This window comes from Netta rufina (assembly GCF_964035555.1).
Source record: "Netta rufina genome assembly, chromosome: 1".
Classification (NCBI taxonomy): Eukaryota; Metazoa; Chordata; class Aves; order Anseriformes; family Anatidae; genus Netta; species Netta rufina.
In genome coordinates this window covers 103372772-103432638 of record NC_140123.1, presented here as the reverse complement: position 1 = coordinate 103432638, position 59867 = coordinate 103372772, and the positions used below count along the sequence as shown (strand labels likewise).

Below are 59867 nucleotides of genomic sequence, written 5' to 3'. Positions count from 1 at the left end.
AAATACGCGCTCTTACCCTGTATTTAAGTGCCCTGTAACTTTCCCAAGCTGCTTCTACAGCAGAAGCTCTGCACCTCTTTCTGGCCTTCGTGGGAATTTTGGGGGAAGGTGTGAGTGAAAATCTTACTGGTAATGCTCAGTAGTGATAGGTGTGTATGAGCGGGCAGGGAGTTCCCCTCGTGTCTGCGCAAAGCGACTGACCTTGCATAATTCAGAAACAGATGAAACCGTGGGGAAAAAGGCTTACTGAAAAGTCCTCAGTGTCAAAAACATATTTTTATATATTACTTCACTCCAACAAGTATTAATACTCTCGTTCTTCAGTTACCATCAGGTTGATAATGAAACTCTTCTTTATTTTCAGTGACAAAGCAGCTAGAAATCACACAGATCAGAGGTCTGAAGGATCTACAGCTGATGCCAGCCCCCACCCAGTGAACTGGGGAGCCCTTCTACACCAAACGGTTTCATTTCAACTGCAACCTAGAAAGGAATTTTTCAATAGCTTTCTTCAATAGTCATTATACCAAATTAAAACTGATAACAGACAGGAAATCCCTGCTGGTTTATTGACTTTTTTGTTGTTTTTGTTAGCTTTTGAATGGGACTTTTTTTTTTTTTTTTTTTTTTAAGGTGAGGAGTGGCTGTATTTCACAGGCAGGCCTTATGTTTCCTTGGATCATTTCTCTAAGTTCCTTCAATCTCCGTTTTGAAAGGTGTGTTTTTTTAGCATTTCTTTGGTCAGACATCTTCAACACCACCCAAAATAAAAATAACAACCTGAAGCACTGTGAAAGCAGATCTGCAACCAGACCCTGAGTAGCAGTTCCAGGTTGTTTATTCAAGGGTTCCTGATTGCCCCAGCCCCTGAGGAACTGACGTACTTACTTTGTAATCTCTGCATTCAGGTGGAAAAGTCTGCCAAATGAAAGCTGTCTTTTCCTCAGTTGACAACATTTCAGATAGGTGTTAACACCTTGTCTAGGTTTCCACCAGGTGAAAGTTGGTTTGGCTTTTTGTTATGCCTGCTGTAGGCACATAAACTTTAAACATCTTTCAGAGCGACACACCTTTCATTCTACTTTTACAAGTTCCTGGATTCTTTAAGAGTCTTTAATGTGGGATGGGTAACAGTTGTCATTTGTAACTGACAATTATGCAGAACAAATAAAAGAACATGAATAAACAGCCTACTATGTTGTCTGTACATGAGATTTAGTCTAGCAAGGCTTTCTCTGAAAGGCCTGGAGCAAACAGAATTATATACCCGTGTGTTAGTCCACGCTAACAGCCAAGATGAAAATGCTGCACGTGTGTTACACCAGAGCTAATGAAGCAGAGGGTATCAGGTCAAAAGAGATGGCTGAAGGACGGTAGAGAACTGCAGCAGTACAAAGTATGGTACTGGGCCATGAGCGGAAGACATGAAAGTACTTGCTGACTGAAAAGCAAATTGGATATTCAATTGCTAATATAATGTATATATGTACACATACATAATTACAGCCTTTGTTTGTTTTACAAATTGACTTTGTGAGTATTCTGTGAAGGAGGAACAATACCTTTTAGCTGAGAAAAATCTTCCTATCGGAGGAAGGATTGCCTCTCCACTCACTACTTTCCCCTGGAATTTCTCTTGACAAGTTTGCTCACATGCATTTCTGCTAAAGGAACAAGTTATATCCAATACTTTGTAAACAGAAAGAACTCCTCTAACAGTTCCCTTCGCATGTAACAGAACTGTTAATCCTGTGCTTATATAGCTCCTGTATTTTGAGTAAGCAAGAATTTGATGGTGGCCCCAATTTGCTAAATGCAACTGTATTGTAACATGAAGACATGCAATGTTTGTGATCTCATGTGGGATTTAGCAAAATCACACAAGGTGAAGGGAGGGTGTGGTTCTCCTTGCCATTCATGCAAAGAGCGTGTAGAGCAAAATTCTGAGACTTTCAGTTTTGCTAGAGGCTAATACCAATTTTCCCTCTTTGACTGTTTGATAACTACTTTTCACCTCCTTAAGAGGGCATTCAGTTATTTTCAGTCGTTATTTTAGCTCTTAATTAGTTGCCCAATATATTCCACTAACACAACCAGGGTTTCATTACAAAATAGCATAAGCAATTTATTGGCAAATATCTTTAAGAACAACTATTTGGTTGTGATATCCAAAAAGTATCTTTATGTTTGAGATTTGGGTAACGCTTGTTCTTACATTTTTAATAATAACGTATTCCAAATCTCAGTTTTTATAGATGTTCTGTATGTTTTGTACCACCTCCTGCCTTTACCCATGTTGACAATTCCCAATGCCCAAGTACTCAGATGTGAAACAAGCAGCTTAAAAAAAAAATGTTTAAATGGTAAAAGTAGAGTTACAGAAATAGAGAATGAGTTCAGTTTTTAAGCATAAGCAGAAAATTTAAAATACCACTAGGGTGGTTTGTTTGTTTGTTTGTTTGTTTTGTTTTGTTTTGTTTTGTTTTGTTTCTTTTCTGATCTTACTCTTAAGATTTTTGTAGGGGAAGCAAGGGAATGAAGGGAGGAGAAATAAATCAAAACAAAAAGAACTCTTACTTTGGCTTGAAGATTGGCTACCAAACCTTGGACCGCACCCACCAAGAAGGGATCTTCATCTCTTGTTCTCAGTCCTAGGGATGATGCAATGCTGACTTCCCACACAATAGAGAAAGAAATTATGGTGTAATAGCTTGTTTCTCACTCATAGTCAGACTGAAGAACTGAGTAAGTACTTTCCTCATTGAAATTAGACACAACTGGAGAGGGGAAAAATTAAAAAAAATAAAATAAAAAAAATGTTAGTCCATTTTTTTTTCCTAAAAAGGAGAAGTAAAACCAGCAAAAAGGAGATCTGGGAGCTAAGCTGAAAAATAAGGAAGTAGATCTTCCTGCAGATGAATAATGAATGTTTTAAAGATTAAACAGTTTTTAAACTGGAATTATAAATGCTTACAGAATTAATGAGAAGAAATGATAATAAAAGAATGCAATTAGAAGAAAATGAAGAATAATGCCCTTTTTTGCAACAGATTTTTTTTTCTGATACATTGAAGACAATGGGATTTTAAGTCCCATTATATAATATGCTTTTATTTCCCTAAGAAGTGTGAATATCGCTATCTTTTTCTGAGTGTCATTTACTGCATCAGACACACTGGGTGCACCAGTCTCAGCTCGGTCTCAGCTCATACTAATTTGTGGCTGGATTTCACTGAGCTCCAGCTAGTCTGCATGAGGATAATGACCCAGACATATGAATGTGGTATAGTTTAGAGTTTTTGTGTTAAACAGGAACAGCCTAAGCCAAGGCACATTTGAAACATCTATAATACTGTGTTTGATCTTTTCTGCCCTTGCCCTTAGTTCCTATGCTGAAGCTGGTTTCATACAGCAGAAACTTGGCTAATAAATTCTCCAGAGCTGAATTGCAACATATTCCAATGCTAAAGGTGAGACTCAACCCACCTATCTTTACCCATCTAAATATTAGCTGTCTAGTCTAAGCTACTTATTTAGGCTCCTGTGCAGTCAATGCCTGTGCAGTCAATGGAACCAGATAGGCATCTCCACAGGGTAATTTTCCCCTTCCTATGGTAGGTGTCTGAGACAGGTGTGATGAAACTCCTTTTGGAGATGCCTGTCTCACTCCTATGTCTGTGGTGGGAACACAGATAACTGGGTTAGGCTAGGTGGATAACTCTCAGAGGACTGTGGATGAGTTGAATCTGCACTTTCTGCAGGATGCTGGGATCAGAAGATATCAAAAACATCAGCAAAAGTTGTTGAGAAAAGTAAACACCAAGGCCCCATCTCCTTCCTTCTGTGCCCTGCTTTTTCTGGCTGAGCAGGATGCTTTCAGAATAGGGTTTCTGCCTTTGGGCCCGTACCTACACTGTAGCAGACTGATGAGACATACGCAATGAATCTGGCACTTCTGGCCACAAGCCAAATGAGCATACAGTAAACCAGGTGTAAGAGACTTGTCCTAGACACACCAGTTTCATATCCATAGATTGAATGCGCTACATCGGGGCAGGCTTTCCTGGAAGCATTCACCATGCTGTCATAAGCAGTAAAACAAATGGATGCAGGCACAGCAATTCCAGTATCTCCTGCAGGAGGCTGCCACCTGGCCCTCATGGGCCAGAGCCTGGGGACCCTGCTGCGCACACATCCACGTCATCATGCAGCAGACCAGTCCATTGGCACTCTGGTAAATGAAAACCAAACCGCTCCCTCCTGTGGACTTGCAAACGCAAAAGCTGTTTTTTTATCTACACTTAGATTGTGTTTTCTTACTGCAGATCTAGCTATCAAGTAGCTAAGTAATATGTAATGTATTTAAGTGACTTAAACCACAGTGCTATGTCAATATGTATAAGCTGAATATCTGCCTCTTACTTTAAAATTATTTTTAAAGTCTTCAAACAAATTCTTCTAGAAAGCCTTTGAAGACTTTCTACATTTTCTTACAAGTACGTAAGTGAAGGAGCAAAGCAAATTTATTTCCATACTGTCTTTTGCTGTATGTGTGAGGTACTGTTCTCATTCTTAAGAACACACATGCTTATTTTTCATGGTTTTCTTGGTTACAAAAGTCTTTTGTTCATTCTGGGAAAGCATACTATTACTCACAGGAAAATATTTTTAAATTCCCTCTTTATAAAAAAAAAAAAAAAGAGAGAGAGAGAGAGGAAAATGTTTTTCATCTAAAGTGAATACTATTCTATTAGACTGTCCTTTAAAAATGCAGTTATAAAAGTGATTATTTCAAAGTTAATTTGGTCCAGAATCTTGTCAAAGCTCCTTGAAGTGAAAACTAGTCTCTCAGTTTAAACTAACTTTCTTTCTTTCTTTCTTTCTTTCTTTCTTTCTTTCTTTCTTTCTTTCTTTCTTTCTTTCTTTCTTTCTTTCTTTCTTTCTTTCTTTCTTTCTTTCTTTCTTTCTTTCTTTTCTTTCTTTCTTTCTTTCTTTCTTTCTTTCTTTCTTTCTTTCTTTCTTTCTTTCTTTCTTTCTTTCTTTCTTTCTTTCTTTCTTTCTTTCTTTCTTCTTTCTCTTTCTTTCTTTTCCTTCCTTCCTTCCTTCCTTCCTTCCTTCCTTCCTTCCTTCCTTCCTTCCTTCCTTCCTTCCTTCCTTCCTTCCTTCCTTCCTTCCTTCCTTCCTTTTTCAGATATTGTTTTTAAAAACAGCATCATTAAACTAAACAGTAATATTTCCACAGGGAAAAAAAATGGGGGGGTTGTTTTGTTTTGATTGAAAAGAATAACTTGGGGAGGAGGGAGAGGATTCTGTGAAAGGGGTTATAAACCACATGTAAGCAATGGCAAAAAAGATGGGAAACATATTTAAAAGTTTCTACTTATGGGACACCAGAGGTCTGCTTAGATAGGCTGAAGGAGGTGTATGAAGAGACCAACAAATGAGAAACGCAGCAGGACAACTAAAAAGACCGATCGAGGTACTTTGCTTGAAAGAGGAAAACAATTGATTTATTCATTAAAAAATGGCTTTTATTTCCTGGAAACCTGGAGAACAAAATGGTAAAAGTTGTAATTTTTTTTTTTTTTTTCTGGCAGAAATGGTTGATCTGAGGGATCTGTGAAAAGACCAGTAACGCCTGGGAAGTGAGGTGAGATTGCTGCAGTCAGACTGTCCAGGCCATGCATTATCACACAGTGGCTCTTTTGAAGCATGGGAGGAAACTTCAGTGTTTGTGGGAAAGCCAGTGTATGCTGTTCGGAGCTTGATGAGCGTTTTCAGTCTCAAGTAATGCTGTGGGATAGCAGCTGTGTGGATTTTAAATGAATTAGTTCAGTGCAGCAGAAAACCACGAAGCCTGAAAACAGCAAAAGCTGTTTTCAGCCAGATACAGATTTGCTAACAGATTCGTGGAAGTGCTGAGTATTTGGGAAGATGTAGGGAGACCTGGTGAAACAACTCGTGGTGGGGTGCTCCTTCACAAACTAAATGCATAACACACTGCGTTGCTTATGTGTTCCCTTTTATATAAAAAGATTGTGCTGGGAAAGGGAGCCACCACCTTAAAAAATACCCTTAGTGGTACTAGGGAAAGAAGAATCATAGAATCACCGAATCATTAGGGTTGGAAGAGACCTTCAAGATCATCTGGTCCATACATCACCCTACCAACAATGTCACCCACTAAACCATGTCCCTAAGCACCACGTCCAACCTTTCCTCAAACAGCCCAAGAGCCCATCTGCTTCCTTTAGCACATAGTACAGTCTATTGATAGTCTCCCAAATTAGCAACTTTGATGGCCCCTCCACACACTCCTACTTTAGGGGGGGCTAAGAGCTGGTAGATCACTCTCCCCATCTGTATCAAGCTTGGGGTTCTTCTGTTGTTCTCACTCTAAACTGCTCTAACTGAGGAGTCTGTTCATTAGTGCTAGATTATCAGTGATATCTGGAGCACTGGTTTGCTGCTCTTCTGGAGAAATGCAAACTCTCTCCCCCAGAGGAAAACCTGTGAAACATTCGCTGTATCTGTGGAAGGAGGTACCCTGAGTGTTCTTAACAAAAATACTTGTGGGTGAGATCCTTGAAGGTAGGAAAGAAATGGCTTCTCTCTCACAGCAGATTCAAAAATCTCTGCCATACTCGAAACATTAAAACTTTGGACCGATTCCCTAAAAATTGTAGTCATACCCCTGAGAGGAGAAGGATGTTGAGTCATAGTGAAGAAAGGAAAGAAAAGCTGAATGTTTTTTCTATTACAATCATTACAGAGGTCAGACACAACCAAGACAGACAGATGAACAACAAAAACACTGGTTAAATGATTCAAAAGGCTAAGTTTTCTGGCATCAGACAGAAACATTTCAAGGACTCTGAAAGAAAATATGGAAATGAATTGTCATTCCAGTCTATCTGAACATATTTGCCTTTTGAGTCTAATGCCTAAAGAACGATTAATTTTAAAATTATTTGATGGAAGACTTCTGAAGGACTTATACTTAGGCTATCTGAAGGCTATCATACATATATCAGGAGCAGAACAGCAAACAATGAAATTGCATTTGCTTTTGGAGATGTCTAACTGGCAAAAAGACTTGGAAGCATATGATCTTGTGCAGTATGGTATAACATGCTTTTTAGGTACCTAAGTACAGTTTTGCTTAAATAAGTTCTTCATTGTGATCACCCAGCTTGCTTTTGTTACAGAGGATGATTGCAAAAGTGAGTGATGCATTTGAAGACTTGGCTAAGACTGGAAAGCATACCAAAATTAGGAAAGAATACCATACATTCAAATACTTGGCTAGGTTTTAATTTCACAACATAAGGTTCTTGTTGCAACCTACGGCTTCTATATTGATCCTAGAATGACTTGCCAGGAAAAAGAGTTTGACTGTTCAGCACATTAACTGTACTGTTACTACAGCTTTCTGAAAAAAAAAAAAAAAAAAAGAAGAAAAAAAAAAAAAAAAAAGGATTTATTTTTCTGAGGTTGTGTGCTTTCCCATTTGTCATAACAGAAGAAAAATTGATTCAGAGCCTGCTTCTGTTTAGAACTGCAAATTAAATGCCCCACAACAGAAGCTGTTCAGTTTCTGGTACTGATTACCAAGCTGGAGCCTCAGTCGAGAAGCTGGAGTGATTACAAACATGTATGTCACTGTGGCGATCCAGCAAGAGGAGGCAGCCAGTCTTAGCCCATCTGCCATGCCTATCTGGATTTCCTCCTGTTCCCGAGCGATTGGCCAGTCCGTTCATCATTTGCTTGGGTGTGACGGCAAGCCATGATGAGTCATGGTTCAAGTGAACAACTCATACTGAAAGGAAAAGGAGGCCAATTTTAACTCTGCTTTTAATTTTATGTCTAGCTTAGTTAATTCTGTAAAAGTCACAAAGGGTCCAGAACAGCTACATGCAGCAAAAGGTAACCCAATGCATAAAAGATACAGAAAGAGGCATCACCATCAACATGTGGAGGGAAAAAAAAGAAAAAACAAAAAAAAAAAAAAAGAAAAAAAAAAAAGAAAAAAAAAAAAGAAAAAAAAAAGAAGATATATATACAGAGAGAATTGTACCTGCAAGTCTCTGTGTTGGGTCTGGCTGGGATGGAGTTTCTTCTCCAAAACTAGAATGTCAGATGGTGCACAAATATTAGATGGTGCACAAAGTAGTGGTCGTCTCCTGTTGGAGGATGAAGGTTGCTGAAAACAGCAGGTTTAGATTGGAAAGTGTACTTGCAAACCTGGAACTGGTTATAGAAATGATGGGATTGATTATGTAGTGTCACTTCCTGATAACTCAGCTCTGCGTTAGTCTTTTGTCTTTTGAGGTATTGCCTAGGATACAGTAATCTGCTTGATAGTTTCCTGTTGTTTCTGCTTTTCCTCTCCCTTCTTTGGAAAGCTGGTGATCCACAACTTTTTCCAGAAACACTTTGGGGCTGGATTTCTCACACTGGAAAGTAGGCGCTTCTTGAACGCACTTTCAAAAATAATTTGTCTTGGGAGCACACTGCTTCTTTTCCCCTTTTCCTTCACAGAATCACAGCATGGCTGAGACTGGAAGGGACCTCTGGAGGTCATCTGGTCTAACCTCTGGTCCCTGCTCAAGCAGGGACACCACGAGCAGGCTGCCCAGGGCCATGTCCAAGGCAGCTTTTGTGTATCTCTATGGAGAGGAGACTCAACAGCCTCTCTGGGTGACCTGTGCCAGTGCTCGGTCACCCACACAGCACAGAAATGCTGCCTGAGATTCAGATGGAGCCTCCTGTGCTCCAATTTGTGCCCACGGCCTCTTGTCCTGGCACTGGGCACCACAGAAAAGAGCCTGGCTCTGTCCTCTCTGCACCCTCTCTTCGGGTATTTGTGTATGTTGAGGAGATTCCCGCCCAGGTCTCCTCTTGTCTGGGATGAAGCATTAAAGTAGGGGCTGAAATACGCTGCCTGGTCACTGGCTAAGCTGAAATATCTACTCAGCAAAAACCCCCGGTGCTGTTCCTGCTACTTTCTAATGATTACAGCACTTTTTCAGACACGCTTTTTCTCAGCTGAGTGTGTAAATGTTGCACTTCATGACAGTGCAGATCTTGGGCGTTGGGTTGAGTCTGGACACTGTCCCAGCCAGTTTTCAAAACACTCTGCAAAAACACCTGAAAAAGTCAGTGAATTCTTATTTAGACATCCCAGACCACACGGCAGCCTACCATTCCCATATGCCTTGGGCCTTCTTCAAAATCCAAGCTGTACAACTGTATCTGAGGCTTGGGCACGGTTGTGAAAAGCAGCACATGAGTATGTTGGTGGTGGGTTCTTTTGTACATGTTGTGTCTTTCCTGAAACAAGCCCCCATCTCCTGTCTAAGGAGAGGACCCCCCTCACATAGGGTCTTCAGTCCCCTGAAGAGTCCACAGGCATTTGGAGGGGTAAGGAAAAGGATGGAGGGAAGAAGTTGCCATTCGACCAGATAGGCAGGAGAAAATCAAATTCCTGCAGGTTTTTATTTGCATAGACTTACTTCCTGACAAGGAGGATTGTAAACACAACCTTAAATTTCCTTGTATGGCGTTTTCTGTTTGTCATTTAGCTTAGGAGATTTTCTGATATTGTTTCATACACCACAGTAATTTTTTTTTTCTTCTACACAAAATCCTGATCTTTTTGTCTGTCTAGCAAATTCTGGCTATATTATCTGAGAGGCGACGTAGCTGACTGTACTAGGGCTTTCTGCAAGACTCTTGTCTGTGGTACTCCAATGAATGTCATGACTCATACAGCCTTTCTAAGGGCTGTGACAGCTTATAGCAACTCCGTAGCAATACCTTCTCTACCTGTTTTTACCAAGCCTGCTGCTACTGCTGGGCTTTCCAGAGGGAGCACCTGGCAAAGCAGCCTCCTGTTGACCGACCTCTCAAGACACCCGGGCTCAGGTTGAGGTCTGTGTGTTGTTCGCAGGAGCCATGTTCTCTGGGGTGTGTAGTACCTACTATTCACCTCCCTCTGCTGAGGAATCACCTGGAAAAAATTGGGATCCTGGGGTTCAGATGAGTTTTGCAAGTCACAGTCAAGCTGCTTGAATCTCCATGTGCAGCCCCGGCAGAGCAGAGCAGTGTTTGGTACTGATAAGATAGGAGCCTGCGGCTCCTGGTGCTTGTTTGCAAGCACTCCCGCCACATGAAAGCAAGTTCTCACCTAAGAAAATGCAAATGCCTTACACTCCATGACAAATATTGCAAATCAGAAATCATTGTAATTACCTCGCGCTAAGTCCCTCTAAGAAGGAACACAATGCTAAGGTTCCAGGGAAATGCTCCTGAATCACTGCCTCGTAAAAAATGACACCACCTGTCGCGTCTCATCCGAGCTCTCAGAAAATGGGGAGGACGTGCTGAATGAGGCACTCAGCAACAGCGTTGTTCAGCGATCACTGTATGACACCGTGGGCTATATCATACTGCACTTTCCTTTCACCCAGAGAAGTGGAGCAGAAGCTGCAGAGCTGAGAAAGTGCTTGGAGGAGAAATCTAAACATAATAGTTTAAGTAACAAAAACAAGCATTTTTTCAGGCAAAGTAGAATACACTCCAGATATTTTTTTCTGTGAACTTAATAAGCACATGCAGAAGTTGCATGTAAATGCACGGTAGTTGCTGTTGCTTTAATATTAGACTGTCGGGTGTAGGTAAGAATGAACAGTTCAGGAGTATTTTTAAAAATGTTTCTGGAACAAAGTAATAAATGAAACAGGAGCATTCAGGATGACAGATGAAGTGCCACTCTTGGTAAGGACATAGGCTTTGGGATTGGAAGGTATAGCACGTGTGACTGTTTATGAAAAATTGCTCAAGTTTAGGGTGGTATGTGAAATAATCCCAAGAGAGCAAAACAGAATATAGTGCACATAGAGTCCTGCACATCTGATAAGACATTTAACAGAGTACATGTCATTAGGCAGATGAGTAGACTCTGAATGAGCAAGCCTTTAAAAATCTGTTTGAAACATATACTGCTATGTTACATATCAAGAAATGTAAGAGTTTTTTTGTTGTCGTTTTTTCTCCATCATTTTCATTTGTGTTATTTCAGTACTGCCTGGCAATTTCACTGGCAGGACATTGTACTTTAGAAGACTGAAATGATGCAGCAGAATGGGAAGGAAACTTCCAGACACTGACCTAGATGTTTTGAGAAAATGCTCTTGTGCAATAATCAATATTGACCAATTTTACAGTCTTTGAAAGACTGCTTTTTTCCCAGCAGGTCCCTACATAAGGCTTCTAAACCTGCCTGCCAAAGTTACTTCAGATCAGCTAAAATATAAACTGATATATACATAAAATACTGTTTGTGGTTGCAGCAGCTCTGTCTCTAATTGTGCAAATGGAGAGAGGTCGTGTGCCAGCATAACTGTGTTTATTTGGATTAGTGTCCGTCCTTGTACCAACCAGAAGTGTAGAACTGCTTTTGTGCTGTTGGCAGCTGTATTGGTTAGGGCAGAAGGACTAAGCTTCACATTTCTATTAACACAGAGTTGCCTGTCCCTGTTATCCATACTTACTGATTCATAGAGCAAGAAATACTGACAGATAACTACTTCTAAATCGCGAGAAACTTCTCAGCTGCACGCTGCTCTGTAGGTTTTGTTTTAAAAGTTCTCAGTTGTACAGTGCCACAGAGGCCTCGTTTCTGTCCGGACGTGAGCAGCTTGCTTGTTTTTTTCGTTATTTGCCAATTGCAGTGGAAATGATGCAGCACAAAAAACTGCTGACTGAAGAGTCTGTTGTATTTTCTAGGTACTTTCTGGTTTTGAAACAAAACTAGAGTGCTGCAGTTGTTTGAATGCAGCTTCTGCCAAGTTTTTTCACGGCCGATGCTTCTAAGAATAGAGAAAGCTACCTTGGGAGCTACTTTCTAAGTTGTACCTTGGTATTTTCAGTATTAAATTTAGAACAATGCTTAAATTAAATGATTCATCTGATTTGTGATAGCATTCCTTAAATGACATTGTGTGTTACACGCTTGCATAAAGTTTCATAGCGAGTTCTGCAGAGCAGCCACCCACTGCTGCGGACCGCTGGGATTTACAGGGGCAGGGCAACCCCTAGCAGGACATGTGCATGTTGATGTGTGCTGGGGCATAACCCTCCTGGGGTTACACATCAGCTTGCCCCGTGCCAGGTGGCCAGACACACACGGTGATAAAGATGATGCATCTCTTCATCAAGAAGGATTGCATCTTCACCACGTGAGGCCTGCAGTGGGGCTCCCTGGCAGGCAAAGCATAATGCTAAAAATGAAAGAACTGTGTTCTGTTTGCAAGCATTGCTCTTTAGTGTTTCTCCTGGACGGCTCAAAGATGTAAAATATTAACTGGAGAATGAGGGGACAGAGGCAGCTTCGCAAAGCAAATAGCTAACGTGCTTTAAACACACTGCATTTGGTGTAGCAGCTAAAACAGCAATCATGAGCTTGCAATCGCAGATACTGGAGTGTGGGAAATGTTTGGAAATACAGCTGGGTATATCAAGGTATGTAAATATACCTAGGTATTGAAAACTGAAGTCCACTTGCATCCAAAATGTTGAACCAAGCCAAATGCTCCTTGCTTCACCTCCTGAACGTGGCTCTGTTTGCTCCCAGCATCCCTGTTTGACCGGGGCATCCTCTCAGTGCCTCTGGCTGCACTTTTCAAGCACCTGAGTAAGGTGGTGCCTCGTCCCTGTCTGGACCTCCAGCTCCCACATAGCCAATGGGGACGCTGCCTGGAAGCTGCCAAAGTTTCTCAATTCTTTCTTCTGAGTGCTTTTAGAATGACTTTGGCAGAAATTACTAGAGTCATGGATGACAAAACTGTGCCCTCACCAGTTTTCAGGAAATCCTCTTTTCATTAGTTCTCAAGACATCAGCCTCTTTGTGTTCCAGCAGCTTCTCTCTGAACACATCCCAATAATTCTGTTTTAATCCATGTGCAGTGCTTTAAGCGAGCAATTGATGGGTTATTAAAATAGGCAGCAGGCCATTAAAAATGTGAAAATTAGCTTGCACTAAACTGAGCTTGTTCAGATGCTGTTGAGGTTTCAAACAGCAATATGACACGTTGCCAAATATGCTAACTAACTTCTGGGAATGAGATGTACTTCATTTATTGGCTAGACAACCACCATAGTTGAGTATTATGGGATACATATATTAAAAACAAAGCTTCATCCATTAGGAAAAAAAAAAAAAAAAAGTTGTTTAGGTAGATAATGCCCTGGGAAACCCTTATAATGAAAGCATAAAATTTAATCATTGATAGAATTAAGTAGAATTAGTTAACCAACAAACCTTCTGGAAAACAAATCAGAAGTGCTGAGAAAACTTGTCTTGCTGCCTGCTGAATTTAAAGACATCTTGCTAATAGAAACTGCTAAAGTATTTTGCATATTAGGACTGTGTTTTTAATGTATTTTCAATATGATTTCAATATGTAAGATACACGTTAGTAACTGCAGCCATGTGTTTGTGTTAGGATTTTACTGGAGCATGGCAAACAACTTCTGTTAAAGCAAGACATTTATGTTTTCAGATAAGGGCAGGAAGCAAACTTCTAGGAAAACGGGTTCCAGGTAGGAAAGGTGCCTTTGACTATCAGTGCCAAAGCAGCCATGCTACCTGACAGGCAATGAGAGAGAAATAAGAACAAACTTGGGATAAAGGTTGTTGCTGTTGTTTCAAAGGAATAAAGAAGTACAGAAAGGGCTCAAAAGAGCAATGAGGAAAAAGAAATCGACGAGTCATGAAGGGAAGCACGTTAATTTGGAGAGCAGAATTATTCATAAAACAGCAAACGTATGTCATAACACTAGTTGTGCAACTAGCATATATACATATATAAATGCTAGTATATTCATAAAAGAACTAGACTCTTACAATCGGGAAAAGCCACCAACCAAAAAAGTTAATCACCTCTTATTATGTTGCTACAAATAAGTTCTGGTTTTCTAACAGTTTTGGTCTGGACATCAAATTAGTTTTTCTAAAGAGAGGAAGAAAGTCTTGTAAAAAAAGCCATCTGACAGCAAGTTGGAGCATTTCTAACAAAAAATACAGTGAATTGGTTCAGTTCTCAAAAGGAAACAAGGGACAGACTTCTAGCAAAATGAACAGGTGATAGAAGTCACAAGAATGCTTACAAGAATGCTTACAAACACCAGTACGGTTTAACATTCATTCATTTAATTCAAACAGATTGCTAATTCATACCACCAATACGTGGATAAATTGCACACAGACTTTCCAGAAATAGGCAGAAGGAAGGACAAAATTGGAGCTGAATTCACAGAATGCGTAGCCCAGCTTTAAAGAAATTTCATAATGAGATCTAGGAAGGAATAATCTGGAATAGGAACTGAAAAAAGAGCAATCCAGATCAGCACATCAGCTGTTGAGAGTGAATGGACAAAGTGGGCTGTAGGAGGGGGCAAGGTGAGGTATATCCTGGGCTTTTAGGTCCCACAGACCTAGGGTGAGGTGTTAAGACATCACTGCATGCTGTTCTCCCCGTGTCCTCCACACATGAAGGAAGCAGTCCCGGAGGGCTTTCCAAGGCAGCCCCAGAAGACCCACATACACTGCCACAAGGCTTGCAGTGAATATTGGCCTTCTTTCCAGAGCTTTATTACTCTAATAAGACACAATAAAAAGTCTATTTTTAAACTGTCATCAAAACCCTCAGAAGGTCAAAGAGTGCAGATGAGTAAAGGCCTTAGGTAATATTTCCTGTATTTCTTATCTCAAATCAGCTAGAAATTTCTTCTTTCAGTATGTTAAAAAAGCAGTGTCTGATACCACTTGCCAGCTGTCTGCTTCCAGGATTTCCACTTTTTATAGGCTTCAGACCAGGAGCATTACAGAGGCAACATCTACCCATCTATCTCTTTTTTTTTCTTCTTTTTCTTTCACAGACTACATAAGTACTAATTAATCTTGTTAGTTAATCTTGTTCCACTTAAAAAAATCTTCAGGATGAACCTTGAAAATGCTCAGCTTCTTCTTGAGTATATAGTTGTCCATACCAACTCCTGCTCTCAATAGTCCATTTGTCTCTCATACCTTCCTTACAGCAACAGAGTGTTATTTTTTAAAACTACTTTATAACAGTACAGTTTCCATTGTCTCATCTGCTTTATCTCCTCTCAGAGTGCTCTAGAGCCTCTATGGAGATGCAGGCGCATCTGATCTACAGGTCTGAAGACTTTTTGGCTGCTTCTTTACTACCTGATGGTGCTTCTCTGCCTTTTGCCAGTCGCATGAAGAGCAGCAGCTGGAATGAGCCAGGCAAGAAGTAGAGCAGCTCCTTTGGCCCTCTCTTCCCCTGTAAAACTTGGAGGTGGCTCCACAAGGAAGGAGTCACACCAAATGGATGCAGTGTACATGGCACACAACAGGGCTTTATGTCAGACCCACTAAATTCAAGAGATCAATGACTATAGCTGCAGAGACAAGCCAGAAGAATTTCAAGCTCCCTTTTGCGTGAGCTCAGTTTGTAGCCATGACATACCTGACACTGTGGGGCTAGCAGAATAGCTTCTTTTGCAAGTGTCTGGTTTCTGAGAGGGGGTTTTCAAGTGAAGACAAAATAATTAGGCACTGAGGCTACTCAGAATCTGAGTTTTAGGTACTTTTTACGTCCACGTAGCATGACTCAGAGTACCAAAAGTCTCATTCTCAACAATATTCCCAGAAGTCTTAAGTGGTGAGAGCCAAGTTTTAAGTGAATGAATGGTTCTTTCATACGGGGTCAAGATGCAATAAGAGCCCCTTGGAGACCCAGCTGGTGGGTGACTGGACTCCGAGGTCCCTATACAGTCAGTGGAAAAGAAAAAGATTGCTACAGGAGGCACTTATGCTCTGGATAAATGCCTACTCCTTGCTATTGACTGCATTCCCAGAATAACACCAGCCTTAGATAACATACAATATGAATTGTTCACATCGTTTTTGAACTGGGGCGCTATCTCTGCTGTACAAAGCTTTGTCAGATGTTAGCAGAGGTCTTAATACAGCCTTAATTGTCAAAGGTGAAGTCTGGCTTGCTGTGATGTGTCAATTTTGATTTATTTAAAGAAATCTGACATTTGAGAAGTCCTATTGCCCAGTTCCTGATAATGAAGCCCTGAAAGACTGCTGCATGCTGCTTACCTAAACACTAGTTAATTTTGAGAACTTGACTTAAATTGTGTAGTGAGCAATCTGGGCCCACTGTGGACTAGTCCTCCTCTTCTAACCTTGTCCTTCAGTTGGTATTGACTCTTGTAACTAAAATGGTATTTATAAAAGCATGGCTAATTAAATGGGGTTGAAAGTTTTTACTTATTGTTTTTGAATAAAAATCCTCAATATGCTCCAGTAAGGCTGAGACTAGCTGAAGATGGTGTGTTTCATAAATCCTCTGCTTACTTCAGACACTGATTAAGTAATTCTTACTCTTGAAATAGGAAAGTGTGTCATCAGACAAAAAGCTCCAAATGCTTAAGATCATGCTGAAATAGTCATTTTGTTTGTTCAGCTGTACATATCACTGTAGGTCTGAGCTCACTGCCTATCTGTCTTATAAAGGCACTCTACTTTAAATCGCTTATCTTTTCTGAGAATATGCTTTAATACTCCTGAATGGGAAGGAAAGGGAAGTGGTCATATACGCCTGTCTGAAGGATGCATTTGCAGGGGAGAGCAACCCATGTGCCAGACAGTCATATATACGTCAACGCTCTTGGGTTAAAGAATAAGTTCAACTAGGAAATAGTTTAGCTCCAAGTCTCAGCTTACCACATGCAAACTGAACATTTTCTATGCCTATTACACACCCAGATTTGATCAGGCACTCATGTGGAGGGCAGAGGACACACCTTTACCCAGGCACTCCCCCTCTGCCCAATGCTTGCTCCAAAGCAGAGGGCATGCAGAGCTCCTCAGGCACACGGGTGCCACAGCCACAACTCCGAGAAACATTTTTTCTCTGTCACATCTTTGAAGCAGCTGAGATCTCCTCTTACTAGAAGAACTGGAAGGGGTATGTGAAGGGAGAAGAAAGGAGGAATGGGATGTATCTGACGTAGAAACCCATGGTATTTGCCTCCTAGCCCAGTATTTCTGCTATTTTTTTCCAAAGAAAAGCCGGCAGAGTATTTCTAAAATTGTTTAATAGTATTATGCTGTCAATCTTTTAGTCAAAAGCAGTTTCTAGATGTGTTTCATATTGCTTAGTAAATATTTGACATTTTTTCTATGTTCGCTTGCTTTTCTTTAAAGTCATATAGTTCCATATAATGACTCCACAGAGCCACTCCATAAGCGTTGGCATGGCTGTAACCGTGCGAATAGGAACAAATATGTCTAACAGGGATGACAAAAGAGAATGTTTTCTTCATTACTTTGACTTACACCCGGGGCTGGCTTCTCAGAAGCTGAAGCTGGGCCTAGTCCCAGCTCCAAGTGCTGGAGCAGGACGCTCAAGTTTTGTACACACCTCCCAGCGTGAATGCCCTTCCCAGCATCGGGCTCAGTGACGACCTGTTTAGCTCACTCACAGCTCAGTGGAAAGGTACTGACCAAGCACGGTGTTTAAACACTCCTAGCACATCATTACATTCAGATGGTCTTTTAGCCGTCAGGTTTCAAGCTGAGGTGCTGGTCTCTTTGGCCTGGATCCAACCAAACACTTCAACATGTGAATAAAACCCTAGCGCTGCCAATGGGTGGGAACTCATTGCTTCAAGTCAGGTACGTGTTTGGGAGATTTGTTTGATATGGCAACAGTGCTCCACACTAAGTGCTGTGTTGAACCAGGGCCTAAATCTATTTTACCACATGGTGTGTTCTTCATGTTGCTGATTAACCTACCCAGCAGCCTCGCTCACTTAGATGTGGACTCCTTCACTTCAGAACTCACATTCAGCACATTTAAATGCCCTTTCTCATGATAAAAATCCAGTGATGATTCCCTTTTGGATGTCAGTATGTTGTAGCATCACGTCAGAACACTCTGATGGTCAAACATTAACAGTCTCTTGAATAGAAGCTACAGGATCAGGAGACCCTCACAAACATCTGAAAACCCTGCATGTACAGCCATGCTTAGGAGATACACAGCTATCACAGACTGCTAATAAAAACGTGGTCCACTGCTTTCGGTAAAATCTTGTCTATGTTTTCTTTCATTTTCATGTTTCACTTTTAAAACCATGTAACTACAGCTTTGTCTCTTGCCAGGTTTCAGCCAGGTGAGGAAAGAGGCTTCTTTTTATGAACTAAAGGGGAATTCTGAAACAGCTAAAATAGCAAAGAAAACTTATTAGCATGCTTTTTCTGCTCCTTTTCCTTCAAAAATGTAATATGAATCCATTTTTTCAAAAAAATACGGTTGTTCAAATAAACTGTGGGCAGTGCAAGAGCCACCGATTTCATGGCTTGCAAAACAAGCCTAGTACTCCAGCACGGCCACTTTGGGTCACTGAAACTTGAACTGCGGCTGGAAAATTTCCCATGCGTTAGTGTGTGCTTCCAAAGTCCAGCACTTTGGATAATCAGGTTACTTAACCTGACTGAACACAGAGAGAAAAATAGAAAGACAACATTGCAATTTCATTTTGCTGTTGTTGTTGTATTTCAAAATGTAACTCATGAAAACCATGCTGTAAGAGATTTAAGGCCTCTTAAACTTTACCAATAAATAGAAAAACAATTCTGAGCTGTTCTGTACTCTTATTTAAAATATATTTGATTCTTAGTTTTTTTTTTTGCTGTTATATAAATAATTTTAACATAAATAGTCCACAATCAGTTAGTACTGGGTAGAGCTTTGTAAAGTAAAGCTATTTAGGCCAGATTTCCAGGCAGGAATCAACATTGATCAATGTAAATCCAGCTGAAGTCAACGGAATTACTTTGGACACATAAAGATATTTCTGTATGACATGGAAGTGTGATGAACTCTTTTAGCTTCTCAAGGGTGCCAGAACTCACTCAGCTCAGGTGTTCATGTTAGCTGTTGTCCAATGCTTTGCTGGAAACTACTCCCTTGTGCAAGTATTTCTAGTATGTTAAAAACATTGGATATCACCCTTTTGGTATTTTCACACAGATACGATCAGATGGTGAGAAATTGGTAAACTGTCCTATACCAGATGAAGTAAAGAATGAGTAGCCAGAACCACTTAAGCAACAAAAACTCTACTTGGATAAATGTGATTGTATACTGAAAGTATTTACTGAGGCATCTGTATCTGCCTTGCAGTGGTAGTGGTAGATCTCACGTTACCCACCAGAGGGAGCTCAAACAGTCAGATGTAAGAGCATCTTCCACGGACTTATGAGAGCTTTTCAAAGGGTCATAAATAGATTTAGGCACATTTTTAGCACATTTTAGTGCATACCTGGATGTAAGTTAGTTTAGCTGGGAACTTTTATGTAGGTATTTTTTTCCTTGAAAGAATCCTCCTTTTTTGGAAATTATTTCAAAATTAGCATTCACATTCTCTTTCAATGCAGGTAATTTTGAAATTAGGTATTATTTCATTAGGACTTCTTTTCTGACTAAACACTCAACAAGGGGCTGAGCTCCCCAAACATGCCAAACATTTAGAACTGTATTTATGAGTATGTTTGAATGTGCCAGTCTCCCATGGCACTTGGGAAATATTGCTTAGTATTTTCTGTAGTGACATGGATACAGAAGGGTCTGACTGAGAGGTGGTTAAGGTATTTAGCAGGTGGTGTTTTTAAATTATGTCTTTGCTTCTGGCTACTCTTAGCAATTCTGAGTGTGGTTGACTTATTTAAGCTGCTCAGGCAGTGCAGGGGAGAGCGACAAGCACGAGTCAAAGGAAGAAGCAGGAGGGACTGAAGTAATCACAGGGCTGCGGAGGAAGTCTGTAGGCACAGGGCAGCCTGGGTTGCGCACCGGGATGTGCCATATGCTTTTGGAGCAGTCACAAGACAGAAGTGGGAGGTTTTTCATCACAGAACATCACATCACTGCCCCTTCATGTGGGTAACTGCGGATCTAGTTAATAAAAGCAACAAACTCAGCTTGTGCAATGAAAGCAGTAAAGGCCAATTAGTGGGGATGCATTTATTTCAGTGCCAAAGTGCTCTAGCTTCAGTGTAGTCTTTACAACACATAAACTATTTATCAAGGCTATAATTTGAGTATTTTTAATGCAAATACAGCCCTCGGCATGGATTCATCTGTACTAGAAGAACAGAGCCATATAATGGTTATTCCTCTTTCTATATGAGAACCACCTACAGTGCTATAAGCATCTATACCACAGGTAGCTCCACTGGTACTAGGCATATTAGACAAAAACATAACCCTAAATGAAGTAAATATTGCAGTATAAAATGTTTGTGTAGAAAAGCCTTGGGAAACGTCCAAACAAAAGCTTTTTAATTTTGAGCTAAGGATAACAGTCTGTACATCCCACTGATGCCAGCCATAAAAAGCAAGCAAGAAAGCAGTTAAGGCGTACAACTCACTCACCAGTTCCTCTTCTCAGCTGTAACTAGTTCCTTTCTGTCACTTGCAGTTCTCATATCCCTGTACTAATCCTGAGCACCCAAAAGATAGCCTCGCCCCTCGCCACACGTTTGTTACATCAGCACACACATCCTCATTTCATTTCCCTAATTTCTGTATTAAAATTTAATATAAAATTCAGACAAATAATTAAATCCATGGAGCAACTCTTCTCATATGTTACTAAGTAGTTCAGAGAAAGAAAACATATCTCACAGCCAGCACCTACAAGCTGGCAAAGGATCTTGCTGTTGTGTACCAGCACCAAGCCACAAAACATTGTATGGTTGTAACTTTTGGAAACCGTATGAAGGATGCAGCAATCATCAGACCACGTCATGAGACCACCAGTCAACCGGATCTGAGCTCCAGACTGATGCTGCTTGCTCAGGAAGGGGTAAAGAGTATGGGGGAATTAAAGGAACTGAGGTTTAGAAGGGGGAACTGGTGATCAACGTGTAGAAATGCTGAGTGACTCATGCTAAATCTTGTGCTTTCTACAGTTTGAACCACTGGACTGTGCAGTCTAGAAAGCCTGGGCTGAGGTATTGTGTGAATGATTGCCATCTTTCATGCATACAGCTATGACTAATGCATAGCACTCTTTGTGAAGAACACTGAAGAACCTGTAGGTGGCTGATACTGGTTCAAGCAAGGTAGATTGTCAAGAAGACAGTCAATAGTTTCATCATGTATTTTCCAAGGATGTTCATCAGTGTATTATCTGTGAGTCTCCCACATTACTTTTCCTACATTGTGCCGTGGTAAGATAAATTAATTTTCCTTATTTGCCCACCCACCTCCTTCTTTCAGCTGGAACTGAGGCACACTCAGATAAAAACATAAAATGTGCATTAATGGGGCCTGTTCAGAGATACACAAGGTATCACAGTCTGGAGTATTTAGAGCACCTTAGATGCACTGTGGTGCATCACAGAGCACTTTAAGTATTGGAAACACAACTTCTGCATACATCACAGCAGGTAATAATGCTCACTGATTTGGGAAATCAGAGCTTGATTTGGCATCTTCTCCCCTCTTCTCTGTGTATATATGTGAAGGATGCTGTAACAGGAGGGAGAAGACCCTCAGGGCTGTGGGTGTGCACATGTAGAAGTATGTGCTTGGGAGAAGAAAGCCGTGCTATAATGGGTTCTGCCAGTTTTCCTGATAAACCTGCTGGCCAGGGACAGTGGTCCTGCTGCTATGTCTCTGCCTGAAGCAAACTTCCTTTCACCGCAGTCCTCTTCTATCAGTGCACAACGTGGTGCTGCCAAAATGACAGCACCGCTGACATCTGTGTGCTGCCATCCTGAGCGCTGAGCAAGCAAAGAATGTTAGGTAGGGAAAAAGGAGCCATGTGTCATGCTCACAAAAACCTAGGTGGCAATAAAGCCTTTGGGGCGAGGAATGTGACACATTTCCAAAGATGATTAATTCACAAAAACAGCTGGAGCAGAGATAACTGTGGAAGGGGAAGTGTTAGAAAAAAATAAAAAAATAAAAAAGTCAAGCTGCCAAACTCAAACCTGCAGGTTCTTATCTTCCAGACTTTTCAAATGTACAATTACCCTAGAATTTGGCTGTTTCAAGGCTGCATGAGTCATATCCTTGCTAACTGGAATACTTAAATTAAGCTTGTTCAGCATTTGTTATGATGGAAGGAAGTTACTTAGTAATAATAGGAAATAGATAGCACAGGTCTTGTTTTTTTAAACTCATTTACTTCACTGTTTTCTTAAGTGGTCTGAAGCAAATGCATTTGCCATTGTAGTGGCACGTTTACTTTTGCTAACCTGAATAACAGCAAGAAATGCACTTTCTCTGTGTAACAGACTGCATCTGTATAGCTTTAGCCATTTAGAAACTCCTGCTGCCATCTGAGCCTTTCACTGGCTTTCCCTGCATTCTGGCCATGGGTGAATCATGAGCACAAGCTTCAGATGCTCTGCTGGTTTGTTTGACCACGACTGCAGTTGTCCCATGCTGCAGTCAGATGTTACAAAACTGAAGGTTTCATTGGCAGCTGAACCCAAAAGCTGAAAGTGGCTTCTACAATCCTGGGTGAAACATGACATAAACACATCTCTGAAACAACAGTATATAATGCTTTTTTACAGTGCTATACTTACAAAGAACCTAGTTAGCAGAGTAATCTAAGGTCTCTCCTTAAATAACAGAAGGACACAAATCATATTATCTTTTGGAAAATACAGTATAATATGACAACAAAAGTTTTCCTTTAAAAAAAAAAACAACTAACTTTTAGCTATTAGGTCAGCAAAGCTACAGAGTTCAAAGTAGTATCTTGAGAAAAATTCATCATGTCAAAATTGGGGATGTATTGAATATGAAAATATATATCTTTATTATGCTCTTGATAAAAAATAAAATCAAGATGTGAATGCTAAACAGAGCAGTAACTTCTCAGGAGGCGGTTCTACTCATTATAACACCTAGCAATATTTGAAAGATCTTCTGGATTATGTTGACTGTTCTGCACTTTAATTTATTTGTCTATGAATATTTTTGGAAAATTCTAGTTTTATACTCTCTTCTCTTTAAATAACATTTTCCCTGCAATTTTCATTTTTCTTTATTATTTTTTCATAGGATATTTCGATTTTCCATTCTTGGTACTTTTATTTTAGTTTTACCTAAATGTGGTAAAATGTGGTAAGTTTCTCTGGGTCACTACTATCTGGCATATGAGCACCCAAGCGGGCATGCAAATATACTGATACAAAACATTTATTTTTTACTTGAGCCATAGCTAAAAGTAGGAGGAAAAATTGATTGCAAATAGCCATCATCCAGTTTAAATACAGATCTTTGAATTAGTTTAGTTTGGGATGTTTCAAGAGTTCAATATTTACCCATGTTGGTAACTGGACCATGACACAGATTTGGTGTCTGTGCACCTGTAAAAATGTTTCCTGATGACTTCCTTCTGCTGCCTGATCCATCTGCATACAAAGCCAGTTTGTTAATGAAATAATTGTATGTGCAGTTTTCACTGAATTCCCTGAAATCACTATGCAGACCAGCTGACATTTTCAAAGCTAGATAGAGAAATCTGTGACTAAATCCACTAAATAATTTTGACAATGATTATCCTGTTGTTCAAAACACATAAATCCAGCCAAGAAGACTACATCCCAGACCCCGCAGCCTGCTGTGCTCAAAGCAAAACTCTGAAGTCCACACAAGGTATGCTTGCCATCAGCAAGGCTTTTCCAGCATTCCCAGGCTTGACATCCCAAGTGTTTTTATACATTATGGTGTTGTTGTTTTTCCCCTCTCTCTAGCTCTCACAAGACAGAGTGCAGACTAGGCCCAAACTAGGGGAACACCGCAGGGAGTGGGCACAGAGGAGCGAAGAGGCAGTGTTGCGCTCTTTGGTCTCCTCTGCTGCCAGAGTAACTGGGGGAGCAAGTTGGCACCAAAGGAGTTGTTTGGATTAACCTGAAATCCCATTTTTTATAAGGCATTAGTGGTAATAACTGAAACTAAAGTTATGGCGGAAATCTTAAGTGTGTAGCTTTCCATTACTAAGACCTTTTAATACTAACGAGAAATCAAGTTTGTATTGAATTCCAACCACACGAAGATGTATCTGTCAAGCAGAATGAAAAATACAGGGCAGTTTAAGAACATTCAGAACATAAAATGGCTTTTCTATGTATGCTTTTAATGAAAAAAATACTGTATGAATAGAAATGGAAGTATAACAAAGAATTTCAATTGATTTAGGGAAATATGGGGATAAATAGAGCAAGTAAAACAAACATTTTAATTCCAGGTTATTTGTATATCACCAAACTCCTGTCCCTACTTACAGCCACTTACGTTTCAAAATATAACCAGGAAATAAGAACAAAATACCCTCATGGTACTTTTAGTGACATATTCTCAGTTAATGCTATGACGGTAGCAGTCATACACTAATTTTTCATTTCTCTCATAGCAAAAAACACAATAAAAAGACTCTCAGGCTATTTTATGCCTGAGGAAGGAAAGCCTGATCTCATCTGTTTCCTTTCAATTTCATAACTTGCAAATGATTATTGGCAGTACACTCACTTCATAAATAGTAATTGGGTTACTTCAATTTTAATGTGCAATTCCTCAGATTTTATACAACACTGTAAAGCTGACAAGGGATAATAAAGTATAGTTTTTACCCACAAGGAGATCCATTTTAAGATAACTTCCAAACACTTTAGGCATGAGGAAAATAATTAAAAAAATCTTCACCAAACTAAAATTAACATACATGTATTCCATATATTAACATTGTCCCTGCTGTATGCCTTAGTATGGTCCAAATTCCCAACACAGAGACTATTTATATCATTTTCTAGTGTGTCCATATCTTCTTAAATTGGAAGAAATATGTTTAGAAAAGAAACCTGATCTACCAGAACATATAATGGGGATAGATTAACTTCAATTATGTTACTTGAAATAAAATATCCATTATATAATGGATGAAATATCCATTATATTAAGCTACTGGCTGGCAAGCATTAAATCAAATATAGACTTCTACATACTCTGTATCTGTAGTGAAGTATTATAACATATTAAACAGACCTTTATTTTAAAATCTCCTTCCAGCACAGGGCCAATCCTGTATTAACTGCCTCACATAAGCCAGTTGTGAGTTACGAGGATCCCTGTCTCTTTTGGTACTGTATTCTGAGCTTTTCCAGCTGCTCTACGCACTGCGTCTGGGCCAGCTTCAGCGTTCGGTTCTCCTCCGTCAGTTCCGCGTACTCCTTCGCCAGCTGAGCAGCATCCATGCTTTCTTTTTCCACTTGTTCCAGCCTGGCAATCAGCTCCTTTCTGACAAGAACAAACAAACAAGCAAACCAGCCGCAAAGATTAAAAATGACAGTGAGCAAACACGTATTGTCATGTGTCAGGTTAAAGCTGGGCTACAGGCTGTTGATACAGTATTACCTGAGCTGTTGTGAAATAGGCCTAGAAACCTAATCTGTTAGAGCCATCCTTCTTCCTTCAAAGTATGAACCTGCCAAAATCTCACAGGTCTGTTATTCAGTGACCAAACCTGCAAAATGCAGATGGTCTACAAGTCAGTATCTCTAACTTCAGTCAGAGCTGGCCCTGCATCTTACTGAAGAAAATCAGCTTCCCTTCGGACCATACACTAGAATTTTGCTTGCAGAAGAAGAATAACTTTTTTTTTTTTTTCTCTTAATACTGAATATATTTGAAAGTGAGCAAGGGTTTTTGTTTTTGTTGTTCAGCTGTTCAGCTTTATGATTATGTTCTGTGAAGTATGACTGGTTTTGTTTTCTTTTCTACAAAGAAAAAAATATATATTCTGGTAAATGCTAGGCACATGAACCCAAATTCTACATATTGTGTCCATAATGTTTTTATTCTCAGCTCTTAGTCCTTCTGCTGCGGTACAGTCATCCAACTGCAAACCTGACCCCTCCTGGTCTTTTTAAGAGCAGACACTTGAGGATTCAAGCTGTTGCTTCTTCCTGGAGCGAGTCCCCCAGTGCCCTGTGTTCCCAGGGCTGGCCAGGAGCCGGAGCCCCCTGTAGAGTATCAGCTGAAATTCCCTCAGCAGGAGCTGAGATAAAAGAGGCCTTAAAACAAAACACACTGAATGCATGAGTAACTCATGGGGTATCTAATCGCTCTCCACTTAGTTACCCAGCAGACTAGCCTGGTCTCTGCTTTATTTCCCTTTGAGTCAAATCATTTCTTCACCCCTGCTACAGGAAGCCTCTTCTAAAGGGTTCTTAGCTCGTTTGATCATTCTATCTTGGAGATTAGTTAATCTTTTAACTGTTTGTAGCCCTGTGACTTTACTTCTCAGTCATGTCAAAATAATGCTGGTAGATCATCTGTGGGAAGATGTAATGCCTTCAAAGTGGGTAGCTTGTTCCTGCACTCTTTGCAGGAGCCCCCTGGCAAGCTGGACCAGTGCTTTCATACAGGAAATTCTTACAGAAAAGGAATTCTGTCTCCGCAGGTCAGAGTACTCCCAAAAGGATAATACTTCAAATTGAGCACTCGCATTACATGTACCTGTAAAATTACCACTTCCAGCAGCGTAACTTAAAGCACCTGGGTTTTGAAATAAGAGTTCTCCTATCTGGCCTTTTTTTAAGATTAGTCTAATCTTCAGTTTTCAGAGATAGCAAAGTTTACCCATGGCTTAGCTGACTGCAGTCACAGTTACTGCAGTTCAAGGAGTCACAAAAGACCCCTGGCACACTCATTTCTTCCAGCTGTGCTTCTCATATAAAAAAGAAATAGGGAACAGTTAGCAGCCATTACAGCAATTTAAATCATCCGAAAGTTGTAGTATATCGAAGACCTCCTGTAGCTAAATGTTAGCTTTGTTTTATGTCACTGGTGTAATGCACATCAGCTATACTGTAGCAAAGTCTCTTCTGTTTGTTTTCACCAGATATAAAATATATCTGATTAGCTCTGCAAGAAAAAATGTTAAGGGTCTATTTTTCTTCAGCAGAATTCTGTTAACATTTGGCACAATACAGCTTTATTATTTTTTTTAAAGCAGCAAGCCAGATTCATTTCTCTTTGCTTAGACCATGCTAGATCAAAGAGTTTTCATATTGGCCAAGATGAACTAATCATGCTAGAAAATGTGATATTCCAGCTCCTATTAATGTGACTATCAACCACAAAGGACTAATTGCAAGTACGCTTTAGAGAGTAAGAAACATGTTTAAGGACAGTGAGATTTTACTAGTCTAACAGCCTCAATCAAGTTCAGCCCTTTGGGCTTCGTCTAGATGGTTTTTGTCTCTTAGGACCAAAAGAGAGCTTCAGCAGTATTTCTCTGCAATTGTTCTACTGGTACAATGTTGGATGGATGGATGGATGATACGAAACTTTTCCAAACTACAGGCTGTTGACTAAGTCTTCCAAACACATTTATTTGTAATAATTCTTACTTTTCTTACACTTTACAAAGTTCTTAACGGGAGGTGCAGTGAACACACTAATAAGCAATCAGCATCTTAAGAGCAGGTAAACCTTCGCCATGAGGAATTTTAGTACTTGTGGGAGAAAGGTACTGTCTACTCTACTTGGACTTGAGCCAGGCAGACAGCGTGCAAACTCAGACAGCTCTAGTAATGAATGTCATTCCTGATTTGATAAGATGAGGCTATGTGCAAGCATGGTTTTCATGCTGCCCTCTAATAAACCTAAAGCAGTGCAGGTGGCTTCTTTTTTTTTCTTATTTCTTCCTGGGATTAAGTTTTGCTGTTAAAGAAAGCAAACAAGAGCTAAGATCAAAGTATCCTCATTTCTGCAGTCCACTCTCTAGGACCTCCCTCCCAGAATGCAGTTTCCTTGCACTGAGGTAGTAAAATTGCCCTGTTCTGAGTCAGCAGAACCTACTTATTCCCTTCCCATCAGGATCAACACCTGTTTACAGGGTAGGGTGATGTTTCAGGCAAATACTGCCAGCCTGCCACAGAGATCTAAAATTAGAGTACCAGGGAATTGCTAAATGTTATGAATGGTGTGGTTTACGAAGCTCACAAAAGGATGAGGACAGTAACTAACATTTGCTTCTGATCTAATCCAGGATTTGAACTTAGCTCTCAGAGGTTAAAGAACATCATACTAAACTCTTGCACCATCTAGTCTTTGTTATGGATGCCTAATAAATAGATCTAGCATTGTGTAATCTGTGCTTGCTGTTAATGGTTACCCTGTGTTTAAATATTAACAGCATTGATAAGGTATTTTCTAAAATGGTGCTGGGGTACTTGAAGCTGTGAGACAATCTGTAACGTGCACTTTAAGTGTTCTTTTTGTGGGAGGGGCTGGGGTGAGAAGGGAAGACCAGTGTGATTTGCATCAAAAACGAATAAACCACAAGCCAGACCAGACCACGAGAAAAAAAAGAAAAAAAAAAAAAAGAAAAAAAAAAAGAAAAAAAAAAAACAGCAACAAAAAAATAAATACAAAGAAAAGTGTCAGGTAAGACAAATATACTTAATTCCAGAATTCCAGATAACTCTATTTGGAGATGAACTGGACTCAAGGCAAACAGCTTCCACAGTGCAAAGAGCTGCCTTTGTCTTCACCTGGTTGTGAGCAACATATTCATGATTATGAACCTGTGGTACTACACACTTCTTCCTAGCTGACGTGTCTGTGTTCTGGTGGACATAAGGTCATTTACTCTTCCCGTATTTGACTTTCATGTCAGGAGGAATCAGGAGATTCCCGTCAGGTAACTGCTGACTGAGGAGACTGCCCTTGTGTGTTCAAAGTCTGGTAACTAATTTCTTAAAATGGAGATAGCCTATTTTAATGTAAATAAAACCATTCCTCAGATGCTGCCAGCACATAAAGGTATGTAAGTACTCATTACTACAGCAGGGCATGATGAGGTTTCTCTTTGTATTTGAGAAGACATTTCTACTGATTTGGCGAGTTAACAGGTATTTTGTATGTGTTTGAGTTGATGAAAAATCAGGTCTAGAATGGAAAAATTAGTCAGATAAAAGGTTGCCTTTATGTCTTAGACCAATCTTTTTCTGCAGTACCTGCAAGCCTGAAGACTACTTGTCTCAACAGTGTAGGTACTCTCCAGAAAGTGTGCCTGGAGGAACCTTGGGCTTGAGACCTTAGAAAAACTCCTTGAGTCATGAGAGCATTCTAAAGCATATCCCACAAAATTAAGTGGACATCTCCACTGCATGTCTACTGCAACACATGAGAAGGAAGGAAAAGCAATCATCTCCATTGCAAAGAAAAAGAGCAATCCTAAACCAGGTGGTGGTCTAGTGATATTTTCTGGAGAGTTATATTAGAATTGTCTGGGGGAGGAAAAAGAGAAAACCAGCCAGAGCTAAGAATATAAGATATAGCTAGCAACCATGGCAACTCTAATATTTAACTACATAATCCAGGGTCATTATCTAGTAATAGCAATATAACAAGTGCTCAAAATAACCAGCCATCCCATCCCTTTCACCCAAACTTAGATACCCAAAAACATCTGTTATGGAAATACATGTGTGTTTCTGGAACATAAATTAAATAACATTCTGTGACCTAAATGTAGTGTGTTCTCGCTCCCACACCCTTTTCTTTCTTTTCGATCATGTCTCCCATTCCAGAGTGATTTTGTCCCTTCTAATACATATTGCTGGCATAAATGGCATAACTGGGAAGAGTTTGAGTGAAGACTGCAACCAGAGTTATGATGATTTATATTAGCAAAAAATAAATAAATAAAAATCTACACGATGTTCTCTTAAATTCCTTCAATTTCTTGCTTCCTTTTATTTGTCTTTTTCCTAACTTTTTTCCCTTCTCATTTGCTTTGCCCCATGAGTCTCCCTTTTATGAACATACAACCTCCCCTGCTCTTTTACGTTTCCTATTTCCATGTAAAATAGTTATCTTCCCTCCCAGTCAACCTAGTACACTCTCTTGCAAGCTGCATTGCACACAACAGAAAGGGGCAAATAAAGGGGCTCTGTTCTTGCTCTGAAGAAAAGCAAGCTCTGTGATTTCACACCACTGATTTTCCATACTCCAGCCATACATCATTCACACACCACAGTGTGAGACAAGAAGAACTAAGAACTGAAAACCTTTGAAAAGTTTAAAAAGAGTAAATATTTTTTGACTATTTTAAAACAATGTTATTCACCTTTCTAGTTCTTAAATACACCTCCTTTAGAAATACACCTGTGTGTATTATTTCATATATACAAGGTTAAATTGAACTTTGCAGGTTGGAAAAAAATAATAATGTATTTTCTCTTGTTTGTTTCACTAAATATGTGCAATACTTCTATAGATATTTATTTCAGGTTAACTTAAAATAATTTCTTTCTCCTAGCTACCAAATTTTTCTCCATTTTTAGTCAATTTTTAGTCCATTTTCTGCTTTGTTCCTGATAATCATCATCTTCAGTATTCTGTGTACCACTGCCAGGTAGGACTTGACATTGGACTTTCACAGGTGAGTTGACTTATGGTGAAGTTCAAAACACTGGCAGGGCTAGTGTCTTGTTGTCTTCAGTAAAAATGTAAGTCAAAGAACACTGCACAAATTACTTGTTCACATTAAAAAGCATAAAACTCTACTTCTGTCCATTTTATCAAATTAATATTTAAAAGAAATGGACAATAGTAACAGAGAGCAGATGTATTAGACAATTGTGAATCTGCATTTCCATACAGTTAAATTCAGATGTAGAAGATCAAGACACCTGTAACAGTTCCTAATCTGCTCAAATTTCTGAAAGCTGCAGACAACTCCATATTTTCAGTTGGATTATAACTGCTTTTGAGTCTAAAAGCTGTGCACCACACCACATTTCTTATAGAAAAGACGAATCATTTTTCTTGAGAGGAATAGTCAATATGTGTGTCACCCCAGATGTCATGATCTACTCTTCGCCTCTTTAATTCAGCATATGCTATCCTATAAACTTCCTTTAACTTTCAAACTGTTACTGTTGATAATGTTTTTAGATATAAATAAATGATTGCTAGACCAAAAACCTCATTTATGTTTTGCTTACTTCTACACCTCCACACTTGTACCTCCTTTCTACCTAGTTTTATACAAAAATCAAGATAAATTTATTTAGGTCATATATGCTTACATGTGTGTAGAGGTCCATATGTCCTAGTAAATTTCTAATCCACTTTCTGATTTCAACCAAATTTTACAGGACAAAGAAGTCCCAGTTTCTGGAAGGTTTAAAACAAACAAACAAACAAACAAACAAACTCCCCTACCCCCTAATGCTACAGAAAAGACAGACAACCCAAAGGAGGAAGGCAGTATGATGAGCCCTCCTCCAAAACACTACACAATAGAGAATCTACCTGAAGGGAGGGACTTCATAAATAATTCCCTGGAAAAATAAGCTTCCGTTGGCAGTTGCAGCTTTTTAAACCTCAAAATCAAATAATCACAATGCACCAATCTGTAGGAAATTAAGCATCTTCAATTCTAGTGCTTGTAGGATTACTTCTTCTGATTAAAGGATCTGGGAGGTCATGAAAGGTGCTGAACTGACACCTTTCATGTCTAAGCACTTCACAGCTACACAGCACATGAACATCTAAGCCACAAATATGTAACCAGGAGGCACGTAACAAAGGACAATAATAGAATTCTATTTGTTGCCTTATTCAGCTGCTGTTGCATTAACATATTTACTGGGGAATTAAATCTTCTGTCCACAAAACAGGTTTAGCAAAAGTAGAAATAGTGGAAACTGCCTCACATTATTCTACTGTTGACATTCACTGGTGGAACGAAGGAAAATGCCAGCTTGAAGCCCCTTAATTCATCCAGAATGACACTGCTGAAAGGCTGACTTCTGGTCTTAGAAGTTAGGATAGTTTTTGAGTTCAGATAAACAATTTTTTGCATGTATGTGCTGTTCTGAAGAAGCAAAATATTTCTAATTCGGCTAGTACCACAAATTGTATAGATATATAAAAATGCATTCAAATAGTGTCTGAGTGTCTCTCTTCCATAGATTGTTTCTCTTCCATACATAGTTACGAGCTATATTCCTTCTTTCACCATACGCTACACCAATCACAGAAACTTCATGCGGCATTTGGAAGAATGATTGTGTCTTTGTTTTCCCAAGAAGCCTCCGAGATCCACACTGAGGTAATTCTTACTGAGTAATGCAACACTTCTTGAAGTCACCCTCAATGTGAATATAAAAATAAAAAAGCATTTGCAGGAGAAATTTAGCAGTAACTGTTATTGCTTGGGGTTGGTTGTCTGGTAGAAGCTTTCACTGCTCACCTTCTTTCCTCTCTCAAAATTCCTTTGTCAGGTTTCTTGTGGAAATAATCACAGAAAGCACTTTGCCATTAAATAGTCATGTGAAAATGACAGGGATGTGAATATAGATAATAGATAAAAATTTAAAAAATATATATATATATTATATATATATATATATATATATGTATATATAAAAGCCTACGTCCAGCTTAGGCACTTTGGATATGAACAACTAAAATGTGAGTGTACATAACAATGATGCATAGAAAAAGTTTACTAATATTGTCAAGTTACCTACACCAAACTGAGGATTCATTAAGCTTTTCAATAAAACATATAAAGTTACACTGAAAAAAAAAAATCCCTAAAACTCTAAAGGGGACTTGTACCAGATGAACCATACTGTTATGTGATAAAGAGTCCTAATACTGTCAGTGAAGGTTTTAAGAGACATCTGTAAAACTGAGGGCCCAGAGCTATGACAGCTCTGTGTCCTCTGTGTTCCCAGTTGATCCTAAGGACCAAGGCCCTAACTGTTGTGCTGTACAGTGACTGCTGGGCAGAGGAATAAGGTCACAAAATATTATCTAAAACCCGCATGCTTAGAACAGCATTTTACAAGGAGAATATACAGCAGTAAATACTTTGTGGAAGTTACTCACTTTCTTTCTTCCAGTAAAGCAATTTCTTTCTTCACCTCATGGTACTCTTCTGCTATTTTGCAGTGCTGTTTGTACACCTGCATAGATTCTGTAGAGTCATGACAAGGAGGCAGAGGCTTTATGAACAGAGGAAGAAAAAAAAATACATATATATGTATACTGCTTTTGAATTAAATATTCAAAATAAACACAGTTTTTTTTTTATTTTGGAAGATACAACCCTTATTTTCATCCCTGTGAGAGTACTTTGAGAAAAAGTTTTTGGCCCTAGCTGCAGTGTTTAAAATACCCCTAGTGATGGCCTTTCACAGAAGGGAAAAAAACACTTTTCTGCATAAGAACATGCATAAGCCTTCAAATCTTGTTATGATTTTCAGAACTTTCCTTTACAACTTTGCAAAGTATCACTAAAGATTGTTCAAAGAAAGATTTCTCCCTTACCTCCCCTTTTTTCAGCTATAGAGATATAGGAATGCTAAAGTCGACGCATTGTTCATACCTGCAAAATACATGAGCATGTTTTCACTGCAGAGACTACAGCACTGAACAGAAGGGTAATTTTAGTGTTCTCCCATTCTGCAACTTTAGGAGAAAATATATGGAAAGCTATTAACTAAATACTCTCACTCACAGATTCAAGGCTTCCTCCAGCTTATCACTAAAATGGACAGGACCATGAATTGAGACACCAGGTCTGATTATGCTGGACTCCATAGGAGTTTCACTGCTCACTCTGGTGAAGCCAAGATTTCACAGTGTTTTGTAACCCAGTAATGCTTCAGTCTCTAAGTAGTTTGCTCAAGATTGCATCCAGTTTCTCTGCATCACTACTTCATGTAGAAGAAGGGGATATACTTGGTAGAAATGTTATGAGAGTAATACCAGTTATATTTGCAAAATGTTTTGAATTTCCATGAGAGGTGCATGTGAGATTGAGAGTAGAAGGTAACAGCATTTAAAAAGAAAAAATAAAGAAGAAATACAGATTAAAAAGACACAGTGATGGTAAAAGCCTCCTAACCTGAATACCTACATTATTATACTTTTTTTTTTTTTTCTTTTTCCCCACTGCACACTGGAGTTAATAAGTATGGCAAATAAAACCACTCTAACCTGGGACTCCTCATATGATTTTCAACTAAAATCTTGAAAATACAGTGTGGTTAAATGTCAATGCTTTTTCTTCCTTAAAAAGTATACAACTTAATTTGGGCCTCAGGCTTGACTGTCACATTTTGACCATAACACTTACAGGAAGTGTAGTATTTTTAAGTTATTAGCCATGAATCAATTGACTGTAAATGAACTCCAAATAGCATGCTTCAGCCACCTGTTTGAAGCAAAAGGAAGCACTTAAAATAGTTCCTTTACTGTCCAGTTAAAGAAATACAATTGCTTTTCACAATGTAAGTAGATTTTTATTGCTTGTTTTCCTACTTTGACTCTTATTTGTAGCATAATATTCCTTCGATTGCATTGTTAGAAAAATAAAAGCACAAGTCTTCAGACATTTCCTATTTATGATCTTCTAATCTTTTGTTTTAGCTGCACTGGAAATTTAGATTTTATCTAGCATATTCACAGACAAAGATTAAAAATGTTTTTATCCTAGGGGCAGGGTAAGCTGGCTTCAGATGTACACTAGCACATAGATGTGACTAATGTATGGACCTCTGCAAGTATTTGTAGATGGTATGCAGTTCCTCATTGAAATTTTAAAACGGATACTCCTTTTCCATGTTAAAAATGTAAAAAATGCTGTAGCAGAATTGTTTCATGACACAGTTCTGAGCTCAGAGAATTTGGGACCCCAGGGAAAGTGCAGTCCATTACTTGATGAATCTGGGCTTTTAATTGCATTTCGATGTGGATGAGCAATAGCACCATTCATATAGTCACCTAAATAATAAGCACAAATTTAACAAGACAGAATATAGAAGTCTCAGTGCTCTAATCCAAGAATGCAAGGGTGAGCCAAAGTAGCATCTCTGGTATCTACCAGAGATCAGCAAACAACAAGTGCATCATAATAAAACAATTTTAAACAGTTCCCAGGGGGAAAGTCCCCAAACACTGATATTTCTATAAAAAAAACTTGCTTTTGCTTCCAACTTAGTTTCCGCAAATCTAGCTGGTTGAAACCAGTTTAAAAATTAAAGCAGCATTCAGCTTCTATATTCCAGCTTCCCACTCAAAAGATATATTTAGAGAGCTAAAAATTATCTAGTCATGCTGAGACTTAGTATCTAATTCCCACTTAGAACCAGTTGCTGACTTTCAAACCCCTTCCTACCATTGTTTTCTCTTCAGCATCATTTTTTCTTATATTGATATTTTATCACTCAAAATAAACTGACAACAAAATAAACCATCAGTTTATTAGTATTCCACTTATACTATTCTATTTCAATCTTGATGGATGCTATTAAGCACTAAATCAAAAACTTTTTTAATTGTGAAAAGCTACCTATTTAATGCATAAAAGTTAAGCCAGAACATAAAAATTACTGTAAAAATGTACATTTGATTATGTTTTTGTCATCTGGATATTTTGGTTTGCACTTTGTAAAACTGACATTTCTAAGAATGGTTTCGGAGATAGTGCCAAGAGTTTGTATGAGTAATTTCTGGCCAGTAGTACATGAAACACAGGCTTATGCATTCATTATTTAACAAACAGCTCTACTATAATCACAGGAGACATGGGGAGGTCCAACAGTCTAGCCATTTTTTTGCTCTGCACCAGAAAATGTAAGCCAACCCATAAGCATGTGGAAATTATTTTAGCCATGTCTAAAAGCATATTTTTTTGACATAAGCAAGAGTACAGAGAATTAATAATGTGTCTGTTCCCATCAAGAGAAGCATTTTCAGAAGATGGCAGGGCAAACTCCTGAAAAAAAAATGCAGAAGGAGGCAAAGCTTACTTGTACTTCAGTAACTCCAAATTAGCAGATATTTACAGTGTTGACACACTGCCACAGAAAACAATAACAGCACAGTAGTAGTTACTGGACTAGCCCATACTCATCTAAACTGGACTGGGAAGAGCCTACAAAATCAGTGAATCCAGCTCCCTGATATCAGGAGCAAATTCTGTAATCCACGGGCTTGTCATGTTCTTAGAAATACTGAAGTCCCCTGCCCCAGGTAGAAGACTGGCCCAGAGCCCCACAAAGGATTAGATCATTTATTTATTTATTTATTTATGTCCTTTCCAATTCAGTTTTGTGGGAGTTTACATATTTTTTTATTTTTTTTTTTTATCATGCCAGCACTAGCTTTCATTCAAATGTTGGCTGCCTATCTGGGCTGCTTTTCCCCTGTGATGTACTTATAGAGGGCCCTCAAGCAGCCAAACTGCATTCCTCTAATCCCTCCCAAATTAAGCTTCCTTTTCTTATTTTATCCCAGCAGTCTTCCTTTGCTGCCCGTTCCACCTGGCAGGCCTTTTTTTGGACACCTGTGAGAAGCCACATGAACCATTTCAGTCACTACCCTGACAGCAGTCTTCTGGTAACTCGCCTGCAGCAGAGAGGCACTGCAATTCCCAGTAGAAAGCACATCCATGAAGTCTATGTGCTCTTTTTCGGTAAGAGTTCACTAGTTTCCATAGGCGACCAATCACAATAGGCCTTAATAAAGTTCAGTTTACAGTATGTATTTTCTTTCATTCAGAATCCGAAGCCATACTATAATTTCTCCTTTGTACAGCCTGAGCTGGTTACTTCATGAAGTATCTTGTCCATCTGTGATTAATACATATAAAAGCATACCTGCTATATAAGCAAAAAAAGACCCTGCCAAAGAAAGATATATTTAATGGTAGCAGTTGCTACTTTTAATCCTGCTTATTTCAGGCTTCAGTGTCATCCACCCTCATTTTCCTCCACTGGCAAAAAAAATGCGCACGCAGCATCTCTGATCCTGTTCACAAGTCTAATATAAAAGCCATAGCTTTTAATGAACCTAGTGTCTATCCTGCTATCCCTAGCTTTCAACAAGGTCCTAGTATTTTCCTAGTATTTTGTGAAACAACTCACTGTGACCTTGACAAGCTTTCTACAGACTCCAGCAAGTATACACTAAGAGATCCTGTTATAGGCTATTCTGTTACTTCACGTATGTATGTACATCTGTACAGGACATCTGCACTGTCTATTTAGATTTTAATTTCAAATCCAGATATGAAAGATGTTGAAAGATGGTATGCAGAGGCAGTTCATGAAGAAAGAGCTTGTTCATGTAGAAAGAGATTTCTGCTTGTTTAGGACAGGTTGAAGGAGCTGTTCTAATTACAGTCTTTGCTGGGGATCACAAAAAGACAATTTTCATTTTACTGTTGTTTTTTTTTCTTGCTTTACTCACTTGACAAAGTATATTTTGCCATGCCATATGAATATTAGCATTCCACATCCACAGAAATTCACAGCCAACAGTAACTTTTGTGTAGTCAATAGTGTCACCCCAGCGCTGAAAAAACTTTTGAAGAGTTTATTTATTTTTGTTTGCTTTTACTTTTTGGTTCTAGGCACTTTGAAAAAAAAAAAAATCAAAACCTGTTTCTGAAAAGTTCAAAGTTTAAAGAAAAAAATGTGCCCTGCATTTTTGCTAGCTGAGCACATGGACTCATCTAGAAGACAATCTCTAGCCCATGTGTAGAATAGTTGACCACTTTTTGTGGATTTGGTAAACCAAACCCAGCTAAAACATTCTGGAAAAACAGAAACTCCACTGACACTGTTTTCCATGTGGTCCATGCTCATTACATGGCCTGTACACTCTTCCATGATGGAAGGAACTACATTATACCAAGCAAAAGTGATAGCTGCACATTGCTGAGAGTTTTACTCTCCTTGCCTGAGAGATTTTCCATCCTTTTCCCACCTCAGTATGATGCCTGACTTTGTCAATATCTGTCTTACATAATCTAAGATCGTAGTTATCACAGCAGCATTACGGGAGACTTAGCAAGTTCATAGGCAGTCAAATCTAATTATAGAGTACCAAGGTACTCTAGGAAATCTCCTGAAATTTAATACTGACCATACTTTTTAACAACATTGGATATTTTTTTAACTTTGTAAAATAATTTGTATGTGTCTACCAACGGTCTTGTCAGTCACCAGAAGCAATAGTTGCACTGTTCAAGTTGCAGAGTAAATGAAGCTTCTGCTAAATGCCCGTGTCACATAAAAACTGTCCCTTTTGTAATATTTTCATTGTTTCTTTTGTATAGACGTTTCCCACTAAAGCATGAAAAACTTCCCTTGACTTAACAAGCTATTATAAACGGTTGGAGTCGCTGCATCAATTTTACAGTCATCCAACTCCATCAATTTCAGGAGATTCATAATATAAAACACAATATAAATGCCTCTCTCAAGCTCATGATTTCATGAAAAGAGGATAAAGAATTACAGAGCACCCTGTGTGCCTGTACGTGACGTGTTCTTTCCTATCCCATACTCCTAGCTGGGGTAAAGACTTTCTTGGAGAACTGAGCAAATCACAGGAAATGTTGGAGCAGGACAGATAGCATACAGGGCTTAGATGGGGGTACTTAACGCTAGGCACCTTCATCTATATTCAGTGACTTAAACAACAAGGTCTTAGATGCTGATGTATGTATCTAAATATAGACAATAACTACTAGCAGAATGCCTGTCAGAGGCCACCACCACTATGCAGCTAATCAAGGAAGCACCTTCCAAGGCCTGGTCCAACTTTGACACTAGGTAAAGGTTAGCTTTTCCCAATGGCAAACTGACAAATGTAGGAGCCTATCCTCACTTCACTACCACTACATTGCTTGCATAAGCATGGGGGTGAACATGACACTGAAGCCCACATAGGCAAACTGTTGCTCTTCAGTGGAAATATAATAAATTGCAATACTGCAAATAAAAGAAACAAAAATTAAGAACTTATTAATACAAGCTTTGTTTCATTTGAGCATCTCAGCAACCTCGTTTTATTTATTTTATGTATTTTATATATAAGTAATAAAGGTTGAAAAGAGACCAGACTTTTTCTGTATGTAGATTGAACTCCTCTGTTTTCATTGACAGGGCTTTTGTGTCTGGTTGATCATGCCATAAATACATTCAAAAGCATCAGTATCTTATTTAAAGAAACAAACTATAAAGGAAAGGTAGGTGTCTATACAGTACATACACAATACTTATTTTAAGGCTTAAAAAAAAAACAAGAACAAAACTTTCATGTTAGAGATTTTTCTTACAAATTACTCCGTGGAACTTTTTCCTATTAGTGGAAAATGTAACACTCAAAAAGGTAGTTGGACAAGACAACATTTTAGGTCTGAACGTACCTAGGAACACTAGGCAGATCACTGTTATTCTTCAGAAAGCAGCTCTGACTTTCAGCTAGGTTTGTCCTCTAGTAAGAGTGCTTATAGAGCATTAAGTATTTGCAGTTAGCCTCCTAGAAATACCTTTTCTCCAGCCAATCCTACCTCTACCTCTGCAAAGCTGGCACTGGTGCTTGGACAGCAGGCTCTATAACCCTGCCAGGGGGCGGCTGCACTGAACTTTGCCTTGCCATCGGACACCAGTGCCCGGAGAGGAGGTATGGTAGGATTGTGGGAGGAAAACTGGGAACACAAGGTAATTCTGCTCAAACAGCCAAGTTGTCTGCCAGGGCCTAACATAGAAGGACAAGGGCTTGAAGCCCAAAACAGAGGTGCAAATTGCTTGGTACTCAGGCTGTGGTCTGCTGCCTGCATGCATAAAATACTAAGGCACTGATTCTCCAAGTGGCTTAGTGAACGTACATATCTTTCAAACTGCTTTCAAAATCCAACCTGAAGATCAGCTAACTTCGGCTCTTCTTTTACAGGTTTCAAAATCTTGCTATTTTTCAAATGTAAAAAGTTAGTTGTTACCTGATTTGATTTCTTTTAAGTGACTCTTTAGACATCTACCTTGCATTTTTAGTTTGTTTCTTTAAATAAAACACTGATGCTTTTGACTGTATTTATGTCATGGTGATGAAAATCTTGTGTCTGGCTGTAGATGTGATGTTTTTATTATGGAAATATTTACCACCATTCTTACAAATTCAAGTGTTTCAGGCTGCTATGCCGCAGTTGATTAGAGGGTTTGCTTACATGACACCTCATGCTGCTTTATACTAGCTAACTCTGGGATACAGAAAAGCTTGGATGGAATGACAAGGAGCACCACCATTCAATACTTCTGCAGGTCCTGGTGAAATCCATGTTGTTGTAGCTTGCTTCTGAAATATGGGAGCTACCTGTTTCAAAGCCGGTATGGATACATTAACATAAATTGCAACCACATACCATACAGGGCCAACACACCCTTACTAATTTGGATTACAGTAATTTAAAATTGTAATTAAGAAGAAATTGTAACTAGTTAAATTATAACTTTATTAGAGTTACAATTAGTTCAAAGCTTTAAAGCAGTTTAAACACAATATAGTTACATTAAATGTGTAACTATAAGCCGTGTAACTTTAAGCCGTGATCCAGATTGATGAAAGCAAGGAAATTCAAGTATTCCTTGTTACAGCTAAATGCACTGTTACCTCTACACAAGCTGAGAGCCCCATGCTGACTTAACTGTCCCTAGTTGAGCATAAAGACGTCTAAATATAAATATGCACGTGAGCTTGAAAAGCTAAAGGATGAAGCAGCACCACTGACTTTATACTTTCAAGAGTTTGAGTCAGATAATCCACATAAGTTATCCTTTGAACTACCTCAATATCACCAAGAAGTTTTGGAAGGATAATAAGAAGAGCATTACCTGAATCAAAGCCTTTGATTGCTTCTTTGAATTTGTTGTCATCCTGAGATGATAAAAGTAAAGGAAGGTTCTCTTGAAAAAAAAGTAAATGTTAGGTACTTAACAGGCCAAGAGGGTGTACTTTGTGCAGCTGCTCTAGTGCTTACTTAGAAAACTTTTACTGAAGGCCTATTATTTATCCAACAGATTTGAATGCTTCCAGAGGAGAAATTTCAATCTATCACAAAATTACAAGCTTAGAGCACATTATATGTTCCAGAAATGGGTCATAAGTCTTAACAAAAAATCATCACCCGGCCTGTAAAGTACCTACATCTAACACTAGCAATCTTGTTTTTATGCACCAACAGTAATGATAATCATACTTCGCTCTTTTAGAACAGTCTTTACTCACTGGTCTCAATGCTCTTTAAAAAGAAAGGTAAAAAATATTAACCTCATTTTACAGATCAACAGAGGGATGAGGCAACTTCTCCCAGATCACAGTGTGTCACTGACAGAGTTGGTAAAAGACAGCAGGTTACTGACATTCATTCACTTCAGTGCTTCTGCCACAAAACAATATTGCTTTTCTCAAATGGAATCCTTCTGAGGGAAGAAAACATCAGTCCTATCTGCTGCACTGGAAGAGCAGTGGAATAAACAGGCCAGCATATTGCCCTGCTCTTTTCAGCCCTGATCTTAAGTTGCTATTAATTGCTTTAATCCTTCCTAGCTATGCCTATGGATCCTGCCTCTGTTCTCAGGATTACAGGGACAGAGCAAGTGGAGTCTCTGCCATCCTCCATTCCCTCCTCAGCCATCCTTTTGATGAGAACAGCAGGAGAGAAAGTGAAGCCCATTAAGTCAGCAGCCCTCCAGAGCTGTCTCACTTGCTGATGGGGACAGGAAGGATGACATCATTGGACACCACGGCCGCTAATGCCTTTCTCAGTTTACACTCAGGAAACAACTGCCTTCATATTGAAATATCAGAGGAAGTCTAAATGCTCCTGGGAAACAGATGATCTGAAGTAGCTTACAAAGGCCAACAAACACTCCAGAACCGCCACAGAGGAAAGGGAAATAATCCCTGGATACAGAACTGGCTCTGTGCCTGGACAACCATGGACTTGCCATCAACTTGCCGCCGGATCACCCAGCGTATCAGGGCTCTGCTGTGCTACACTGCCATCACAAGTCAGAGTGGTCACAAAAGGCTTCACCTCCATTCTCCAGTACTGTCTGCAGGCCTCTGCTAGGGCAGCACGCTAGGGTTGCCAGCTGTGCAGCATGAACTAGAGTAATTTTGAGAAGCCAGTCTTGATGACCGGCCTTTGTTACCCGAGATTAGAGATAGGATGGCACTGCTACCTTTGCATTCTCTTGGGATGCTTCAGAGAGAGCTGATCATACCAACCTTAGCACAGCCTGTAGGCGTAAGAGTGTAATACCTGGCTCATTCCTGCTCCCATCAAAACCACAAGAACTCCCTTCACTGCAGTGCAGTAGTACATACTGTGTTTTGCAAAGGAATTGTAAAAAAAATAAGAGTAGGTGAGATTATTCAAATAGTAGTTTCCCTGCAATTGGATTAAAAACATCAAATCACTTTTTCCGCAGATCTTAAAAAGACAATGTTTTCTGCTATAGAAATTTACACAGCCTTATTAAACATTAATAGGTTAGAGAAGCACCACTGAAAACTTTCATCTTAGTGTAACATCCAAAGCCTTTTAACAAAACAAATCTAGTCAATATGAAGTAGAACTGCAGTCCAAAAAATAAAATAAAATAAAATTACCTGCAGCTGCTGATCTAGTTCTGGAAATGCCAAAGGGAAGGAGTTTTCAGGTGCATCATCATCTAAAAGGTACACATTACATTAAAAGCCAGTATCTACCCAAAAAGAGCATTTCAAATGATCTGTTCAATGTAGCTCTAAATTGAATATACTCACAATAATACCAGGATTAGGCAAACACTTCCATATAGGCTTATCTTTCTACACCTGAGATATCTTAACAGACTCATTGTAAATAAAAGTGGGTGGGAAATAAAATGTTTAGGTGCTGGGAAAGCAGAAATCGTTTTTATTATTATTGCAGTGATTAAGAAACAAAACAAAAGCAGTTACAGAAGTTAATACATGCGGTGATTTAATACAGAACAATAAATTCAAGCAATCTTTCTCCCTGAGATATCCATTACAGTGCAAAATAAAGAACCCTCCACAGACAGCATCCTTACTATAAAAGAGTTCATGACTGGAATGAAAGGGAAAGATATCTTACACATCACAGTACAACGACTTACCAGGGATAAAACAACAATAATAGAAATCTTTCCTCCCACTATCCAAAGGCAACCACAAGAACATGCAAACCAGACTGGCAACCCTGTAATTGGAAGACCATTACCTACATAGACATGATTAGAGCAGCAAAGCACCACAAACTTCTCCATACTACAAAGGAATGCCTTTACTCTAACCTGTAGATAACACTCCTTCTGTACTAGAGTTAGTTCATTCATGACAACAAGCCAAACTGTGTTTTCATTTATTTCTTTATTTTTAGTACAGGCTTTCAGCAAAGGTGGGACAGAGTGTGCCAGTTGCGTCAGTGTTGTGGTGTGGACACCTGCCCACTAGTAGCTGGACTGAGATCAGAAATATGAATCATAGTAGCGTCACAGCTAGCCACTGCAATATTTCTTTCTCAGTGACTTTCACACTATCGGTTTTGCATTGGATTGTGATGACTGTTTATGTATCTTACTACAGGTTACGGGAGGTGAAGAGAAGGTTACTATTAGCTAGCTTACAGAGTTATTTGTAATGTGTCAAAATTAAACAAGGATGGCTCTCACAGGAGAAAATTGCTACCATAGGTCAGATCTAGCAAACTGCTCTATGCTGGCTGACCTGTACGCTACAACAAAACCCAAACAGGATTAAAAGAACCACGTGTCAAAGCAGGATTCTGTACGTTCTTAAAGAGTACAGGCTAGGATTTAAATTATTTGACAAGCATTTGTTATCTCTTTATCCTGACATACAGCAAAGTAGGTTAGGGCAAACAAGTAAACTAACCCCTTTATCCTACAAAGAACAAACATACTGGCTAACAGTTTGAACTTTGCTTTATCTAGCACAGGCAGAGCTGTACACCACTGGGAAGGGATGCCCAGAGAGGGGAAAAAATACCATGATAAAGAAGGCAAAAGTAAAAGTTTTTGAACTTCTGTAGAAAACAGCGAAGGGGTATATTTTTATGGGGTAGGGGTCTTGCACACGATGTCATACCCCACCACTTAACTTCATTTTGTACACCATGTCCTGTACATGCCTATTCTGGAAAATATTTAAATTGCTTTAATTGTAGAGTTCTATCTCATTGACATGCAAGTGTTTACCTTTAATTTGCAGTTGCTTTCTTGTACAATATTTAAAAATAGACTAATATTCTAAAAGAAGAAAGATGAATCATAGAGCAGGACTAAAAGGAAGGACAGAACAGGACTCAGTCAGACTAGGGGTACAGCTGCTCTACAAATATTTGGCTGAATAGCTGTTAAATATTCTGACAGAGATATTGGACCAGAGCAGTGGACAGCAGTTAAGCTGCTATTTGTTTTGACAATTCCTGCACTACAGGCATTGGTACAGTAGCATTAAGGACGGAACTCAGACAAAATTTTAACTTAAGGAAAATTGAAGCAGAAGCAACCCCGGAAGCATTTAAAGAAACAGCCAATAACTACTTTTTCACTGAATCAGATATTAATAAGAAAAAATAGTTTCAGAATATTAGAAGAAAAATGGATTATCCTCAGAAAAGAACAAGAAAAAAAACCTTGGAAATACTTTTGAAAGGATGGAATACAGAGAAAAATTACTACAGAGGAAATCCTTTCAATAAGCAGATGTTCCCTGCTTATTTTCTGAACTCAAGTGACTGAGTCAATGGTACTAAAAATAGAACATATTGGTATCCTAACCATTATGGCATACCATAGTACATTTTATAATGGGCCTGCCCTAGCATCTATTGAACAGCTGTTAGGTTTTTTTTTAGTTATGCTAGTTTAAGACTTGTTTAAATCATCCTCTTGATGATGTTCAGCACATCAGATAAGCTGGGGTCTTCAGTAGCTTGAAATTTTTCTGAGCTCCTAATTCTCTCGGGATCCTTTGAAATTTTCATCTTAAGTATTCATCCCACAAAGAACTAATGGAAACCTCCACAGCTAACTGCAAGCTTGTTTTTGAGAACAACAACAAAAAACCTTCCCCAAAGCTTTCAGTTAAATAAATTATTTCTTCAGGATGGTCTACACTGCACTGTTGTCAAAGTAACAACCACAAAAATAACAACAAAGAGCACTTGGTAAAAATTAAACACATTTAGATTTCGCAGAAGGGAAAAGCAAATGACAGCAATTATTCACCTCCAAAGACTCTTATGAGGATGTTTGCAGAAAATCAAGAGGAAAGAAACTCTTGCGCTTTATTGCAAAAGAATCACTAGTGCCCTTAATGTTACACAGGGGATCAGGCTAAATCACATTGGCTTCTAGCCTTAAAGATCTATGACTCTGAAAATCAGAAACAGTGAAAATGTCCCAAGTGTCAAAGAAAATATTCTGAAGATCAAAGCACATTCATAACTACCTCCTTATCTACGTGTATTTGTTCTTTTCTATTCTATATCTCCTTTACTAGTCAATAACGAAATATCTCTTTCTCCTTTCCTCAGTTTATTATTAGCATTTAATGAATGCCTAGTTATAAGTAACCGTTGATATGATCAAGGATACTCCTTCTAATAAAGTCAGTGGCTTTTTTGTGCCACAAAAGCCTGAAAATAATTAGGCTGATTCTTCACCAGACACAAACAGCATCTTGCCCCTGCAGTCATAATTTCACTCCTCCCTTCCTGGTTGCTCATAAAGAAAATGGATTTATAATGAAAGCCGGTTGTTCAGAGTATATCTTGTGACAAAAAAGATCATGGACAGCAATTTGCTGTATCTGAAAATGAGTCAAGATTCTGGTCAAAATAGTCCAAGAAAGAATGAAAAATGTGCGTGTTGAAATGAAACACGTGAAATGAAAAAAGTGTGTGAATTTTACAGCCATCCCAGTAAACTCAACAGCACTAACCTGTGATGTGAAGGAGTCAGATGAGACACTTCATCAGTCTAAGTGAAAATACCTGATGCGTGATTTCTAAATGAGTAGCACTTCCTGATTGCCCATGGATCCTGAAACTAATTTTGAAGGTCTATATTTAAAAGTGTACTAAAGGTAAAGACCTGTACTCCAATTACAAAGACGAACTCGTTGCACATACAGTTGACATTTTTTTAACCAAAGACTCTGTTCACATATATGGAATAGTTTGACTTTCATGTTTGGTTCATCAGGTTCACACATTCTGTGTTTGTTGCCGAAAATTCTCATTATAACGCAGAGCATGAGAGACAAAATCTCCAGGGAATTTAATTCCTCCTTTTACTTTCCTTTCTCTTGGGCTGAGACAAAGCATCCTTCTGTTTCAAAGCCAGCTCTCTGACCATTTCTGTAAGAAAGCTAACATAACAAAAGAACAAGGTCTCTATGCTGCCCAGCCAACACACCTTCCTGGTGAAATGGCATGGTGGGCAGAGGTGTGTGGCCTAGCAAGGCTAAGTCACTCAACCTTTGTTGTCCAGCTGAGGTCTTGTCTCTCTGCTGATAGCACCTATTAATACAAACGTGATGATGGGCTTATAACGTGTGATACAGAGGTTCACTCAGGCAATCTGATTTAGAAAGATGAACTATACTGAGATGCACTGTCTTCACAAAAAAAAAAAAAAAAAAAAAAAAAAAAAAGACATATTACTACTTATTAGTGATCTCCAGATGCAGATACATTCTAATATTGCATGGTTAAGAATGCATCACGCTTTCTGGAAATCTTCACGTAATTGTGTTCTGGACTGAGAGAGATTCCTATAGCACAGACCTCCATGATGCAAATAAACAATCAAAATCCCTCTCACTTTACTGTCTGACTGGCAAAATGTCTGGTACAGCGGAGAGTAACACTCCTGTCTTTCCCTACATGTCTACTCCATTTAGCTGAACTGTGGGCTACAGGCAAGAGTTGATGAATAAATACTTTAAGAACAACATCTGATTTATCTGCAATATAAACTCACAAATTACAGTTTCTCTAGAGTCTTTGCAAAGATAGAAATAGAACATAAAAATTTAAATGTGTTAAAAGCACATTAAGGTTGCTAAATCAAGCACTCAAAATTTAGGAAATGCCAATCACAACTCTGCTTCCTTGAGTAACTGAGTTATGATCCAGTCTTTAATTATACAATCAGATACTATTTTTCTCTTCTACATGCGTGGGCAAGTGTATTCAGATCTCTTCCTCCTAAATTAAAGAATTAAATTGGTAACGTAAGTAGGCTGTTATCCTGTAAGTGGATCAGCCCTTGCACAGGAAAGCTGCTTGAACTTGACTGCAAACACTGCAAGCGACCATGGGACACCAGCGGGAAGCTGTGTATGGGGGCCCAGCCTTGGCCCTCGGAGGGCAGCAAGGTCCAGAAGCCACAGCGCTGGTTACTGACAGACGAGCATGGACCGATCGAGTTGATCCTGGAAGGCTGTGTGGCTAAGTGACTGGGACTTGGCACTGCTGCATGAAACTCCCTGGGTTCTATTCACAGCCCTGCCTGAAACGACCTTACGCAACCCCTCGGTTACCTCACTCGCAAAATAGTGGGGAATGGTCACTGCCTGACCCAGGAATAGGCTATGAAGGCTTGCTCAATAATAAGAGTTGTAGACCTCCCCAAAATAGAAGCAGCCCATAACACAGGAGGTAAGAGCAAAACCCTCCTACTCAGTATACCTTCACCTAAGCCTAAAGTGTCCTATGAGGAATGTACAGCCGTTATTCCTTTTTAGGGTATCTCACTTAAGTTCCTGTCTAACTTCCCCAAAATACAACAGTAGGTACTTCCTATCCTAATAAGGTCTAGCACTCAGAATTTATTAAACATGTGGGCTGCAAAGACATGCATGAGCCATAATCAAAAAGTGAATGCACTGTGATGTTCTCATGTTGTCCTGCTGTCAAAATATCTTACTTATAACACAGAAATGCCCCAAAGTCCTCAAACATGGGTCCATTATGCCAGCCTCTGGACAGACAGGCAAAGTGGCAACATGTTTCCCCTTCAAAAGCTAACAGCGTGTCTTTAGATAAGAAGCAGCAAGTGGGGTGAGGTAAGTGAGCGATGATTCTTGTCATTTCCAAAGACCAAGCCACTTATTTGAAGGTTGGGTGCAGATTTAGGAAACTAGCCTTATAATTTCTTGCCATATATTTTAGAAAACTCCATCAGTTTTCAATCAATACTTTGTCAGCTGGAAAGCCTCTGTTGCCATTGCAGTGAAAATGAGTATGGAGTAGGGATTTGAAGCTTGCTATTGAAAAACAGCCATGGCAAAACAGTCCCGCATGATCAGCTATATAAAGCAAAAATTCTTTATGGACACTAGGAAAACAAAGGCATAAAGAAAAGTAAAGTCATTTACTATGCTTGCAGAAATACTACATTGTTCTGCTGTCCGTTCGTTTCATTACAAGATGTGTGTTTTGCCTTTGTTATCAGTGATTTTTCCTGAGGGTGCTACCAGAGGTAGAATAATTTCAAAGGAAACAAACAAAGTTAAAAATAATTTCAAAACAAGTCACTGATCACCACTTGTTACAAGCAGAACTTTTCAGCCAGATTCAAGCTCTTTTTTTAGAAGAGAAAGTGAAGAGATGTTTACCTATAAAACTTAGATCTATTACATAAAATAAATCCAGTACTCTAAATTTAATAAAGTTCCTGTTATAATCATTCTATCTTAATATGTTCAGTAAATTATATTTAAATATATAAATTAAGACATACTGAATTTAATTGGTTTAAATAAATTGATGTTGACAAACTACAATGAACTTTCTATTTGGGAACACTTACTTAAATTTTGGCACACCACATTCACTTTAACATGTATTAGTTTCCAAGTGATACAAGATAGGCTGATGTCTCAGATTCATCAATTTAAAACAGTACCTTAAGTCAAACTGGTGCAATATGGTGTGCAGACACACCCCAGGAAACCTATGTTTGATGCCAGCTTAGTGAACTTGAGTAAAAGAGCCAAAATAGACATCTATATATACAGGAATAAGAGATACACAATAAAACTGTCATCTTATATAGCACCCCTGCCAGCCACTATTCTTGAGACTTTTAAGGAACTGGTTAGCCTACTTTCACATTAAACACACTGCACAAATCTGGCCGGGATTTCAGTCATCATGTGTTGACTGATAAATAATATAACACAATTAAGTTATTTCTTGTATACTCAGGATAAGCCTGCTCCTCTCTTGTAGGTCAGTTAACACAAAGTAATCTCTTCTCAGGAGTTAAGAGCAGTTTCTCCTTTCACTGCTTCTCACACCCAGCACTTGGTTACAATCCTAGCCAGTGAGATAATCACCACCCAGAAGAAACATTCCATTTCCCCTTTTTATATCTAGTTATGCTGCAAGTTCCTCCGAGTAAGCAGTTGCACAGCCCCCGGAAGGATAATGCAGCATTACTTAGTGAAACCTATCACTGTGCCTTTCAAATGAGATAAAATTCAAGGAAAAGTTTAAGTCATGCAGATTTCCTCACCACTTAGCCCTGGTGAAGGACTTCTCAGATATACCCTAGCAGTACAAAAGCCTCACCTGATGCTTTACTGTCACACAAAAAGCAAGTAACTCCTGTTTGAATTAAAAGCAAATATGCTTGTCAAGGAGGGAAAAGATGTTTCTGTTTTTTTTTTTTTTTAAGATGAGCTGCAAAAAAAAGCATATGTTATATACTTATTTATGCTATCTCGATTCAACTATGGTGTGCTGGAAATCTGCAAACCTGATAAAAGTTTATTTGCTTTGCCTTCTTTGAATATATTAAATATAATAACATTTATACGTTCAGGCTTACCACTAAAAGCAAGAGTAGAAATCATGTGATGTGGTAAAACAGGATGCCAATTGAGACCTCTTACTACTGCAAGGGAAAATATGGTACTCACTTTACCAGTTTCATTTCAGTTTTATCATTATTAACAGAAATTCTGGAACTATGGAAAAGTTCAACAAAATGTGACAGAAAAAGATTACCTTTCTGCAACTAAGATTCTTTTTATAAACGTTAAGAGAAGCTGAAATTATTAGCAGGATAGAAAAGTAAAAAATAAAATATGATGCAATGTTAAGGAAGCTAGGCTTCCTGCCTTTCATGTCCTTCTTCTTCCAAGCTATTCACAACCTTGTTATTTCCTACTGCCGTCTCTTGTCACAAACCACTCTACCCTCTTTGATTTTCCCATGGTCTCAGCTTTCCCTGACTTGTTTTCACTGTCTCATATAAACATTCTTCTTCCACAATTCATAAGAGCACTCCCTTTCTTTTACATCTCTCTTCAAGACCTAGCTCTGCCATAATTCCTGTAAGAAATGTACCATGCTATTATATCTTCAGAGGTGAGAATGATTCATTATTACTTTCTATAATAAAAATGCAATTACCAGCTTATTATAATTTATGTAAAAAGGGCACCGAGACAGCCACATATATTTCTTTATATTCCTTCTCCCAGCCTTTCAGGATCACTCATCTTTATGACCTCCAAGTTTTGTGCAATAATATACTTAAATGTTTGTTTTTAAATCTCCTTGCATTATGGATTAGATTCTATTTCAGGCTTGTAGCTGCAAATTAATATTATGCAATAAGAAGCTATTATTATTATTAGCTATGTATATTCTAAAATATCTTTAAATGAGAAAATGATATCCAAACTATGACTATTTACACAAAGCTCAGGAAGAGACCTCACACATTATCCTACAGCACATGTCGTCCAATAAAGCAATCATCAGCACTGGGTTTCAGTTATCGTTATCAGAGATCCTTATATTTCACACCATCAACACGTCTCAATCCTTACTCCAGGCACTCACCTCTATCAACAGCTCAGCCAATTTTTTAAAAGATGCTTCACAGCTTCCTATCTACTTTATTACACTCTGATTTTACTGTGTGCCAACAGCTCTCTAGATCTTAATAATATTTAAGGTATAAAGTAATAATATTCATTTATTCCAAAGGCCAAAGGGGCCATGTGCACACAGGGCACATTTGGGGAAATTAATGCTCAGTCAGCAATTGCTGACAGGATAAACATCAATGAAATTTCTGCTACTTTCTTACGAAGCATGACATGTGGGGCATCCGTTTCCTGAAACCTCTCACCAAGCTGGGCACATGTGGCACTTTCCAACCTGAAGGGAAAGTCTCTTCCTGTTCTAGCCTCATCCACAGTACAAAATGTCTTTTTTCTTTTTTTTTGTTTCAAAACTCCCCCCAAACCAAGCATACTTTAAATACAAATAATTTTGATAGTTAATGAAAATCTTTTGTATATTCCACAAACCACATGAAAAAAAAGTTAAGATCTAAAATGTCAGTCAAGTCATTTTAGTCTAATGAAATTGTTAGTGGAAACAGAAAAACTGATCAAATGCTATTACTCAGGAAAAAAATCCACCCATTACACTGGACTTCATTTGGTATTGTAAACATGGGTAAAAACATGTAAAACTTAAAAGCAGTTATTTCCTTGTGGTTTGATCTGTAAATTAAACTGTACCTGGGGTTTCATTCAGGCTGAAGGCAATTCGTACTGGCTTATCAGCAGGTACCCTGGCGGTGGTGATCATGTGGGCACTTGAGCCAATGCTTTTACTTGTTTGTTCCAGCTGAAATAATACAAACAATATATTTATTACAGAGCATGTAACACCATTCAACAAATGAGTTTTACTGCTTTTCATGCATTCATAGCTGCCTCTCTCATTCTAGCTAAGCAATGTTTAGAATGAAAGTCAAGGGAGCGCCATTTCACTTTTCCATTTAAAAAGGATTTAAGTGAAATTCAGTGCACAGCCTGCCTTTCTTCTGCTATTTGTAGGTTAGAAAGAACGATGGCAAAGGAAGCGTCCCCTCTCCTCACCTGCTTGCTCCCCGCCATTGCCCCTTCAGCAAGCCTTGACTCGTGGCAATGCTGCCTGGTTCTGAAGGTGAAGAAGGAAGAAGGGGTGGGGAGATGAGAGTAACATGACCCCAAGCCTGCCATGTGATTGGAAATGTGCACACCACTCCACATGGTGTCCACGAGGAGGCACCCATCCTCCTACCTTCCACCCATCCTCCTACCTTCCACCCATCCTCCCCCATCAAAGGGTGCCTGGTAGTTGCACACTCAATGGTGAGAAAGTTAGTGGCTCGCCAAACCTTGGTGGTGATTCCTCAGTGGAACTCTCTGCAGGTGTAGGGGTCTTTCTGCATGGGTTGCCTCCCGGATCCAGACCTTAGTCAGTCCTCGGTATTTCTTCTGAGACCACCAACTCCAAAAAGTGGTTTTAAGGAGATGAGACCCTGCCCATTAAGAAAACTGCTAATTCATTTCAAGCAGGGCACCGAAGAGTTGTTGAGCAACAACAAAAAATTTTATTACTACTGATCTGTAATGCTACCATTAAAACGTCTCAGACCACTCAAAAGTTGTACACGGATTTCGTAGTGTTTAACCTTTTGAATGAATAACTTTGGTTGAACTCTATTAAATAGCTGAACATAAACTTAATCCCCTTGCATACCTAGCACAAAGCTGCTAAAATTCACAGATATTAATTTTCTGATTAGCTCCATGTGGGGAGAACATGAAGTCAGTGGGACTTCATGCACGCAAAAGATCTGCCCATAAAGAAATTATTTTAGGACTGAAGACTGTGCTATCCAGAGTGCATTGTACTCATACCAACTATGTGGACAAATATGAGAGTAGCATTTAAATCACCATAAAAACTCTTCGGTCAATTAGAAACCAAATTCTTCAGAAAAATACAAACAAATTACTAAAAGTTGTACCACATATCACCAGATAACATGGCATTTAGCAAGTGAAAACACAAGCCAATTTCCTAAGCCAGTAATTGTGCAGTTTTTCAGTGAAGTAGCGATTGTATTGCACTGAAATCCCAACAACCCATTCCAATTTACACTTAATTATTTGGCAGTCTCAGAAAGTCAATAGAACAGAACAATATTACAGGATTACAATCTTCCTTGGTGATGCACAAGTGAATCAAATTCTTCCCTGGCATCACTGTCTTGCAATCAGGGTAAGAGTATCCTATTTGCGTTTGGCCCATTAATTTCAGCATTTCTTTTTATTTGCTTTGTCTGCCTTAGTATTTAGCTAACAGAGTGACACAGTTACTCTGTAGCATTGCTATCAATCATTCATTCACTCTGATCAAATAAATTATTATTTAATATTCTTAATCTTGGCTAAAAGCAACAAATATTCTAAAATCATTGCTTTAAATAAATCTGATTTGGAGCTGTGAATTTCTCTTTCTACTGATACATGAAAGATATCAGGAATTATTCCCTATTCTGTATTACTAATCTTTAAGACACACACAAAAAAATTGAACTGGTATCTTTTGGGCATAGACAAATAAAGGTCAAATAACTGCTCCAGTGTATGTTTTTGGTCTCAGGAAAAGATTTCTGGAGTTGACCGAAATATTCTATTTTGAAGTACACTGCATCAAACTAAATAACTTTTACCTTTTTGGCATTATTGATTTCTTATTTTTCCCCCGGACACCCACTTTATGAGAAACATCTGAGACATCTCACTATTTTAAAAAATCAACAGAACTACTAATCCAAAATTCTTTAATCATATTTCCTTTCTGTATCTCCCAATACAAGGTAAAGGGGAAGAAAAAAAAAAAAAGAAAGAAAGAGAGAGAGAGAAATATTTTAAATGATAAGAATATCCTTGAAACAAGGCTGTTCCCTATTCTGCATCAGTTCTCCTGATACCTGCTATCACAAGTGGTCTTCCACATAACAGTATACTTCACAATTCATATCATAGTCTAAGAAATTAAAGTATTCTGCCAGAGGATTTAAATTTGCCACAGCACATTGGCAGGAATAAATCTGTTGTCCTATCCCAGTCACATATTCTGTGGTCTTCAATATCTTTAAATTACCTCTCTTAACTACCTGCTATGTGAGGGCAAAAATCAATAGCTCTTCAGTAAGTAATGGCGAATTCTATCATAACACAAGTGTTTGCATTTTATTCTAATTCACATAATTCACCAAAAAAAAAAAATAAATAAAAGGGAAAAAAAAATTAAAAGCAAAGAAATCTCATCTTTATCCACAGTCATTACCATGCTATCTGGTTTCTTATCGTACATTTGTACCTTTACTCAATTGTGTGCAGAATCCTCAAGCTCTTCATCACAAAAAAAAAAAAAAAAAAAAAAAAAAAAAAAGCAATCAGACAGAAAAGAGAGGGGTGGAAGCATTCTGTGTGCAAACAAGGTGATGCAGGAAACACAGCCTGACTGCCCCCCATCCCACCTGCCTCCTCCACACATGATGAACAGGATCTCTGCAGACAGAGATGAGTGTGAGTGGGCAACCTGGAATTTAATGAGATTTAATGAGCAGCCCTCTTGATCGTGGCAATTGCCTATAGCACTGGCTGCTGCTCCTGCTTCATAAAAAGCCTGTAGCAGAACTCAGATAATCTAAGTGTTGTTACAGCTCTATCAATTTAGTTCAGTTTTCACACCTGTTGCCTTACCTCACTTAGTGGAGTGTCTGCACTTGTATAATCCAGGGCCAGCCACTGCCTTGGCTTGTCGTTGCCTTTATGGAGTAAAGCTTCAATAAAAGAAAAGGCTGCACCTGCTGCATAGCAACAAACTGACAAGGTCTGAGAAGCTGAGACAGCTGTCAGGGCAACATGCTGCTACCTGCACTTCCCATAGGCTTTGCCGTCCCAAAAGATCGCCCTTTTCCGCTTTTCTCCACAATTCCGTTTTCCTTCCTCTCCTTTCCAGTGGCGAGGGATTATGATGCTGTCATGCTTCAGGGTGGAAAAAATCCTTCTGTCACAGGCATTATTAAGCAGCAAACTGTGGCGAGCCCAAGATTTTTAATTCATTAGTCCTGGCAAACCTAAAATACAAACAGACTTGCTTCATAGGACAGGAATGTTTTCAGCATGACCCAATCAGTGTCTGTGTCTATTCCAGCAAACTGGCAAAGATAGCATGACTCCAGTCAGCAAAAATGTCTGTGGCTCCAATCAGCTTGGGGTGACATTGCCAACTTGGACCGGCTACAAGCGAACTATCAAATGATAGCAGCAACTATCAGAGCGAGCAGCAAGGGATGGGCTCGGTGTTTTAGGCTCGGTTCATGCTGGCTTTGGTAAAGCGAGGCTCGGCTCATAACAGGCGATAGCAGGGCCGCTTTGGAGAGGCAATGGGCGAATTTCAGAATGCATATGCTGTGAAAGCAGATGTATTTATAGATGAACTGATGAGGATGGTGATAACTGAAGCTGACTAATTCAGAGACTGCACTGAACTCAGAGATTTCCTGACTAACTAGGTTTCCTAGTGTGATTTCTGACAGCATTTCTCAGCCTTGAAACCACAGGCAAGTAATTAATAGAGAAATCTTAAACTACCACAAAAGAGAACTTCTTCAGCTTGAACATTTATTTTCTGTAGCTGTATCCGGCACAAGTCCTGCATATGTGACTTTTTTACTTTGATTGACTGCTATCACAGACATTAAAACAAATGGAGAAAAATGGAAAACAGTTACAAAATGGTTAGACACAGTATCTTTATATTTACTGTTCTGTGATTGAAAAAGGGGTTCATTTTCTTTTTTTTTAATATATATAATTCAAAATATGTTTTTTTTTTTTTTAATTCCATATGGAAAAGTTTTATCTACCCTAAACCTCCTGTACAGGGACACTGCTAGATTCTTCTGTTGGCTCAGCCAAGATAGCACAAGGTTGCAGGACAGATTGACAAGTAGAGGTTGTCTGAAGTCAAATTTTCATCCTCACCTTCTCACCCTTCCTCACCTTCTGGCCCCAGCCCAGGATTGGTCTAATCAGTGCAAATCTCAGGAACCCAGCAGTTGCCCTTGTGGCCTCAAAAGACCTTTTTCATACTTTGAAATGACTAAACTGCAAAGATATTCTACCCACACCGCCTTTCCGCCAGCAATGACCCGGGAGGGCATCAGACAGCTACACCATTAACTAGGTATCTGGTGAGGCCAGCTTTTTAACTGCACTGTGAACTCAGAACAAGTTATAGGCTCTGGCCCAAAAAGTTACTCAAAAGCAGGCATTTTCTCTTCTCTTGATGTGTTTGTGAGAAAAAAAAAAAGAAAAAAGAAAAAAAAAAAAAAAAGAGTGTTCCTCCCTGTATGTCTCCTTTGGAAGGGGAAGGAAAGAGATTTGTCTCCAATCACAGCCACTATTGCTGATAACATTCTACAGCTCAATACCGTCAGCAGTTGATGTTGATCTCTAACTCTAGGTCCAACTACGGTGAAAGTGTTTGTTTGAAGATACAGAAAATCCTGGCTCCACTGAAGTTAGTAAAAAATATTTTGCTTCTGTTTCCACGTAGCCAGGGTTTCCCTCAAATCATATATCCTCTTCTCCCTTGTGTGGACAGATGGTATTTAGATGGTATGAGAGACTTCATTACATGCCATGACAGTAAAGCCTAAAAAAAGGCTCTCGATGTAAAACCTTAAGGCGTGCAAAATCTTCAATAGCCATAACAGCGAGGGTCTTGGATAGAAATGATGGCTGAATAGTTCAGGAGTGTTTTTTCCAGATGGCTCTGACACTCCACATTTCCAGGCTGACACTTCAGTTGTACTGAGTTTAAACAGTATATGCATTCAGAAATTGAGTTCATAATCATTTGTATCCATTGTGCATATATTTTTTACACATCAGTGTTTCTAGTTAAATCTGTATTATTATACACACTTTACCCAAAAAAAAAAAAAAAAAAAAAGAAAAAAGAAAGATGGAATCACCTGTGCTTCACTTAATATGTGCACTCCTCTTCTAAGGAGGCTGCTGCTTCCGAAGATTATGAACCATGAGCTAAGATACCAAAACTGCACAAACCAAAAAGCCCCTGATTTGCATTTAAATATCAGTTCCGTGCTTTACACAATGATTAGTCACCTGTATGGAAGGTAGTGTATTTTAAAACTGAGACCATTATGGCATTCTGTATATTGAACATTAAATCTGAAACATCGGGATAAATGATTTGACTGTAACTATTTTATCATCTGTTTACTATTGGGGCTATGGTAGTAAAAATAACAATATGGATTTAAGCAACATATTTCAAAAAGTTTTCTAAATCACTTTATAGCAATAAACTAGGGAAGAGCTCTGTTTTAAGCAAGGGGGAAATTGAAGTCCAGAGTACTTCACTACTGTGATTTGCTGAAGCTAGTAGTCGAAGACATTGTAAATTTGGGGAAGACATAAATCCCACTTGTTCACTCCGTAGGCTAATTATGCATCTAAGAAAATTATTCTCCCATTTATCACAAAACAAAAAATACTTTTTTATAACAGGCTGCTCATACACCTCATAGGTATCCTTGTGAAAATTACAGGATGTTGATAACTCCTTTATTTTTTTATTATTTTTTATTTTTTAGGATCACAGTCTGCCCCATTTCCTTTCCAGAATACTCTTAGTCACTGGATGTTTGGTACCCAAGCAATTTTTTTTTTTTAATTATCACATTATGAAACTGGTGATAAACTAGAGGAGGATATCATGCTTTATTCATCAAAAACACCTTGAAAAAGTGTGTGCTAAATTAGGAACACTGGAACTTGTTGATATTCTGTAGCAGAAACATGCAAATTTGTAACAACTTTTAGGGTGAAGTATAAGTTATTCTACAGATGTAAAAAAAGCCAATATCTGCTATCTAATAAAACACCTGTTGCCTTACTTTTTTTAGTTGTGCTACTCTCAATTCATCTCAGCTTCCTAGTATAAGTGGTATTTTAGTAACATATGACTTCATTCATGCTAAAATGGTGTTTCACAGATTGTCAGTCACTATTTAAAAATATACTTTAAATATTCCAACATATGGAAGATGTTCCAAGGAGAAATAAAAAAAAAAAAAAAAAAAAAAGCTTTCCCTATAATTGTACATAGAGTGAAATTTCCATTTTAATAATTCCCCTGAGTACTAACAGAATCACATTTTTGACAATTTCTGATTTTGTTGCAGATTATTTTTGCAGAAAAAAAAAATGTTAAAACAAACCACTGCAGGAGGCATTTGATCCACTTTACTCACATTGAGGCTGATCAGGGTGAAGCTGCTCCATGCCATAGAAAATTGACTTTAAAGGCATAAACATTGGTGAGCTACATCCTTCAGCTTCACATTACCTGTAGAATTTCCAAAAACACCTAGATTGTAAAGCTCAGAATTTGCCAGATATTAAAATCTAGATGGTATATTCCATTTGTCTGTCATGGTAATTTAAAAAGTGCCTTCACACCAGCCACAAAAATAAGTTATTTGTTGATCCAATCTCATATTGCAGTCAGTCCATAAGGATAAGCATCTCAAGTCTGCATGAAACTGAGTACAGAAAAGTTTTTTTCTTCAGCCGGTTTCATCCTCGGTGAGATCAGAACATCCAATATGATGAATTCAAACTACAATTTTTCCAGACAGAAATCCAAAGGCAGAGGTCAATACTTCTCTTTTGTCTTTTGGATGATAGAAAGGTATGGATAAAATATACATTACTTAGTTTCATCTCATTCACAACCTTATATCCCAAGTTCTGATGACTGGAGCAGCCAACAGATTACTTCATTATTCTTCTTAGATACTGCCTCCAGTCTCCTTGCCTGGGTAATATTTTAACATGGGTAAAATAACATACTTTCCCCCAAGCTCTACAATCATAAATGTCTGAACCCTGTCAGATGAAATTAATTAATTAAAAACAACCTGATGCAGACATTGAACAGTGGCAAAAAATAGCACATAAATGTTATAATTAATGGGAAATAGATGTGCAGTAGCTGAATTCAGTTATATAGGGTCATACCGATCTAATGAAGGAGATTGTTCCAGAGAAATTTAAAAAAATGACTTAGTCGAGGTGATGTGGAATTACAGGAGCTGACTCAACATTTTTTCACCTGCTTGATGACCATCTGGAAATAACAGCATCTTGAATCATTTGACAGTCTGACTGGTGAAAAGCTCTGTCTCTTCCACAGCAACCTCTAGAGAAAAATTGTGGGAAGCTAATGCTGATGACAGGAAGAAAACTTAAGCCTTTGAGATAGGATGCTGCTTTGGCATCCTCTCATATCTCTTGGGTGGAAAATAAGATGAAAGCTGAAGTTAGAAATATTATTGGAAAAGGATCACTGTTGTCAGAAATCAACAGGTGCAAACTTGTACACTTCACTCACATCAGCACAGAGATGCTAATAACCTTTAGAAATTAAATACAGGAAGAATGGTGGCAGGTCATCTCAACAGGGAATGATGGAGGATATAGAAAGACAGGGTGCAATGCACTAGAAGATCACCAGCCAAATGTTCAAAGCTATCACTGGCTAGTTCTGGCTAGCTGGAAACACCAGCACTTTCTTGAAAGCACTAAAACCAAAATACATCAATTTTGTTTATTGATTTTGTCACTAAACTGCATCCAACTGTCCTAGTACAGAAAGATAATTCTCTCACAGCCACATTCAAATGTAGTCGCTCCATTTCAATTGGACTTGCCATGTTCCAAGGGAATGTTTAGTCTACCTTGCATAAGATCTTACTGGAAGGGAATACTGCAAGACATTACAGCCTCACTTGTAGATGATGGCTGAGGTTGTCATACTCTTATGGATATAGGCATAAGACTTTTTGCCAAACACTTTTTCATCAAACTTTCCTGATACCAGGAAGAAATCAGCCTCCAGAAGAGCCTGTGGCAAAATTCTCACCT

At 38.8% G+C, this 59867-nt stretch overlaps 1 protein-coding gene across 2 annotated transcripts; it reads right to left on the bottom strand.

Annotated features, from left to right (window-relative positions):
- Positions 1–24228: 24228 nt before the first annotated feature.
- MAP3K7CL (MAP3K7 C-terminal like) lies at positions 24229–54918 on the bottom strand. Of its 2 annotated transcripts, XM_084306079.1 has the most exons (7): positions 54606–54917; positions 52223–52366; positions 51942–52002; positions 51579–51687; positions 42606–42667; positions 33027–33142; positions 24229–25406 (listed from the first exon to the last, which is right to left on the bottom strand). In XM_084306079.1, exons 3-7 carry the CDS (start codon positions 51957–51959, stop codon positions 25226–25228), a joined length of 486 nt encoding a protein of 161 aa, XP_084162205.1. In that variant the 5' UTR covers positions 51960–52002; positions 52223–52366; positions 54606–54917; the 3' UTR covers positions 24229–25225. The 2 variants fall into 2 exon arrangements, with proteins under 2 accessions (XP_084162205.1, XP_084162206.1); XM_084306080.1 differs by lacking the exon at positions 51942–52002 and having other exon boundaries at positions 54606–54918.
- Positions 54919–59867: the final 4949 nt, after the last annotated feature.

Excerpts from the sequence above, each read along its gene's own strand:
- MAP3K7CL (XM_084306079.1), bottom strand. Across the intron at positions 33,143-42,605 it reads AACTAGATCAGCAGCTGCAG|CCTCTGCCTCCTTGTCATGA; the intron begins GTAATTTTATTT and ends CTGTTCATAAAG. Across the intron at positions 25,407-33,026 it reads GCTTTACTGGAAGAAAGAAA|AAAGGAGCTGATTGCCAGGC; the intron begins GTGAGTAACTTC and ends TGTTCTTGTCAG.